Below are 57533 nucleotides of genomic sequence, written 5' to 3'. Positions count from 1 at the left end.
GTGTTAAACATAAAATGCAACTTTATAAAATGGGGGGGGGGGGGGGAGGGCAATCACAATAAATGATGAAAATGTAATATGATATCTTTACAAAGCTTCATTTTAACAAAGACACATTATCTCTCTCTCTCCCCCTCCCCTATCTCTTTACTATTTCTGTCTTTGCCGACTCTCCTTTTCTCTTTCTTCAATCTCTATTTCAGCCTTTCTCTGTCTGTCTCCCTCTCTCTTTCAGTATATTGACTCTCTTATTTCTCTGTTACGTCCGTCTCTCTCTAACCCATCTCTTCTACTCTTATTGGGGATGTTACACACAATATAAAAAGTTTGCCTTAAAACAACAATTCAAATCATATGCACATTTCAATTCACCATTATTTTGATTCATGTACAATCCTTGCACTACCATACGAAATCCCATCATAACGGATACAATTAAAGAGGGTATTGACTTCAGCTTTTGATTTTAATCCTCATCAATAAGTATTGTTTTATTGATTAGTGGTGATGAACACACCCCCTGTTATATGATCAAAGAGAAATAGATTATGAAGTTGTACAGCCATTATGAAGCAAAACAATTTTTTTAAATGAAATGCTCGCTTCGGTTGCCCATCTGCATTGGATTAAAACCATGAGTTTTAATGCACAAGGTTGATGATGCTTGTGAGTCTGCTGTGCAAACCCTTCATTCAAGGAAAGTGGTCTGAATCCCAAAGTCCCTGCCATTAACTAGGGTCAAAGATACTAACCACAAGGGGAAGATCGGACAGTACACAGACTGCATAATGAAACGCTCAGGAAGAGCGCCCCACAGCGTTGAGTAAGCAACGACCTTTTTTTACCTTTGCGTATCGCGATATGGTTGTGTACAAAACATATGAGAGAAATGATGAAGGGGTGAAGGAATAGACGATATTTGCATTTTTGAATTTTTTTATTCAATTTTTTTTTCTTAAAGTAAAGATGAATATATCATAATGGTTAGTCGCGTGCATTTGAGTGTCCGAAAGTCCACACACACAGCTTCAACACAGGGAACAGTGGTTTTTATGAGCGTAATATTGCAGAAATCCAGGTATATCTTTATAAATATTAATAATCAAATGAGCGAACATGACCGAAACTAACCATTATGTTTTGAGGTTTCTGGGAAATAAAAGGTGAAATTATTCCCATGTGCCGCCCTTGAGTCCTCTCCAAACTCCCCTCTCTCATTTTCCTCATATGTTTTATACACAGTCGCGTGCCGATGTGCGATGGTTTACTTACTCAACGCTGTTGGGCGTCCTTCCCCAGGAGCATTTATCGAGCGTTTAAAAAAATTGCCGTCTGATCTTCACCTTGAAGTATCTTTGCTTGTGTACAAAAGATGATGATGATGAACAGCATTTGTTTCGTGCCATTTATCAATTAAAAAAACATTCAAAGGCACCAGCTCCCCAATATGTCACACATTACCAATATTCACAAAGTTGCTGGAAAAGATGGGTGTTTAGTTCAGATTTAAAGGTCTCAAAGTTGTTACCATCACGAAGTTGGATTGGTAGAGAATTCCAAAGCCGAGGAGTAACTGACCAAAAAACTCTATCCCTGTAAGTTTTCAGATGAGTACGAGGCACTTGAAGAATTGAAGATCTCTCTCATGTCTTGTGGGAAGACCCACTTGTTGATAAAGGTTTCAATCAGGGTCTGTGCTTACAGAATGCTTTACCACTTGTGCAAACTTTAATCTTCTTTGCGAGGTTGATATCAGCGAGAGAGCCTTCTGAGATTTGAATTTATAACCTCAAGTCCAGTCAAGCTTTCATGCCACAGACCACAATAGCATCATATTCATCCTTCTTGGCAATGAATAGTAAAGTACAGCTAGATTACTAGAATGGTGTCAGGTCTTATCCATCAGGCATATTGTCACTCCGCTTATCACCAGCCCCATTCCAATGTATGTTTCTGAAGCATGAGGAGAAAAAAAAAAAGAATACAGATGAAAAAGTTATATTCAAATTCATATACAGAACAACAAGTACATGTACCACAATCAGGGGCCCGTTTCATAAAGGACTTACAACTGTTGTAACTTTGCCATTAAAGGGGAATCCAACCCAAATAAAAACTTGCTTTTAGAGGAAACAGGAAAATCAGACAAGTTGATTGGTGAAAGTTTGAACAATATCGGACAAACAATAAGAAAGTTATGAATTTTTAAAAGTTGTGAATATTGGTAATCACTGTACCCATGGAGACTTCAAATTGGCCAGAAATGGGATGTCATAGTGATGTAAGGCAAGGACTACTCTTCCATATGTACTCCAATACATAAAATGGCTAATATTACATTTTTTTTCAACAGTTTTATTTCAAATTATATTTTTATTTCATGAGGACATAAAAATATATACTACCTAGGCTATATTTAGATTACAGCCCCAGGGGAATGGGTACTTAGGAGAAAACCACAAATCACTGATAATAAAGTACGTGGCCTATGGGAAAGTTGTCAGTTCTTGCCCCTTGTCATAATTTGCTTACCCAGTTGCCAAGTTGAAATTTACATGGTCTTAGGGATCTCAATTTTAAAACAGCCATAACTTTATTATTGCTTGTCTGATTTCTCTCAAACTTTCACCATTCTGTTTTATTTATTTTTCTCCTTTCCAACACATCATTTTATGACCAAGGCTGGATTCTCCTTTAAGGCAACTACCACGGTAACATGCCTCAACAGCCAATCAGAATGAAGGTTTTCATGGTAGTCGCCATAATGGCAAAGTTACAACGGTTGTAACTCTTTATGAAATGGTCCCCTGAAATGACAAAATATAATGTGGAATGGTATTAATATGGGACAGTATACCAAGGCCCTGTAGTATAAAGTTTAGCAATTGATCGTGGGGCTAACTCAACAATTGATTCCATTAATTCCCAGGACCAAAATCCAATTGAAACCAGTTGGATTTCCAACTGGTTTCAATTGGTTTCAATTGGTTTCAACTGGTTTCAATTGGTTTTAACTGGAATTTAACAATTTCCAGTTGAAACCAATTGAAACCAGTTGGGCAACTGGAAATCCTAACTGGAACCAGTTGGGTAACTGGAAATGACTTCCAATTGGGAATGATTTCTAACTGGAACCAGTTGAGTAACTGGAAATCCCAACTGGAACCAGTTGGGCAACTGGAAATCCTAACTGGAACCAGTTGGGTAACTGGAAATGACTTCCAATTGGAAATGATTTCTTACTGGAACCAGTTGAGTAACTGGAAATCCCAACTGGAACCAGTTGGGCAACTGGAAATCCTAACTGGAACCAGTTGGGTAACTGCATGGAAATGACTTCCAATTGGAAATGATTTCTAACTGGAACCAGTTGGGCAACTGGAAATCCTAACTGGAACCAGTTGGGTAACTGGAAATGACTTCCAACTGGAAATGATTTCTAACTGGAACCAGTTGAGTAACTGGAAATCCCAACTGGAACCAGTTGGGCAACTGGAAATCCTAACTGGAACCAGTTGGGTAACTGGAAATGACTTCCAATTGGAAATGATTTCTTACTGGAACCAGTTGAGTAACTGGAAATCCCAACTGGAACCAGTTGGGCAACTGGAAATCCTAACTGGAACCAGTTGGGTAACTGGAAATGACTTCCAATTGGAAATGATTTCTAACTGGAACCAGTTGGGCAACTGGAAATCCTAACTGGAACCAGTTGGGTAACTGGAAATGACTTCCAACTGGAAATGATTTCTAACTGGAACCAGTTGGGTAACTGGAAATCCTAACTTGAACCATTCAGTTGTGTAACTGGAAATCCTAACTGGTACCAATTGGGTAACTGAGATGACTTCTAACTGGAAAGATGGGTAACTGGAAATGAATTCTAATTGGAACCAGTTGGGTAACTGGAAATTATTTCCAATTGGTTTCCAATTGGAAATTTTCCAGTTACCCAACTGGATCCAATTGAAACCAGTTAATTTGCATATTATTTGCCAGTGTGCACAGATTAATGTTTTATGAGATTAATCATCATTAACAATGTATCTATTTAATTCTTTACAATTTCAAGTACCACACTTTTTAAAGATTAGTATTTAGAATACTTAGCAGTGAAAACCATGTTCATAAATGTTATAGATTATAATTAAAACAGATTAAAGGATAATTAGTACACCACTAACTGTTACCAAATTACATCAAATAAAAGTACATATATTTGAAGATCTTCCATATAAATATATATACATGAAAGTCTGTATTTTATCAATGCCCTTTACATTGGTATTAATAGACATATAACACTGCTTCTGTGTTGGCATGAGAAATAGTTACTGCAAATGCTAATTAATTTGTAACTAATTAAGTTCGTTCCAACTGGAAGTTCCAATTGGATCCAGTTGGAAACCAATTGGTTTCAACTGGTTCCAGTTGAAACCAGTTGCCTCCAATTGGTTTCAACTGGAACCAATTGAAACCAGTTGCCTCCAATTGGATTCAATTGGTTTTAATAGGGAAATTGGAACAACTGGAACCAATTGACAACAATTGCCAACTGGTTCCAGTTGCCCAATTGGTTTTAACTGGAACCAATTGGCAACTGGTTTTCAATTGGTTTTTAACTGGAACCAATTGGCAACTGGTTTTCAATTGGAACCAGTTGTTCCAATTTCCCTATTGAAACCAGTTGGCCAACTGGTTTCAATTGGTTTTGCCCTAATTGGTTTTAACTGGATTTTGGTCCTGGGTTGTATATGATGATCGTGTTGTGATCTCGTGGTTATACGACTCTCGTCTTTCAATCACAGGGACATGGGTTCGAATGGCGTGTTTTCCTTCAGCAAGAAATTTACCTACATTGTGCTGCACTCAACCCAGGTGAGGTGAATGGGTACCTGGTAGGATTTACTCCTTGAATGCTTTAATAGCACCTATATGACTGTCCAGTTACAGCCGGGGTATTACTACAATACCAAGTATCAAGTGCAGTATAGTAGCTGCGCTATATAAATGGACTATATTATTGTTATACTATTGTAAACATTCTTCATAGGAACAGTATACTAGCCTCAGGGGAGTTATCCAGGGAGTTCCCTTGCAAATCCATTCCTTGAGGATGCATGGTTGCCTACAGTATACAGATTTAGAGATATTTCCTCTTTTAGAGGGCATACCATACCTCTTCCACCGATCCTCTCTCCCAGTACCTTGCCAGTCAATGTTGTAACGATGAATGTAAGGGAATTTGTAATCGGGGCGACCATCGATAAGTCTGCAAAAAAGCAAACAAATAAATAAAAAATCAAACCTGTATGCAAACTGTTTTATATTCTTTGATGTAATATCATCAAACCTTCAACAAAATGGTTCTTTCATTGTTTGCTTTTTATATAAATGCAAGGGTGAAATTCCATTTAAAAACCCAAACTGGAGCTAAAAGTGAAATTGACAGCTGGAAAATATATAAACTACATTGTACAACAACGTAGGTTTTATGCAAATTCACCGCACTTAACAGCCTGAATTATGTGACATCACACTGTTTCACGAAGGTTGTGATTTCATAGGTTTGAACATAAAAAAGATGGATTTTTTTTCAGATTATGCATAATAAGCTTTTGATCATTTCAATTTCACTTTTGGGTCCAATCTGGGGCTGTAGTCACGCATACACACCTGCAGAAGCAAGAGTAAGGTAATAGACGACGGATCCACTTTGATTGATCAGGAACGCCAATAAATACTGGAGGATTTAAAAATGTAAAAATAATGGGAGAAATGAGAAGTAATCATTTTTAACTTTTCATTATGGATGGTCAGTTTTGGTCACAGACTCATTATAAAAGTGTACAATGACACAAGATGATATAATGATCATAACTAGTATTAATACTACTTAACTATACTACACATACAGTTTGAAATGGAAATCACTGCTTAATAACACTGAAGAGCTTATTAAACTCTCCCCATGATGGCATGATAATTGAATGAATAGTCTTTGTGAACATACATGTATATTGGAGGTGGTGTGTGTGTTTGAGTTTTGTCAGACGTGTATCAATCAGATATGATTATTTACATCTGGGACCGACCTTTAACGTCACCATCCGAAAGACGTGACCAGGGCTCAAACCTCTGCATCAATTCGTAACTTCCCCACACAGCTTGGATTACAGGCGCACGCCACAACGCCCAGTTTGGTATTATATGACAAAGAAAATATCTTCTTAAAAGGGATAATTACGTGCTAGTTAATATACTGCCACATGTGCAATATGATGTCATTTGTAAGAAGATTGCACAAGCACTGATCAGTGACTTTTGTATTACACATAATCTGCAAGTCCCCAGTTTTCAGTTTTCTAACTGAAAACTAGTTTTCTACTTTGGTGACATATTACATATAATAAAGGGGAAAAAAGTTTCACTTTGTAGGCCTATCTATACCCACACTGCAGAATACAGATAAAGCTTGGCAAACATAATTTTTAACACTGCGAACAGGTTTGATTAGCAGATTTTCCTGTGATATGCATAGTTGCATTGTTTGTTATTACTGGATTTAACTCTGCTATTTATGATATTCACTGATATTTTTAAGTACATTTCTTTATATACCTGAAAACTGTTTTTATTAAATTTCAGTGCTCTTTCTGCATTCTGTTTTATTTTTTTACAAGTGTTGCAGAAAACTGGGGACTTTGAATTTTTTATGAAACATGGTTGGGATATTGCCATCAAATTCTGTCATCATTGGCTGGCCACTGAGCTTGCCTTACCTTCCAGTTCAAGAAAAGATGCTTCATTTCGAACAAGAATTGCACGACAGCATTCTTATGTTTCACCGACTCAATGCCAGCGCCCTCTCTCTTCAAGAATGGGTTAGTTCCTCCCCAGAGTATTGCGACAACCACAAGCCAGAGAGCTGCGAGAGATCCACCATCACTGTCCTCCATCTGAATAGAATGAAAACATGGAAAATGAAACAAACTGACCATCAAGCAAAATACATCATCTACTCTCTTTCACTTTTGCATATCACCCATATTGCTGCATTGAAAAAGTTTGTATTTCAAAGTTGATTTAAAGATCATGTGATGTTAAATTAGGATGGCAATTAACAACAAATTTGTCACTATCAGTATGACTATAGTATGAGACCCTGAACTTTTTGGTATAACCATGTTCATTGAATGAGTGGGTATTGAAGAAAACCCACCAAGGAAAGAGTTCCTCTTGTGACAGCCACCCAAAGTAACTAAAGATTGTCAAGAATTCCACCTGTTCCGGTTTATTCACTTCCTGTTTCTCCATTGTTTGCTAACCCATATGGGTGCGTGCGGTCAGACTCGGCCCAGCCGCCCAGCCCTCGGCCGGTCCGCGTCCGGGCACTCGACTCTAATCTCGGCTCAGCTGCGTCGCGTCGGCCGCTAATATAAGCCTACATTACAATCACATCCAATCCGAAAAGATGAATACTTATATTGACTGAATTGTACGTAAACATGTAGAGACCATTATGTAAAATATTACCTTTATTATATCACAGAACAATTGGCGTTAAAATACAAGCAAAGTTCATCTAAAAAGTGGAGCGGCTTCAGCAGCCTTAGGCTTAGCAGACTCTTTTATGTTTTCCAGAAAGTTATGGTGGCGCTAAAAGTATTGTTTTTGCTGAAATTCCCCGGTGTCAAGTTCAATCCATCTGTCAGAATTATAATACAAAAGAAAAAGGGCTAAAACAAGAAAATTCATTGTGTTATTGATTAAGATAAACCCCAATTGTTTTTTTCTTTATTTCATCATGAAAGTCGGCGGGTTTCGATTCCCGGCACGGCCCTTGACCAAGGCATATATTTCTATTAACATATTGCTTTTAAAAAAAATCTTGCATCAAATAAAGCGAAAATGCTTTATTTTTATTATATTCATAATCAATAACAGACTTAAAATGGGTGAGAGTTTTCCTCCTCGGATATCTGACAAACAAGCTTAACACAGGGGCCGCTGAACGGTTTTCAAAGTTGGGGGGGGGGCCGGCTGAGCCAAAAGTGGGGGGGGGGGCTGACCATGCTAAAATCACAATCATATGGTCATTTTTACATTTTTGTACACGGTTTTAGAAAAAAGTGGGGGGGGGGGGCTGAAGCCAACCCCCAAGCCCCCCGGTTCCGCGGCCCCTGTAACACTAGAAAAAAATTCTATTTTTATAGAAGTTTTTTATATATATTAATTCAATTTATTCAATTCAATTCAATTCAATTCAATTCAATCATTTTATTTTCCACTTTCAATTTCATATTTACAATTTTTGATACAATTGACATAGTAACATATAATCACATTTGAAGTACATACAAAAAATTGATAACATTGTAAAATTACAATAGACAATTATCAAATCGAAATATAAATAATTGAAAGGGAGGGAGGGCCAACTGATAAGCAGAGCTTGTATAATGTAGGCCCCCCTAATGTTGTAATTACGTGTTTATAGCAACTGAATTGCTCTTTTGTAAAAACAAACAAACAAACAAACAAACAAACAAATAACAATATTTACATTATGTAATATAAACATTATTATACAAATCATATGCATCATATTAAAAAATATATGAATCACTCATAGTGTATACAAATTATTAAAGGTTTCCTTCTTAGCACTGAAGGCTTAATTTGTAATTGATGAATTAAATATTTAGTAATAATTCAGGAGAAATGATTTAAGTCGTTTTTTGAACATTTGTATAGAATTGCTTTGTTTTATATCAATTGTAAAAGAATTCCATAGCTTAGGACCCATAAAAATAAACGTTTTTTGAGCAAATGATGTTCTGTTCAGTGGTAAATGAAAAGAGTTTGCTTGGCGTGTGAAGTGACTATGAATCGAACTATTTTTAAAAAACATATCAATTAGAGGCATAGGTAGTTGTTTAGTATTAAGCTTGAACATAAACTGTCCAAGTTGAAAAGTGTACAGTTCTTTAATTTTCAGAATTTTATTTTTCAAGAATAGATTATTTGTATGTGCCCGGAAATCTGCATTATTTATTACACGAATAGCTCTTTTTTGCAATATCAATAGTCTATCGATCAGCCAAATTGTTGCATTACCCCAAGCAATAAGTCCATAATTTAAGTAATTTATTACCATTAATTCAATTCATTCATTTATTTTTGTTTGTTTCTTCATTCATCCACTCACTCATTCATTCATTTATTCATGATTGATTCTTTCATTCATTCATTCAGGGGGGGGGGGTGATAAAGTATATGGTTTTGGTCTGATAAGGTGGATCGGCAGGGGGGGGGGGTGTTATGCATTCATATGCATACGCAATATTTTTTTCCTTTTCTTTCTTGTCTTTTTTTCAATGTCAAATTTATTTTGTATTGCAATGGAAACTATTTTAATGTTTTTTATGGAAAAAAAATGAATAAATAAACAAATAATTAATTAATTTATTTATTTATTCAATCATTCATTCCTTCCTTCATTCATTATTCATTCATTTCATTTTCCCAGACGCGGGAGCTCTGCATTCAGTACATTAATGAACTTCTTAAAGGGCATGTCCGACCCTTACAAACTTTTATTTGAATACAAAGGAAAAATCAAACCAGCATAATACTGGAAGTTCCATAAAAATGGGATCGATGTGAGATAAGAATTAATTATTTCACCTTATTTCACAAAATAGTTATATATGGTTATATTCAAATAAGGGGGCCGATGACATCACCCCGGGCATCACTGTACATCCGTTTCTTTTGTATTTTATTACATGAAAATAAATAATATGAAATAGGGCCTATTTCAATTTCATCATCCTCATTGAGTTTGACTCCTCCCTGAACATGAGGAAATACCATTATATTGTTACCTTTACCCGAGATTCTGGAAGAGTGCCGTTGTGAGGGTCCTAAATCTGTAAAAAAGGAAAAATAATAAATAAAGAAAATAATAAATAGATAATTAAATAAATAAATGAATGAATAAATAAATAAATAAATGTAAAAAAAAAAAAAAATCATTATTCGAACCAAATAAAAAAAATAAAAGAAACGTAAGTGATTGACATCGACTCTCTCATTTATCACTGAGTTGTGCATTTACTGTTGATGTAAGTGAAAGTTTAGAATATCATATAACTTTTCTTATTTTTCATCCAATTTTGCTGATTCTTCAGCGTACTGCTTGCTTGAGTATTCTCTAAGTTTCTGGGGTGGACTTGAACAATAGGCCTACCTCGAAACAAAATAGAAAACATCATAAAAGGGTACGTCCATCTCAAAACTAAAGAGAGAGGAAAACAAAAACAAGTGATGGGCCTATACTAAACGAATGTCGGATGTAAAATAAAATGTCACTGAACAGTTATACAGTTATGCACAACTCATGCTTGGAAATATATACACCGGTATTCAAATGTATAGTGAATTGGGAAAGACAATGATGTCACTCATTATTTATTGTGTATTTTATTGTTTTAGTTCTTTCTTGAAATATAGACAGATAGATCTTTATCTAGTTAGATAGATAAATAGATATAGATAGATAGAGAAAGAGAGAGAGAGAAAGAGAGAGAGATAGATAGATAGATAGATAGATAGATAGATAGATAGATAGATAGATAGATAGATAGATAGATAGATAGATAGATAGATAGATATATAGATAGATAGATAGATAGATAGATAGATAGATAGATATATAGATAGATAGATAGATAGATAGATATATATATAGATAGATATATATATAGATAGAGATAGAGATAGGGAGATAGAGGGGAGAGATAGCTAGCTGATGAGATAGATAGATAGAGATAGATAGATAGATAGGTAGGTAAGTATAGGTAGGTATGGGTAGGTAGATATATAGATAGAGAGAGGGAGAGGGGGGATGGAGATAGCTGATAGATAGATAGATGGATGGATAGATAGATAGATAGATAGATAGACTATTCTGTTTACAAGAAATTACTCCATAATCCGCGCTGGGGAATCCACCCCATGCAGTGTAGATCTCTCAACCAGGTCTGAATTAAGGCTAGAAGGATAGGAGATTAAAGACTGGTATCAAATCTTATTCTTCACTCCGTTGTTCGTTTTGGTATCCTAATGTCACAATTTTATTTGAAGATTAGTTTATTTTCTTCTCATTTATCCATCATCCACGTAAACGCCGATTGCCGGTGCCGCAAAGTGACGATTTGAAGAAAACAACACAACTAAATTGATGAAATTTTAGGTAGATCTCAAGACTGAATATGGCGAGCCCTCGAACACGGAGAGTGCTAAAAGATTTGCGTCTAAAAAATGGAAATAACGTGAGTAGACTTCGTGTGTTTACTATCATTTATGGACGGTAGTGCATGGATTGATGGCCGTGGCTTGATTCTCGCCAAAGAGTTCGGCTGCGAAGCGGCGCGGCGGAGCTTCAGCTTGTGGTCTGCTGCGACCAGCAGCTGCTCTCTGGCGTAGCTTTTTTGTGGAATTGTGCTGCTGGGTTAATTACGCAAACATTAACAAGTTAGTGCAATGTTAGACCGATAAAGGTATATTTCTGTCAGGGATATGCTCCGCTGAGCCGAAACTTTGTCTGGCTCCGCAGTGGCAGCCGTCTGTTTCGAAATTCGAGGACTTTTTTAACATTTGAAATTGTTTAATTAAATTTCCTTGTAGAACTAGAAATGTAACTTTTTTTTTACTATTTTAGTACTAGTAGTACACAGACGGCTCGCGATTGTGCAGCCGCCATTTTTTTACTAGGAATAGGAGGTTAATTACATGCAAAATTCCCCCAACAGGGCTCATCGATTTTTGTCTTTAATTATAAAAAGAACTGGACGAAAATGAAGATTATTAATATTATTCCGTTTTGGCCTGAAATGCACCAAAACGGGAAAAAAAATTAAAAGGAAGAAAAACCAGTGACTTAGTCTTAGATCTACTTCGGCTGTGCACAACTCCCACTTCCCTGGTTTATCCGAACTTTATACATGTACATAAACATGGCCATTGAGTCCCTGAACAGATCGAGTTAGAACTTCGGTCTCTGTAATTGGTGAGTGCATGGAGCCAACAGAGTTCAGCGGAACAACCAATATAACAGAGACCGAAGCTTTTGGTCTAGCTCCGCGGCATCCCCTCCGTCAACAGACCGATGTCGATGAGGGCCATTTGCAGAACTAATGTTAGTCGAGGCTTGGTTTGGTTTGGCAATGCAGCATGGCACACTAGTTTTTCAGCACTGCACAAAGTACGAAAATACTCTACCCAGAGGTCTGTACTACACCCGGAAGAAGAAGAAGAAGAAGAGGCGTTGGTCAGAAAATTGGGATCGTCCCAGTTTACAGGGACTGTCTCAGTTTTCAAAGATTTCTCCACACAAGAAATCTAGGAAAGTTTATTCACCTGTCAAGTGTTGACAGCCTGACACCAATCAAGTGCGCTATTCCATATAAATATATGATTTCATTATCAGGTTTCATAACAAGATTATTGGAAGACGGCAAGTCATAAAAAATAGATGGTGAACTGGGGGGTATTGAGGTCACTGAATCTATTTTTTAGCACTCTCAATCCCGGTAATTACCATCTATGTCCCACAGGGTTAAGTGAAAAAAAAAACGTCCCCATATACAAGGAAAATCTCAATTTATCAAGACATGATTTGTCTTTGTTTATATCCTTGCATTCTGGGAAATCCAAATTTTTGGACTAGAATATTGGTTAGAATATTTACCACAAATTAGTAAAAGTTAATTTGTTCAAATATTAAAATCGACATAGTTTTAATCATTTGTAAACAAAGTGCGTAGCTTTAGGTCCCCCCTGGGGGTCACTCTCCACATGGACTGCTACCCACCCGTGTCCAACAACCTCAGAAATGCACCCTAAATGGCGTTATGACATTAAGTAAATTTGCAACCCTAAATGGCGTAACCCATGAGAAAAGCCACCCTAAAACAGGAAAATCCCCTAATTTGAAACCCTAAGTGGCGTAAACATCAAAATCAATGTTATACCTGTGGGTGTGTGGGTAACGCATGCTGCCTAGTAAGTATAGAGCCAGGTGTAAGAGACTAGCTAGAACTGTACCGGGAGGGGGGGGGGGGGTAACTCTCATCATGGATCTAATAGTAACCCGGAATAGTAATAGGTCCATGCTCTCATAAGTGCTGCTCTGGCTGCGCCGGCGTGTGGGAGGATTATTTTGTATCCCTTACAATCGCCTTTCATGGTGTTTATGGCTTATGTCTGCTCCCGGGTCCCCTCAAATTTGCCCAAATTTGCACCCCTAAATGGCATAATTTCCCGCATAATTTTCATAACCAAATTAGCAACTATTGTATCGTGACCTATCAGTATTACCTTAAGTTAACTGTAATTTACGAGAATCTATGGGCTAATCTGACCTTAAGATATGGATCTCGCGTCGGATTATGGCCTGGCACGAAGCTTGAGTTGCACTGGTTGAACTTGAAGCTAGTTGCAGAGCGCTCTGGTCCTTGCTGTAGCGTAGCTAGCTGCCGGGGTATGGTGCGTCCTCAGGCCAGTAGTACACGTTCAGCGGTGGATCCAATTGACTCATAATAACACATAACTAAAATGCGTCTTAGCTTATATAGGGGATGGGACCCGTGAGCCGTGACAAGATACCGAAATTATATGGCCCGCCAATAGGGAATACATGTATATGTGTGTAATGCTATGGACAGCGAATAGGGAAATTATAAAGGAGTGCTTGTCTCTACACTTCTCCCAATCTTATTGAGGATAGATCTTATCTAGACTTATTAATTAACTTAACCTAACAAATAACCCTTAATTCTAAAGAATATTGGATACAAAACAGGTATCCCAGCAAACTATGTGGCCCTACTATGTAAACATATATAGATACAGTTCTTGCTTTGTTCATCTTTTCTTTTCTCATCATCTTTTTTTTTTTTCTTTTTCTTTTTTCTTTTTTCTTTTATCTTCTTTTCTTCATCTTTTCTTCTTTTTTTTTTCTTCATCTTTTCTTTTCACATCTTTCTTGTCTTCTTTTTTTTTTTTTTTCTTTTTTCTTTTATCTTCTTTTCTTCATCTTTTCTTTCATTTTTTTTTTTCCTTTTTCTTTTTTTTTTTTTCTTTTATCTTCCTTTTTTTTTTTTTTTTTCAAAGCATAAATATTAAACATATACAATGTAATATAGACCTACAAACTAGAACTTTATCTAAGGAAACAGAGCATATGTATTTAACATTATTTGAGAACCCACTATTATTAGCAGTGTTCGAAGTACGGACCCTCATCTATTCCAAAATTAAGCTAGAGTGGTTTCTACTGTCCCGAACGTTATAAGACCACAAAATTACGAGCTGTTAGGTGGTTATCTGCTGATCACGGTTAAAGTTGCCAAGTGAATGTTGCTGGGCACAATTTACTTCATAACTTTCGGGGGCCATAAGGACGGCACCCTTAAGTAAATGATGGTTAAAATACTCTGAGGGGTCCTCCCAGGTAGATCATAGTGAATGAGACGGATTGTTATGAGAGGGCCATGAATACGGCGCTCATGAGAGGAACATACCCTGAGTTGGCATGAACGTAGCATGATCTGATATAAAACAAAAACCAAAAGCAATAGTTGAGCCTCTTAGGCTACGGTAAGGCCGGCAAACCCAGAGTAAAGTACTTGGGCATTATGAGCCGTGACTCGCATCACCTCCCGGAAGTCCTCATCCCTAATGCGGGAAACCAACCGACCAACATCCTCTAGCAGGTAGGGGGTATTGATCGGTAGGCCAGGTATGACCGGCAGGTACGGCGAGTCCGTCTCTAGAAGGAGCCGGGTCGAGGGAATGCTGCGAATCATGTGCACTTGTGCCGGATTGAATTGCAGTGCCAGCCCAGAAACTCCGGCATAGACATTCTTGAAGGCAGCCATCCACTCTTGTAGCTCTGGGAGGTCACCGGAGAAATTGTGTAAGTGGATGTGCTGGTGTTCCCCACAAAACTGCCTCAAGAGGTCCCGGAAGGGGCCGTGCAGATGATGTCCACACGGATCCCTCCCTGCCGGCCGGAGGTGAAGGACCAACACCTGGTTCCGACAACCGCGGCTGAGAAGCCGCCGAACAAAATTCCATTGAGGAGGAATGAGGTCAGCCGAGGGGACAGTATGATCGATCCCTAGCTCACTTATAGCGGCTACGCGGGGGCATGCAAGTAGGCATTCCAATTTTTGAAAGGAACTCTCGTTTAGGTCGGGTACTTTCTTAGGGTGTACGCCCACAGCCACGTGGTAATGTGAGAGTAGCGGCAGGAGCTTAAGGGCCCGCTTGAAAGTCAGGGGGTCACAAAAATTGACGACACCGCCCACAAGCTTTACGACAGATGGAGTTCGGGGGAAATAATCGCCTTTAGAGGCGATGTGATCAATCATCCTATCCAAATGAAAATGGCTGTCGAAGCCATTGACCCGGGCCGAAGTTGGGGGTTCAGGTCTCAGGTCTTCTTGCAGCAAGCGCTGAATAGAGGTTGGTAATTGCTGCATGGGGCACACATAAGGGCTAGCGCGGGCGGTGTATACAGGTGGCATGGCGAGACTCGAGGAGGGCAGAGCAGGAAAAGGAACAGGAGTAGGATGGGGTCGCGCCGGAATCGAAAGAGGCGGTATACGGGGTGGAGCTGGAAACCGGGGGGTCACCTGAGGGGGGACGGTAAGGGCGATAGGGGTGGGCTGAGGAGTGAGATGAGTGACAGTAGAGGGAGAGACGGTATGGAGGACAGATGTAGGCCGACCCATAGAGGGGAGAACGGTAGAGAGAGAAGTTGTACAGGGGGCGGGCGCCGATGGCCTGCTGAGGTGAGCAGGAATAGTAGGACGAAGAGGGGGTCCACCAGGACATGCTGGGGTAGGGGGAGCGCACCGTACGGCGGCTACTGAAGAAAAGGAAGGCGCAGTGCCCGGAGCAAGACGAGGGGGGGCAGAGACGGTAGCAGTTGAGGGAACTGCTGTGGAAACAGGAGGGGGAGAGACCCCTGAAACGAGGAGAGAGGTAGTGATAGGAATAGGGGTAGAAGTAGCACGAGTAGTGACCGAGGTAGTGATAGAGGTGGTAACAGGGGTAGAGACAGAGGTAGCGACCGAAGTAGTGATAGAGGTAGTAACAGGGGTAGCGACAGAAGTAGTGATAGAGGGAGGAGCGGGGATAGAAGAGGAAATGCCTGAGGGAGAGCCCCAAGATGAGAAAACGGCACGCAGGGGCATAGGAAGTTTGAGGTGCAGGTGCACTAGTACTCGGAAATGAAGCAAGCAAGCCGGCGAATTAAGCGGCGTTAACGACAGCTCAGCCGGCATCGGCCAGCCCTCAAACCGAATCTGGCTGCGTAAGTCGCGTTCCACCTCGGGGGGAAAACACGGTCGGTTTACCCGAAAATCAACATTGACCAGTGCCACTAAATCAAAGACGTTATTTTTTCCACCCCTACAGAACTGACCTGCGATCCAGTGAAGGAAGTCCCCTCTCCCCTTCAATAATTCCACGGAAGGTGGAGTAGCCCTATCAAAGTGCGTAATTGACGGCAAGTGTTCGTAAATATGCCTTTTGATGTGGGCCGAGGTACGGCCACAACTGGGGTATGGGCAGATTTGCTTATGCCCTGTTTTACTGTTTAGCCTTCCCTTACCTGAGCGGCCGCCAGATGGTCGGGCTGCTCCTCTTGGGGGACCCATTGGTTACTCTGTCTATTCTACTCTGGTCTACCCTGAAGTTGCTACCCTGGTCTAATCTATTCTGGTCTACTCTGGTCTGTTCTGTTAAGAAAAAAGAAGAACGTAAGGGAAACCCTTATCAATTATAGCCTGATATATACGTTTACCTCAGTTTCTATTTACTGAATCTTGGTACTGTGTAAGTATATCAATTCTCTACCTATATACTAAATATATACATACATATAATACGTAGACATACATGCATCCTGGGCGATAATGGAAAACGTGGAAACACTCATTGATGGAGGATAACCAAGGTTAGAGTATTGTTTAACCATGGGTAATTTAGTATGGACACAGATGGACAAAGATAACGCTACATTTGTAAGGGCCTTAATGTGGCAGCAACTATCGAGCTACTCTACCCTAAGGACTAATCCCTTTCTATTTTCTTCGGGTTGCCCGACATACGGGGCACGCGTAAGTGTTCATGGTCATAGCCTGAATTGGCAGTACATTAACACATGCCCCATGATACCACTCTAGGCACCTGTCACACTGTATCATTAGCCGACCATCGTCTGGCTTTCGGCAAAGGCAGTAAACCTCGTTGGCGGGGCGGGGGCCACTCGACGCCGGCACCTCTTTATCCCGACATAATTTCATTCGATCATGATTCAACACCACGAGTGCTTTCTTGTACTTCACTCGAAAAAGATTAGCGGAGAGACACTTGATTATTTGAGCGGGGCCTTTCCAAGGTGGACGCAGTTTCCGGCTCTTTCCCTTGCATGATGCCAGATCGAGGAAATAGACCCAGTCATCCTCTTTGAAGCTCCGATGTCTGACCTTAAGGTCGTAGTCTCTCTTCATTCGGGCTTGCGATGATTTGAGCCTTGACCTTGCCAAATCGTGAGCCTGCAACATGGCGGCTGACAACTCCCGGCAATATTCCGTCGACCTCTGCCTTTGTTGCGTTGGAGGAAGAGAAAACATGAGATCTGCAGGCTGGTTTACCTCTCTGCCTAGCATTAGCCGGTTTGGGGTAAATCCTGTGCTTCGATTGACAGTAGACCTCATAGCGCTAGCTATCTGGGGTAGGAATTTATCCCAATGTGATTGAGTCTTTCCTATAAAACATCTCACGGCGTCCATCAGAGTCCGATTAAAACGTTCCACTTGCCCGTTTGCGGAGGGTCGATAAGCCGTGGTACGGGTCTTGTGGGTAGCCGTCATCTTACAAAGTTCCTGGAATAAGTGGCTCTCAAAATTTCGTCCTTGGTCTGTGTGAACCTGAAGTGGGAAGCCAAATCTACAAAAAAACTCATTCACCGCAGCTCGAGCCGTTTCCTCGGCCGTCTGCGAGGGGAGGGGAATGCACTCCACCCATTTAGTGAACTGATCCACAATCATTAGAATATATTCGTTCCCCTTATCCGATTTTGGAAGCGGCCCTAAAAAGTCCAAGTGAACTCGCTCCAAGGGAACTCCAGCATGGAAGGGGGTCAGGGCGCCACGGGCATGACGGGTGGGCTTCTTCCTCTGGTTGCATACAGTACATGCCTGGATATATAACTCCACATCAGTGCGCATGTGGTACCAGACGTATCTCAGCCTAATCCTTGCTATCGTTCGTTGGACACCTTGATGACCTGAGGTAGGTAAATCATGGTTGAGCTGGGTTACCAATTCCCTGAGCTTTCTTGGCACCCAAACCAGGAATATTCCCTCTTTCTTCCAGCAGATCAAATTACTTCTGACCTCCAGGAGGCTTCTGTTTAACCAAAGAAACTTTTGTTCTGGTCCCCAGCGCATGATCTCCCCCTCACCTGGTTCTGCACGGCTATCCAGCCATAAGCGAATGGGCGCTAGATATTCGTCTCCCTCTTGGCCTTTGACAAGATCAATGCTGTTGTCGAGGGAGGTGAGATTGATTTGAAATCCCTGTTCGGAGGGCAAACTGGTGACTTCCCCTGACGTCAGGGCCATCTCAGCCAGTGTGGAATACACATTCTCTTCCAGCGGAATTGGCGGATCGCTTGAGTCAGCCGAGTCGCTCCCCTTTGACTGCTTGTCAATCTTTGTCTGCCCAAGCTCGGGTATCGGTGGGCCCACCACGGAACGGGAGAGCGGGGCTAATTTCAATTCGGGAATTCGCGGCTTCGGAGATTTCTGAGCCAAGGGTACGGTATCGTCTACTTGCTCCGCAAAGTCACACCAATTTCTATGAGCTCGGGTACAGTAAGGACAGCCACCACAAGGAAGATCATCGGGGGTTAGGCCCAATTCATACATCTCGCAAGCATCGTTGGGGGGAGGTATCCGAGAGAGGGCGTCGGCATTGGCATGGGTTTTCCCTTTCCGATAAGCTATCTCCATCTGATATTGGCTTAATTCCTCTAACCAACGGGCTAGTTGACCCTGGGGGTTTTTGAAGTTGAATAGCCATCGGAGGCTACTATGATCCGTCCTCACCTGGAAGGGCTTACCAAGTAAGTAATGCCGGTACCGCCGGGTGAATAAAACCACGGCGAGCAATTCTTTGCGGGTGACGCAATAGCGGCGTTGTTCTCTAGTTAACCCAACACTTCCATAAGCTATCACCCTCTCTTGCTCTTCTTGGAGTTGTAAGAGCTCGGCCCCAACGGCGACATCCGATGCATCAGTATCCAATATGAAGGGGTCTGTTGCATTAGGGAGTGTTAACACTGGAGCCGTAACAAGGAGATGTTTGATGTTGTCGAACGCTTGTTGGTGTTCCCTCCGCCAGAGGAAAGGGTTTTTGCCGGTAAGCTGATACAAGGGGGCGGCCGTTTCCGCATAGTTCTTCAGGAAAAGGCGATGATAATTTACCAACCCCAAGAACCGCTCGACCTCTCGGGTGTTGCGGGGAGCAGGCCATGTCTTGACGGCTCGAATGTGCTCCTCTCTCAAGTGTAGACCCGATCCATCCACGTCTCGTCCGAGGAACTCCACTCTGTTCTGGAATAGTGCACACTTTTTAGGCTTCAGCTTGAGATGAAAGGACTTAAATTTACTCAATACCTGATGAAGATTATCCAAGTGGTCATGGAAGGACTTTCCCAATACCAACACGTCATCGAGGAAGGCGAGAGCTACTTCCCAGTTCAAACCGTTCAGGATCAGATTCATGGCCCTAGCGAATGTGGCCGGGGCATTACACAAGCCAAATGGCATCCTAACAAATTCGAACAAGCCATGCTTGGTGATGAACGCAGTTTTTTCAATGTCTGCCTCGGTTACTTGAATTTGCCAATAGGCGGAGTTTGCATCGAGTTTGGAAAACCATACATTTCCGGCCAGGGTATCTAAACATTCCTCAATATTTGGTAATGGGAAAACGTCCTTTTTAGTTACTTGGTTAAGTTTGCGGAAATCCAGACACCATCGTACTGAGCCATCCCGTTTCCTGATCAAAACCGGGGGGGAAGCCCAATCTGAGGAGGATGGCCGGATAACTCCGGCCTTTTTCATTTTTTCTAGATGGGCATCTTCTTCGGCTACGAAAGAAATAGGGGTTCTTCTCATTTTCTGTTTGATAGGCTTAGAGTCGCCAGTGTAAATTTTGTGTGTGATTGCCGTAAAATTACCCAAATCAAAATCGTCTTTTGCAAATACATCTTGGAACTGTATTAATAAGTTATCAAGCTCAGCCGTTTCGTCCGGTGCAAGTAAGGCCTTAGACCTCTCCCGTAAGTCTTGTAAGTGAGGGGGACATAAATCTTGGGGGGTTGACACTTGGCTGATTTTTGGGACTGGATTTTCCTCAATGGGGGCTTGTAGAGGGTCTACATACTCGGCTAGTCCTAGGAAGGTCCCTTCCGGCAGCCGTTGCGACTTCTCGGTCAAGTTAATTACGAAAATATCAAACACTTTACCCCTATCGAAGACTATTCTCGGGACCCACACCGGAAGTGGCTGCGTGGGTTCGAACAAAATGGCAACAGCCTGATCTGAGGAGTGCTTATGATCATTGCCCTGGATATGACATCGCAGTTTCTTCGCGCTCGCAGGGGGGATCACAGCCGATTTTGTAACAGACACTCTTTGAATGCGTCCTGGGTTTGGGTCGGCTAAGTGATGCATATCGATCTCTTCCCCGCCCAGCATAATCTTACATTGAGAAATGGAAATGTCAATACCATATTTTTGTAAGAGATCCAGGCCTAAAAGCATGTCATCGCCGAGAGGTGCACAATACACTTCTTCCTCAAACCAAACTGACCCCACCTTGATTCTAACAGGGCCTACCTTAACAGCTATCATTTTCTGGCCTCGGCCTGCGGTTCGTAGTATTACCTTCTTTAAGATAGGGGGGGCCGGATCTAAAGAAAGGAGGAATTTATCGGACACAATGGTGACCTCGGCAGCGGTGTCTATCACCGCTCGTAGTGTAATATTCTGAACCAAAGCTGGAACATATAGCATTGAACTACTGCTAACCTTGTTGACCAAAATCTCCTCAATCTGGTCCAGATTTTCAGCCACTTCTTTAAAAAGATCCGCCACTGACTGAAGGTCGGCTCCCTTTCCTCCTAAAAGACCTTTATCTCCTAAGTTATCAGCCGACTGTTCTGGCGGAGAGGGCGGCCCCAATTTGCTGGTTATTTCGAGGCCTCCCCCAGCGTGGATCGAAGTTCGGCCTCGTTCTCCGATCCCTGGTCGTTTTCCGAGTCTTCCTGACCGACGAAGGATACCCGGACTTTACATTCTCGCTGTAAGTGGCCTAGTTCCCCGCACCGGAAGCAACTAACGCGGGGGGACGTGGGACGAGGCGAAGGAGAGCGAGGTCTACGGGCAGCGAGCTTACCAACTTCCTTTGAAATACCGTGTACTTTTGAGTAAAGTTTTTCTATATCGCTCCTGTGTGTCTCTAAGCTTGCCTGGTGTGACTGTTGGGATTGTTGTAGCTCCTTCAGGGTTATCCCCGTCGTCCGTTGGGATTGTTGCAGCTCCCTCAGGGTTATCCCCGTCGTCCGTTGGAATTCTTTCTGGGATTGTTGCAGCTCCTTTATAGACTGTTGCAGCTCCCTCAGGATTATCCCCTCTGTCCGGGGGAACGTTTTCTGATGTGCCTGAGTGCGAAATTTCTCTCGGTTCCTATTGATGGCCTGGGTGGGGTTCGGCAGGGGACCGACTTCACAGACTCCCAGCTCTTCCTCCTCACTAGAGGAAGCCGGGTGGGCATGGCACGAAGCGACCTTGGAGACACGTCGCGGCTGCTTGCCCAGCATGAGTCGCCGGGTATGTTGGGCCCAGCGAATTGCTTCCACAGCCTCCGAGAATGTCTTGGCACGGCTATGTAAAGCCGACAGTCCCGCGGCCTTGTCATTACATCCCTGACATAGTTGTAAGATGAGCTGGGTATCTCCTCTGTTGGTCTTGCTGCCAAAGGCTTGTACTGAGAGCCGCTTGAGTCGGTCCGCCCAATCGCGGAGCGATTCCTCCGGCTCTTGAGAAGCCATTTGAAACTCCATGATCGCTTCTTCCGGCAGTTGAGTTTGCTCGAAGCGTTGCCCCATAGCCCTCATGATCTCATGATAGTCCCTCATCCCCTCATCTAGCAGACTGGTAAAGTAGTCAGCAGCTTGGTCTTTTAAACACCAGCAGAGTACTTGAACATAATCTCCAGCGTCTATTCGCGTTGTATCGACGTATGCACCAAACTTGGTCATGAAAGTGGCCCATCGGGTATTCCCACTATAAATCAATGTTTTGGGCACATTGGGTGGCCAGTCATGTCTTCGGTCCCGCCGTGCTGCAGCAGATCTCACGGTTGGTCGCCGGGGGGCATTAACACGGTGGTGAGCCCCATATCCAGGTCCTCTAGTTGGGTTAGGTGATTGGTTTGGGTAGGGATGCGTTTGGTCTGGGTCTTGATCTCCATTTTCCCTCGCCGGTGGGGGGTAGCTGGAATGGGGGTATGGGCGAGGCGCCCCATCTTCTGCTTGCGTCTCGTCTTCCGAAGATGCTTCCACCCCAAAGTCAAAGGCGTCTATTAGCTGCAGCGCATTGTGCAGTCTCGGACATCGCAGAAAGTTGTCCCTGTCTAGCATCCCCCCACAAGTGTCTCTCCAGTCGATGATCTTTCTTGCCACATGAGACCCAAAATGAGCCTCCAATACGCTTTCCTCGCAATAGTTCAGTTTGATTTTTAATCCTGTGGCCATTTTTTATTTATTTATTTTATTTATTTATTTATTTATTTATTTATTTATTTTTTTTTTTTTTTTTTTGGAGTAATGTAATGGGATAGGAACAAGGTGGTTGCTCGCTTTATTATAAGGCTAGTTGTTGCCACATTAACCAAAAGCAGATAAGTGATGGTTAGTGAGAATGGGTCCTAACATGCAAAAATTAAAAGAAAATTATCCATTTACTTATTTGTTTTTATTTTTATCATGGAATGGTGAAGGCACCTTGGATTAAACGTTCTCAACTATTGAGACCGGGAATGGAAACAGCATGAAAAAAAGAGAGAAACAAAAAAAAGAAACACAAAAAAAAATGCCATAAAACAACAATATAACTAAATCGAATGGTTCTAAATATTTAACATGCAGAACGGAAACTGGATTCAGGGCGCATGAATTACGCTAAAAAATTCAACATGCAAAACAGAACTTGGATTCAGAACGCGTAAATGTGATCCCATAAAGAACAATGACTAACCTTGTAAATCGAGAAACCACTCTACAAAAATTCACAACAAATATCTGATGTGGAAAGAGAGAGAGTACAGTAAACCGTTATTGAATATTCCTCTTTGAGAGTGTCGGTATTGCCTATGGTAATACTGCTTAAGCTTAAGAATTCTCACAGCCGGATTACGGCTTACTCCTCGCCAATCTAGCAGCTAGGGCCTACACTCTACTGCCCTACCTTATAATTAACATTAAACGCCATTAACATAGTTCATAAAATCATTCAAGTTCTCATTAGATCTCTACAATCTCTAAATCTCCTATCTCTTATCTCTAAATCTCTTAATATCTAAATTGTTACATTCAATATCTCTAAATGTTGGGCCTTGTGTAGCTGCACTCAGTGCCGTAGGAAAATTGTGGGAAATTGAAAATAGGGTATCTAATTCTAAATCTAATGACCTACTAAATCGCTACTGTAATCCAGAAAATTCTCCCGGTATATTTGACTGATGAGAAATGTCAATATCGGAAGCCTCTGGGCTATTCCAAAATGTTTCCTAAATTTGGAAAAATCTTTAAGTACACGACCCTACGAGGTCAAGATGGCGGATTTTGCGTGCAGTAGTATGTGACTGCACGCGCGAAACAAAAAGAAAAGCTACATCCGCTCAAATTCTTATACCGACTACGCCATTTATTGTATCGTGACCTAGTATTAGTATTACCTTAAGTTAACTGTAATTTACGAGAATCTATGGGCTAATCTGACCTTAAGATATGGATCTCGCGTCGATTATGGCCTGGCACGAAGCTTGAGTTGCACTGGTTGAACTTGAAGTTAATAGATGTCGGTTGCAGAGCGCTCTGGTCCTTGCTGTAGCGTAGTTAGCTGCCGGGGTATGGTGCGTCCTCAGGCCAGTAGTACACGTTCAGCGGTGGATCCAATTTACTCATAATAACACATAACTAAAATGCGTCTTAGCTTATATAGGGGATGGGACCCGTGAGCCGTGACAAGATACCGAAATTATATGGCCCGCCAATAGGGAATACATGTATATGTGTGTAATGCTATGGACAGCGAATAGGGAAATTATAAAGGAGTGCTTGTCTCTACACAACCCTAAACGGCGTGAAGAGAGAAAGAAAAGGCTACCCTTATCGGCGATTTAAGAGCGAATGGTGCTGAAATGCAACCCTTTTTGCCAAAGACGTCGACGCCACCCGAGTGCCTGAAACGGGAACCTTTTTTACGCTTTTTCTGGACGCGGGTGCATAGCAGGCCATGTGGAGAGTGACCCCCCGGGCCCCCCCCTCCCATCATACAATAACCAAGTATTTTTATCTGTGTATGTGAAAAATGTCTGCCTTTTTGTAGTCGGGCTTGAGTTGGAAGGCTTACATGTAGGTTTTCTTTTGACAGAAAAATCTGTCTGTTTTGAGGTTTTACACATTTTAACTTGTTTCTCATACATGAACACAGTGACAGATAGAGACTGAAGCTCTAGTTTCAGTCTACATATGTCCTGTTTTAATCTGTAGTCAATTGTAGTTGATTTCCTAATTTATGTGTACAACTGAAGAATTTTCCTTGATGATTCCCATTTCAACGAGCAGAGACAAATATGCCATATAAATCTAACTAGTCTGCTGAATTTATTTTATTATTGAAATGTTAACCTGAGTGTTAACTGTTGAACATCTGGAGATCTTGTACAGATTTTTTCCCCAGAAAAATGAACAAACCTTTGAAATAACAAAGCGTGTACTGTTTCTCTTTGCTTACAGAGCTGTTATGAATGTGGAACCCATAATCCACAGTGGGCAAGTGTTAGCTATGGAGTATGGATTTGTTTAGAATGCTCCGGGAAACACAGAAGTCTCGGAGTCCATCTAAGGTAAACATACTAAGTCCACCAGATTTTCTTTTAAAAATTAGAATATATGAGTTTGAAACGAGGAGGGGATACAAAAAATGAAGTGGTATGCAAAATTTATCTTAACTGAGAAAGGTCCAATGACCAATGATAAATGCAGACTTTTGCAAAGGGCATTAAATGAAATGCAATTATACAGGCTTTAGTACCCCCTCATGGGCCAATCCATCAATGGCATTGGTGATTCCTTTGACACGGCTTTCCTTATTTTGGGACAGTACCACGACCCCTAAAAAAATTGAACAGAAACAAAGTGAGTCTAGCTGAGGGCAAAGCCTGCTCGGCCCCAAGATCCTCACCTGTAAAGGAGATACATGTACCTAAAATTTTAATTGTTATACTTGTATTATTATTAAGGACAAATTTTCTGTTGTAATAAATTAGAATTTTGTATAACCCTGAATACCTAACAAAATTTGACAAATAAACTTTGCATTCAAATGCTTGTCATCAACAAGAATTTTATCTCAATCATTTTAAGTTTTATAGCTAATGGGAATTAAAATTATTCAGAATCAGTTTTACCATCTGAGAGCATGTTCCAGTTGTTCTTCAAGTCATTTGTGCTTTTATAAACAGCTTTATAAGGCAACCCTAGGTAGAAGTTTAATCTTCTTGATTGTTTATTCAGTTTTGTCCGGTCGATCACAATGGATAAATGGAAGGACAGTGAATTAGAGAAGATGAAAGCAGGAGGAAACAACACAGCAAGAGAGTTCATCAAAGGTCAACCGGACTATGATCCTAACTGGTCATTTCAAGAGAAATATAACAGTAAAGCTGCAGCACTCTTCAGAGATAAGGTAATTTCTGTGGATTTTTTTGGGGGGATGGGCTGTAGGTATGAAAAAAGTCGACAGATTCGCTGTGTTGTGAGACAAAACAAAATTGAGAAATCATCTTGATATATCTTCTTAAAATGAATCTTGCATTCCTATAAGTTTTGTCTATCCTGAAATGTGACCATTATTGATGAAAAGATACATGTTGGATTCCTGTGTAAAAGACATGGTTCCGACTTAAGTCGAGTTACCAATTTTTAAAAATCGCGTATGAAACTGAAGTTGACAAAATACGTTCCGGGGGGGTCGACAGGTTGGTGAAAATATTGAATGAAAGAGATTTACATTTCTAAGCTGTGATCAATAAGATATCTTTTTTCAACTTTTATGCAGGAAACATACATAAAACTACATGTATATGGTCTCTTAAATTCTACCCATTAAAGCCAAGTCTTTCATACGCCTTTTATGAAATAATTTTGCTTCACACAAACTTACATTCAGGGTAGACTTCATGTTCAATGTTCTAACATCAATATTCTTTTCATAACTTTTGTGTAGGTTCTGACTGAAGCGAAAGGGGAGAGCTGGTCAGAGGAGACATCCAAAGCACGCAATCACATTCCATACTCTGCTAAGAAGACAAGCCTCAGCACATCATCGAGTTCTATACACCACTCAAGTAGTTCACCTAACTTCGGTGGAGGAGGAGGAGGAGGGGGGTTTAACTCCGGTGGTGCAATGGTGTCAGGTGGAGGAGGATCCGATGATTGGGATATGCAATATGGGATGTCAAAGTAAGATACCCTCTCGCCTTATAATAATATTAATGATAATACATGAGATTTGTATAGCGCACTTTCCATCTTGATTAGATGCTCAAGGTGCTTCAGAGAAGAACAACAAAAAGTATTTAAATAACAAAATGTCTGAACAATAAGTCAATGTCATTCATTTGTTTTGAAACCAACTCCTCATTTGATAGTATTAATGTATTTTACATGTATGCAGATCATTGGCAATTCAGAAATTATATTGGTGGTGATTTTTTACCTGATTGCTAAGAAAGCATGAATGCTTGTAAGCAAGCAACCAGAGGACCGACGGCTTAAGGTCCTCTCCGAAGGACCTGGTACTGAGGATTAATGCCTTACCAAAGGGCACTAGCGCACCAAGTGAGAATCGAACCCGGGTCACCGGAATACGAGTCCCCCGCTCTACCGACTGAGCTATGACACTATTACTAGAAGGAAATTTTCTTTTTCGTCACCATTTGCATGTTGCCTTTGTTGTGCAAAGTATAATCAGGGCTTAAATTAATCGACGGCCAGGCCGTCGATGCCCCTATAACTAGCCGTGATGCCCTTTAAAAAAATGAACAATTCACGGCCAAAAAGGCCGTGCCCTTTTTTCAAGCTGGTCGACATGCCCTTTCTTCAAAACCGGCTGTGCCCTTTTTCACTGTGAGATTGAAGTTTACAAAGTTCTCCCATATTTAACAAGCAAAAATACAGAAGAGAGAGAGAGAAAACAAAGTTAACAACACACCTCAATTCACATTGCAAGCCAGTTTGCGCTAAATTATGTGATCTACACACAAACACACACACACACGCAAAGTCAGCATAAATACATATACTAGCTGCTCTACCACGTGGTATGGCCTGCCTATGTGTGGCAGCGCAGGCATGCAGTACCACAGTGGTACTTTTGCAGACTTTTCTCGCCAGTTTTTCCACCCAACTCGGAGGGAAATTTATTTTAAATGTATATGGATTCTCAGATTACTGATTTGGTAATGTACCGGTAATAGGAGGAGCTAGTTTTTGAGTTTTTATTACTAGATCGGTAGATCAAGTTGTTTTACCTTTTGTTTTGAGTCTTTTTGTTATCGGTGCAAACTTGTAATGGGAAGAGATGCCTGTGTACGTGTGATGCCACGATGTTTCACCTTTGAAATTTTATTCATTTCTAAAACATTTTAGTTTTCTAACAATTTTAAAAATATATTAAAAAAAAACCAAATATCAGTAAGATTATTGTTAGATGATTACATTTTTCTTTGTTTGCTTGAAGTTTTAACTTTTTCCCCTCTTTCTTCCTTCCATTTTTTATTTCTTTTCTATCATTCTTTCTTCATATCCTTCCTTCTCGCCTTTTTTGTTCCATCTATCTTTATTTTCAGTCTTTCCTAGCTTTCTTTCCTGATCCTTTCTCTCTCTCTCTGTTCATTTTTCGTTCTTTCCTTCCTTCCTTTTCTTACTTCTTTTTTCTTTATTTCCATTCTTCTTTCTTTCCTTAAAATTTTCTTTGCTCCCGTCCTCTCCTTTTTCTTTTCATTCTTTCTGTCATCCCTTCTTTCTTCTTTTCTTCTTCCATTCCTTTCTTGCTTTCATTCTCTCTTCGCTTCATTCTTTCCTTCCCTTTTCCCCCTTTGTTCTTTCTTTCCTTCCTGATTTTTCTTTCCTATTTTCCATTCCTTAATTCTTTCTTCATCCTATCCTCCCTGAGTTCCTTTTCCCATTCCATCTATCTTTGTTTCTTATAATTTCTTAGCATTCCTTCCTTTCTGTGTTCATTTATTTTCTTCATTCTTTCCTTCTTTAAGTCCCTCATTGTTTTTTTCTTTCCTTCCTTCTTTCTCTTACTTTCCTTCTTTTTTTAATTTCCTTTTTTTATTTCCTTAATTCTTTCTTAATTTTTTTCTTTGCTTCCTTCTCTCTTCCTCTCCCTTTTCTTTTCATTCTTTCTCTCCTTCCATTATATTCTTTCTTTTTTTCATTCTCTCCTCCCTTCATTTTTTTCTCCCTCTCTTTCATCTTTTCTTTCTTTCATTCTTTATTTTCTTTTTTCCTGTTTTGTGATTCCTTCCTTCTTTCTTTCCTGTTTTTCTTCTTTCTTTCACAGAATGAAGGAAAGATTTTTTTTCTTCATTCATTCTTTCATCCTTTTTTTTTCTTACTCTAGTTTTTCTTTCAAACATTCATTCATCTTCCCTTCCCTTCCTTTCTTTTTTCTTTCCCTTTTCTCTATTTATTTCAAAGAATGAAGGAAATCTTTTTTTTTCTTTCCTTTATTATTTCTTTCATCCTTCTTTTCAATTTTTTTCTTTTTCCCCCTTCCTTTTTTCCCTTTCATTTTTTCTTTCTTTCTTCTCCATTCATCTCTTTTCTTTCCTCTTTTCTTTCTCCCCTTCATTCTTTCTTTTACCCATTCATTCACTCTCCCTTCCTTTTCTTTCTATTTTCCTTCTTCTTTCTTTCTTTCTTTCTTTCTTTCTTTCTTTCTTTCTTTCTTTCCTTCCTTCCTTCCTTCCTTCCTTCATTCCTTATTTATTTATTTATTTATAATTATTTTCAGTGATTCCCTTTTTTATTATGTGCCATGGTCACAAAAGTACATGAAAATATATGAGAGAGGAAATCATTCAATTGGCATATCAAGACACTAATTTCGGTCATGACAGGCAAGAGATATTTTACAAATACAAGGTGCATCAGTTCATGTTGAAAAGGGCAATGGTACATGTACATAGAACGACACTACTTTTTTTTGAAGCAGTAAAATCTTGCTTTGAAAGTTTTTTGGGGGGCAAGTGAAATATATATTCGGGCAAGTATTTTCCAACTAGATCTATATGTACATGTACATGTACATGTATATTGAAATTCACTTGCTTTATGTAGCACCTCGTACAAGAGTAGTACATTTGACATCTAAAAAAAAGGATACCTAAAAAGATTGGCCTTCGATGCCCTTCTTGGAATAATATTTTGGCCTTGGTGCCCTCTGTAGTGGCCTTGATGTCCTCCAAAATATGAGGTATTTCAAGGCCAAACTGGCCTTGCCCTAAAAATGATGAAATTTAAGGCCTGTATAATCATATGCTTTGTTATTATGTATGACTAGGGGCTGATTGTATGAAAGAGACATTGCTAGATACCTTCTTTGTATACGCTTTGAAACCAACTCTTCCATTGGTAGCATCCAGGCAATGTACAGTAAATGTATGCAAAGCGTTAATGATCAGAAATAACACTTGGAAGAAATTTAACCTGTTTTTTTATTCTCTTACATGTAAAGTCATCATTTGCATTTTTTTGTCTTGTGCAATTTTTTTTAATTTTTTTTTATTATGGTGATGTGCAGTATAAAGTACCTTTTTGTAAATTTATTATTTTCATGATATGTTATTATTTATCTCACTTTTAAATCCATTTGTATATAATGACGCAATAGATACTATTATTTATAAACATTGGCCTTTATTTGTTCTATGGATGAATAAAAGAGGCTTGCAAATTTTAAAAGGCATCTTGGTGCACAATGTGAAATTGATGATGTAAAAAAAAATGGTCTATTCATGTAACTGCCCCTAGATTGCTTCTAATCAACTGTCAGAGAGATAGACAATTCTGATATATCCCATAATACTGTCATCCTGACTCATTTCTCCTACAGATCGGAGATAAACAAACAGAAGATGGATTTCTTTGATAAAAAGAAAGCAGAGAATGCAAGTCGTCCTGAGTAAGTATTCTGGCTATTAATGTATTGTTGATTCAAAATGATTAAACGTTGTTCAAACAACTGTTTAAAGCATAAATGTTTTCCTATATTGACAACCATTTGAACCTCCCCAAAAAACTCTCCAAAAATTTGCTGAATATTCACATTTCACATCTTTACAGATCTATTTCAATGAAATGGCCATCTATTGTCCATACAACCTAAAACTGTTTTTATTTAGTTGGAAACTACTATGAAACCTAGGACTATTCCCCTCTTTCTTGAGTCTAAAAGATCAATTTTACATGATGTCATATAAAATATGAACACCAATGTCTATTTGGGTTTTGAAAGCCATATTAAAATTACAATGGCATTTATAGACTTAACAATGCATTCTATATCAATCGATAATCAAAGAATACATGTAAGTTAATTGAACTCATTTATGTTTTGGGGCTCTTTTTCTCGACTTGATAAAAATCGTATCATCTGCAATCGAGATGAGTTATTAACACTGAACTCAGTGAGTCGTAACTTGAGGAAAGTCGATGGACTTTTGCTTTACCCATGTTTTTTTTTGTCCCCCACCAGTCAAACTTAACTGCCTGTTTATTATTATAGCATTTAAATGCTTTTCAAATAAAAGTAATGACTCAGGCCTATATCTTTATATTTAAGATATATATACATGTATGTTTAATTGTAGATGGAAAAGTAATATACATATAAAAATCCTGATTTCAGGCTCAACAATCAGAATTCACATATGTCACAGAGCTGAGATAACCATGATTTAAACTTCATTTGTGGGTTAATTTTTTATTCTTCACAGTAATTTACCACCCAGCCAGGGAGGCAAGTATGCAGGATTCGGAAGTTCACCGATGCCACCGCCTGAATCATCCTCTGATCCTATGGTTTCATTATCATCAGTAAGATAGAGTGAATCCCACTTTTGTAATACAATGAGTTGCGATGCATTCAGTTTAAATCCAATTTGAGATTGATTTCTAATCTTATCTCTTATCTGCTTAAATTTAGGTCGATCTCAGTTTGAGCTTTATTTGAATATATCGTATTCTTTGCGAGATGGTGCCTAGGTCTCTCCAATCTAAAGATTTACAATTAATGTTGATAATTTATTTTGCATTAATGATTGTACATGGTCTATCAAAGACTGAAAAGATCGCTTGATTGAATAATTGATGACATCGCTTATGTTGCCAGGCCCTTAGCTCTATAACCTGAAAACATACAATTGCAATTGGTTGTGAGTTTGCGCATGGATACGGGAAGCACACTGTGATTGGTATGCTGGTGTAGTTCTTGAAGAAGACAAAACAGATGGTCTATCATTTCAAGAACTGGGGGATGTTTCACAAAGATTTAAGTGTGACTTAGAGTCTCACTTAAATGCCGATGCGTACATGATATGCAACACGCAATCTTATTGATCAATACACAGTAGTACGCGTCCTCTTGGCATGATCTGACCAATGCGGTCATGCCTTTTATACTGCATCCAACTAGGCATTTAAGTGTGACTCTAAGTCATAATTAAATCTTTGTGAAACACCCCCTTGGGCCTGTTTCATAAAGGACTTGCAACTGTTGTAACTTTGCCATTATGGCAACTACCATGGTAACCTTGATTTTGATTGGCTGCTGAGCCCTGTTACCATGGTAGTTGCCATTATGGCAAAGTTACAACTGTTGCAAGTCCTTTATGAAACGGGCCCCTGATCCCTAGATTTTATTATACATGTATGCTGATATACATGCAGCTTGCTTCCAGATTGAGTATAATGTTGTGAACTGACAACACAGAAAAAATGTGACAAAATTTATGGAATATCTGGGGAGTGTTTCATCAACATTTTCATCCGACAAGTTGTCAGATCTGACATCTTTCTCTGATGTTGATTGGCTGAGAGGTACTGTTACTATGGTAACTGTCGGATAAAATGGGACTTGTCGGATAAAACGTCCGACAAGTCCTTTCATGAAACGCCCCCCAGGTGCCAACTGTGTCTTAGATCAAATTATGTAGCAGATGACATATTGCAAAATTATTTTTCTCAAAGAATTTTAGATGAAATAAAAAAAGAAAGAATAAAGATAAATAAAGACTTTGAGGTATAATTGCAAGAATTAGCTGTTTACAACTACAACTGACTCAAACACCCATACACTGCCTCATATTTAAGGATACATGTAGCATGAGCTCCTTAATTTTTAATTCATTGCAACCCAATTTTACTTATGTATGCTTCAAGTTTGTGATGGGTATTTTAAGAAATAATTTGTTTTTGTTTTTGCAGGGTTGGGCTTCATTTACAGTTGGTGCGTCTAAGCTTTTAACAGCAACAAAAGAAGGGGTATGTATACGAAGAACATATACAACAGTAGGCGTACTCAGACCGGCTTGATCACTAGAATACCTGTGAATTTATGATAGATTATTCAGGCTTCAAAATAGCAGATAAATATTTTCGGCACTTCCACCGACCTGAAGCAGACCCTTTTTTGATAAGTTCTGAAGTTTGCGTGTAAGCATGCGCAGCATTGTCTGATTAGCAGCCGACGGGGCCTCACCCAACTACATGTACTAGCTGCATTGAGAAGGTCCTTGTAATTGATTGATTGTATGGATTTTTTTTTTCCATTTCTCATTCAACAAAAATTGACAATGTAAAGCAAAAAAAAAAGGTAGAATAAATTTGCTTTCTGTGAGAATTCTTGCAATATGAGAAAAATCCCTGCAAAATTCTGTCAAGTACTGTACCTATAGCAGGTATTTTCTTTTGGGAATATAACAAGTAGTTTGCTTTCACAATGGCAAAAAAAAAAAACTTTGGTATTTTCTGATTAGGGGATCAGGGTAAATTTCCTGATCAGAGGATATCTGGTATTCTTGAATTTTGAGTTAGTCTGAATACGTCCAGTACTTCCACTTTTCAAATTGAATTTTCTAGAAAGGAATTCCACCAAGTACAGCAGGGCTGAATGTCTGCAATTGTCTGTGTCATTACATTGTAGATAATATAACTCTTCACACAACTCTCCAATTCTTTATATGCCTGTTTAAAGCTTTGATAAAGGTTTAATTATATAATGACCATCTAACCTTTCAATCTTACAAAATTAAAGGCACCATTGATGTAATAAAATTCAGATTTGGAATTAATTCATAGTTAGTGCCATCTCTGTATTTTTGTGTGTAAATTTCTACCTGCAAATTGAGTAATTGTACAAAGCCAAATATCCTGAAATTATATCCTGAAATTTTCAGCCCATTCCATGATTAAGAAGTGGTTTTTTATTGGAGAGACTAAAAATATATGTGTGCTTTGATTTCGATCAGGCACCTATGCTTTTATTTTGATGTTAAATCAGTAGATTTAGCCAGTAACATTTATGATAAAAGATATGCTACAAAATGTGATACTGTAGCTCTAATAAAATTGATGATTCAGTTTGTTTTCAACATAAGCACCATCTTTTTCTCTATCTCAGGTTTTTCTTTTTTTTAATTCAAAAGTCAATTACTTAATTAAATTTGAATTTTGCAGGCTGTGAAATTTGGCTCAGCAGCATCACAGAAAGTAAGTGTGACATTACATTTCCTTATCTCATATTTTCAGTAGGAATTAAAATCTTTGGGCATTCATAATAAGAAGAGCACCCCAGCCTGAAAAGAAAACAAATTGATTATAAATTGTTAAAATAGACAAATATTTCAGTTTAATTGAAATTAGATGAATAGTAATGACGTTATGGCATTTTAAAGTTTTACATTACTGTGATGGTATAGTTGTATGCATGTCATCAGGAAAATGCAATTAGTGAGCTGATGATGTAATCTCCAACTGTTCATTTGTATCTGTAGGGATGATGAATGAAGAAGTGAAGGAAAAAGAAAATAGTATTGTAATTTAAATATTTGAATTAAAAAAGTACAAGTTTATATGTAAGACCACTGTTGATACCTTTAAATGTTACTTGGAGACACATCTATTTAATGCTTCCTATTTGTAATTGTCTTTGAATCCTGTCTTTTATTTTTTTACTGTATATTTTCTTTTTCTTTCTTTTTTTATCAAACCTTGAACATTCTGCAGGGTGTATTTGGTGCATTATTGATCTTATTTTTCTAATATTTTTTACTCTTTACTGATATTTTATCATCAAACACTCTTCAGAGAGGAGAAGGTATATTTTGGAATGGATTTATTTGTGATCACCCTTTTTTAGACATTTTCTTTAAACCAAAGAGAAATGCAATGAAGGAATGTGATTCAATGAATTATCTATTTCATACATTTATTTGTGCTTGCCTCTCTAGACCCAGGAGTATGCTGCTAAGATGAATGATACGGTCATTAAACCAACCAAAGAGAAAGTCAATGAAGGGACATTATTCACTGATATATCAACAGGAACTAAGAGTATTGCATCAAAGGTATTGCACAAATACTGTATCAGAAATTATTTGAAATGTGAATTGTTATATAATATCCTGGCGCTGTAACATGATGGATACTAATGAATGACAAATTCTTTCCAAACAATGCACCCATGCATTGCCAGTGCTTTTAACGTTTACATGAGGTATTCTTATGTTGTCACATTTGTAATAGTAACACAATTCTCCTCTTTCTCTTTTTATTCTTCATCATCTTCTTCTTTTTCTTCTTCATCTTCTATGTTGTCTTGGTTTTCATAATCTCTTCTTCCTCCTCCTTCTCCTCTTCCCTCCTACTTTTCGTCCTATTTGTCATTTGTTAAGTATTTTATCAACACTATTTCAGTACTTCATTATCAGCACACCTACTAAATGTCAAATTAGTGTAAACTCTCTTTCATTTTTTCTTCTATTATGTTTTGGAAAACTCTTAAGAACGTTTAAAGACTGCCAGTGTCGGGAAGAATTGGTTTGCAGAAAGCAAAGGAAGAGGGAAGATTTCAAAACTGGAACAGTGCAGATTCAATGAGTGAAATACATGTAGTGTGAATATTGTTCCATCTATGTTTTTCTCTTGCTAGGTTGCTGTTAATACACAAAAAGGCTGGAGTGATTTTACAAAGATGTTTAGCGATAATCCCTCGCTTGACGATGAAAAGACAAAAGCATCAACGGACACACCTCTGATGGGAGACCCTGTAGCAAAGGCGCAGAGAGAAAAGCTCAGGTATGAACACTTCATTACTTGTATCTTGATACAGTTGCCATAGTCAAGTATGAACACTGCATTGTGTGCATCTTATACAAAAGCCAATGACAAGTATGAACACTGCATTATGACAAATATAAACACTTCGCTTTGTGCACAAGTATAAATACTGCAATTGTTCTTATGCCATTAACAATTACGAGCATTGTGACAATGCACATGCTGGTACAAGTGACAAATATGAACACAGCTTTTGTATGTCATTATATAAAATAAAGCACAAACACCATGCATTCATTGCATTAAACATTGTCAAGCAATCGTTTTCCCTTTTTTTGTATGAAATGACAATATGAACACAATACATTCTGGTGAATATGAATGTGAGTATAACACACACAAGAGTTTTTGTACACAAACAGTCTTTGTATGACAAGTATGAACACTGCTATTTTGCAGACACACTCATGCTAATGAAAGTGAGAGTTATCAACATACAATAACAATGCCAGTGAAATCAGATATTCATTAAAGGGGAAGTTCACCCTGAAGAAAAGTTTGTTTTAAAATAGCAGAACAAATGATAAAAAATATTGGTGAATGTTTGAGAAAAATCCATTAAAGATTAAGAAAGTTATTAGAATTTTAAGTTTGGGATTTCTGACGTCATAAACGAGGAGCTGCCCCGTATGTTATGTAATAAAAAATGCATAAATTTCAATTCTTAAATGATTCGTGATGACTAAATTGTGTTTTCTTTGTAGGAACGGGTTTGAATTGATATATCTATTGATAAACTAAAGCTTTCTTACATATATATCCTATGGTTAAAAATCAATAAAATTACATTTTATTGATTTTATTTACCATACGATAGGTAGGAAAGCTGCTCACATATGATGCCACAAATCAAATAATAGTAATCAAAATTCTAATAACTTTTTTACTCTTTGATGGATTTTTCTCAAACCTGCAATATTTGTTTTTATTTTTCTTCTATTTTTACAATAAACATTTTGTCAGAATGAATTTCCTCTTTAAAAAACATTGATTGGGTAAAAGGCTTAACTGAACCATTGCATGTTGAAATTAATCTAACAACACTACCTATACATGTGCATGCTTTATTCATAAAATTGAAGATTCAAAATCATTGGGCATCTGCATTGAAGGTTACATTTTTGCATGCTAAAATCCTAATAAATTCTTATAAGGAGACTACCGTTTTGTGCCTTAATGCTCATCTGTCTCAGTTCGATATGCTCTTCTGGTTTTTGAGCAGTAGTTCACAAATTCATTCATTTATCAACATCATTGATATCCATTGCATTGCTTGATACCACATTATTTGAATCATGAAAATTTTAAACCAACAAAAGAGAAAGTTTAAAGAAAATTATTTAAGTATGAATTGGTGTGATTTGGGGGATGACAAATTAAGTTTATTACAAGTATTTTTGTGACACCTGAAAGGTTTAATATTGAAAAAAGCTTAACCCCAGCCTTCTTATGCTTCCACTGTTATGTGTACATACCCCACCCCCACAAAGACAGACAGGTGGAAAATAGAAAAGAATAGAATAAAATCAATGAAAGAAAAAAACAATAGAGGAATAGAATACAGTGTCCATTTTATGTAATTGTAACTGTATTTGTTTCATGCTTGTTTTGTTATTATTTTGTGGTGGATGCTTGCAATGCACATGTCATTCATATTTCATGAACAGGCCCTATTCACGCATGTGTATGTTTAGATATATTGAAGTGTCTTATTTTACTATAATTGTAGTCAACCATAGATATATGGAATACATAGATCAAAACATTACGTGTACCGCGATGGGACCTCTTGCTTCCATATTGCTTAGACCTGCACGCTACAATTGTGAGATGTGTCCTTTGAAGGTACTTTGCATGGTGTTACAGATAACATAGAGCAGTGCCCCGTCTAAAGCAAGGTTTCCACTTTGGCGAGTTGGAGTTGCGAGTCATACGCGAGCTGCGCGAGCTCTAACTCGCCTTAGCTCGCACAAGCTCGCGTGAAATTTACATTTTTTCCTGGAATTTGCTTCAGTGACAAAAGACTCAACATCGAGTTCACTACGCTCGCTGTACGAGTGAACCGAGCGCGAAACGAGTCAGGTCGAGCTTAGTATGAGTTGGGGTGACCTTTATACGACTTAAAGCGAGCTATGAACGAGTTATAAAGATTTTGTTACGAGTGATAAGAGTTTCATACGACCAAGGGGCGGGATATGCACATTTTTGGCACTCAAAGATGGATGCCGGCGGCGGCGGCGTCAACACCAAATCTTAACCGAAGGTTAAGTTTTTGAAATGGCATCATAACTTAGAAAGTATATAGACCTAGTTCATGAAACATGACCATAAGGTTTATCAAGCATTATTAAACATCCTTCTTGAGTTTCAGGTCACAAGACCAAGGTCAGAGGTCATTTATGGTCAATGAACTTAGACCATGTAGGAATCAACATCAAAATCTTAACCTACGGTTAAGTTTTTGAAATGTCATCATAACAGAAAATATATGAACCTAGTTCATAAAACGTGGACATAAGGTTATTACAGTATATAAACATCCTGCTCGAGTTTCAAGTCACATGACTAAGGTCAAAGGTCAATTAGGGTCAATGGACTTTGGCCAATTGAGGTATTTGTTAAATTAACATTATAACTTTGAAAGTTTATGAATCTGATTCATGAAACTTGAACATAATAGTAATCAGGTATCACTAAACATCATGTGCGAGTTTCAGGTCACATGACGAAGGTCAAAGGTCATTTAAGGTCAATGAACTTTGGTCATGTTGGGGGTATTTGTTGAATTACCATCATAACTTTGAAAGCTTATGGATATGATTCATCAACTTGGATATTAGAGTAGTCAAGTATCACCGAAAATCTCATGCCAGTTTCAGGTCACATGACCAAAGTCAAAGGTCATTTAAGGTTATTGAACTTTGGCCATTTTGGAGATTAATACTATATTGCTGTCATAACTTTCAAAGTTTAGATACAGTTTATAAAATGTGGATATAGGGGTAATCAAGTATCACTGACAAGTCTTAGGTCACATGATCAAGGTCAAATGTCATTTATTGTCAATGAACGTAGTATTGTATCATTGTATGAATGGTGTTTTTGTGAATAATTATTTTATAGTAGTTTTCAAAGTCAGCACTGCTACTATATTGGATAGCGTGATGCAGGTGAGACTGCCAGAGGCGCTCCACTTGGACCTTGTCTAGTTTGATGTCTTGTTCTTTTACCTTGGCTCTGCTCGTCATTGACCTCCTCTTCCGTTTCAATTGTCTCTTCCTGCACTTCTTCTACCATTGTTTGAATGTCATCTTCTTTCGCTGTTTCCCTATCTGAATGGCCACATCTCTTGGATCTTTTGGATCGAGGCATATTTCTCTCCTTATTTGTTGAAAGTTATAATAATGCAGTGGCAGCAGCCTTTTTAAAAGTACGTGTACATTGCGTGGGTCAGTTAAAATGTGCTCTCACTTTAAAATAAACTCCTCAAAAAAGTTTGGAAATCCGACTTTAATCAAAACTCCCTCCTCGGTTTAAGTAAATATCAATTGTTATCAATATTAATGAATAGATCATTCGATTTTCTTTAAAATGATACCCTACAAGATATGATTATGGTTCACATGGAGGTGCAGTGCCTTAAAATGTGGGGCAAGGTAAAAATTCAAAATTTGCAAAATGACACAATATTGAATGTCACTTTTCTTTTCTTCCATGATGATGAGTGAGATTCTCAGCAATTGTTTTCATGCACCTTAATATCAACATTCAAATGGAATCAAACACACCTCTGCACAAGCAAACACACAACAAACAAACATAAACCACAACAAAACATTATGAAATGAAAAAGCAGGGGTTTGATTTCAATTGATTTTCATCTTTATTGACACAAACAAAAGAATCATGTTCTGTATTGACCCTTCATGATTATTTCTGCTCGTTTTGCAGCTTTTTACTTCAGACCTCATCCAACACTTTTCATTTTTTCTCTTTTTTTGATGGCATGACCATAACAAGCATGGAATCATTTTAAAGAGAATCAAATGATCTTTTGACAGATATCGAATATGCATTGTGTAAATTTTGGAGTTGGGAGAAATTAATGGCCAAACTCAGATTTCCAAACTTTTTTGCTCGTTTTGCTGCTTTTCAATTCAGACTTCATCCAACACTTTTGAATCCTGCTCTTTTCGTGATGGCATGATCATAACAAGCATGGTATCATTGTAAAGAGAATTTAATGACCTTTTAAATGATGTCAAATATGCAATGTGTAAATTTTGGAGTTGGGAGAAATTAATGGCCAAACTCAGATTTCCAAACTTTTTTTGATGGGTTTATATGTGGGGAAAATATAGATCACTGGACATTTATCATTCAGCTGGCATGCCTCTGAGCACTTGCAACGCACTCGGAATAAACTCATACGAAACTCGCTGTAACTCGGGGTGCTCGATCTAAAGTCGCGCTAATCTCGTGGGCACCTCCAGTTGACTCGTAAAACGATCGCAATGCTCGTATCTCGCTCTTGAAAACTCGGAACGCACTCACGTATACTCAGATGTGGCGAGTTATTCCGAGTTATTGTGAGTTTATCTCGAGCTTCTTACGAGTTATTGCGAGTACTGCGAGTATATAACGAGTTTAGGTGAGTTCAGCACGAGTTACAGCGAGTTAGCAAAATTTTTTAACATGTTCAAAAATTTTGAAACTGCTCACGATTTCAAGGAGAGTTGTCCCGAGCTTGAACGAGCTCCGCCGAGCCATGCCGAGTTGTTGCGAGTTATCCCGAGTTTCATGGTGAGCTTTATGCGAGTTATCGCGAGTGCCTCATTTTGGCAACTCGCTATAACTCGCCATAACTCTCGATGTTAACTCGCCAAAGTGGAAACCTTGCTTTACAAAGAGTTACGATTGATGCGATCAACCTAAACTATATGGAAATCCAAGAATGTCATAATTTTTTATCCAGCAAATTTGCACATGACCTTGGTAATCAAAGAAAAGCACACTGAATTTTTCAAGAAAACAATGAATGTATGACTTACATCATATCTAGAAAATATTTTGAAACAACATGCATTTTAGATGTTGACATTGCTGGCTTTCCATAGTTGTGGTTGATTGGATCAATCGTAACTCTTTGTAAGACGCGGACCAGGCTTACGGTCCGTTCACCATGTGGGTAGTCCTGAAAAGGACTGTCTTGAATGGTGGAATGGATAGAAGTTGATGATGTGGGATTTTAGAGACAGGAAAGAGATAGATGGAAGAGGAGGGAAATCTCCACTCTTCTCCTCCTCGAGGCAATCTCATTTTAGAGTCCTTTTTAAGAATGAAACCCTTGAAGTCAGTTGAATTCATATAACACCTGCTCGAGGCAATCTCATTTTAGAGTCCTTTTCAAGAATGAAACCCTTGAAGCCAGTTGAATTCATATAACTCCTGCTTGAGGCAATCTCATTTTAGAGTCATTTTCAAGAATGAAACCCTTGAAGCCAGTTGAATTCATATAAAAGCTAAAAAGTCAAAGAAACAGATCAATGAAAGTTTGAGAAAGATTGAATAAATAATAAGAAAGAGTATGTGGGTGTATGGAAGAGAGTGGATAAGGTCTGCATTCAGATAACATTGGAAAGTTAGGTTCATTACTTCCTATAGTGTTTCCTCTTTATTTTCTTCTGAACTTTGAACTATAGAGTACAGAAGAATGTGAAGATCAAATAATGGATCACCATGAATGGGTTGAATAAAAAATAAAAATGCTGTAAACAAAAATATTTAAAAAAACCTTAAATTTTATAAAACCCTTTTCCTCAATATGCTTCCTTTTTGAAGGAATGATTCTGAATGACCCTATTAAAGTAATTATTTTGCTGCCCTTTGGACCTATTAAAATATCTTGCATTTGTTGGATGTATGTCCTTAGATATGAGACTTATTTGCTTATTTGTATGTACAGTATATTTTTGTATCATCTTTAATATTTGTATATTGTAGTATGTACTTTTACATTTAGTTTAACCTATATAGATGTATGTGGCCTAATCCAGCTCATGGAAATGGCATCCAGTGAAGTTTCAAAGCATCACACTTTTACGTCAACAGTATTCAAATTCTTCTTGCTGAGTTTTAACACATATTTGACAATACATGTATACAAAATGAATTTCACAAAAAAAACAGTTGTATGCACTGAATATGTTGCTTACATAGTCCTGCAACCCAATAGGTGCATTTTCTGTACAGTATTTGTTTTCAACTCAAATTATTCTGTATGGCAGTGTATCCTATTGCCGGACACCTTTATTTCAGTGCTTTGAAAATGACAACTAGAGGAAATACAATCAAGAAAAATTCACACTTGCTATTCCAAATATTATGAAAATTATGAATATGATAAAATTATTTTATATTTACCAACCATTTTCTTTGAATCGCACTTGCCGCATACCCCTCCACGAAAAACAATTATTTTCGTGCGCGACAAATTACATCATGATTCCGGACGCGCGCCGGACGGGTAAAGATATCCTTGATTATAATGATGTAAGAACAAATTTTTGTGATTTTTTTTCTTCTTATATCATATCATGAGTAAATTCTAAGTATTATTTGCTTTTTTATATCGAATCTGAGCAGATGTTGGTAATAAATTCGTGTTTTATAACTTATTTTATTTTGTCTTGTTAGCTGCATGTTCCATGGCACTTTCCAATAATAATATGCTCGCGTTCGTATCGTGACGCTCATCAAGTTATATCGATGCGCTGCCGATCGACGGCTCTACTCACGGTAAACCTCGCGCACGGGTACCTTGAGAACTAGCCGTCGACGATCACCCACAATTCACCACACCTCATCATTCGATCGAAGGAGTTGACGAGATTGAAATTCGGCAAATCAGGCCCATATTTCCGTTAGAAAATATATCAATTGTTAATACAAAACTATGTTATCTGATATTTTAAGCATTTTCTGTCATTTTTAGAGATAATTAGGTAAAAGTTGGATTTTTCGCCTTGTTTTTGCAATCTTGTTCTATGTATTGCTCTGTGAAATTGAATTGCGAAGTCTTACGGTACGAATTTGTTTTAGAACGCAGTAATATGCGCGTCCGGAATCATAATAGTGTCCGGTAATACAATACGTGACTATACATGTATGTAACATGTGTCTGAAGAATTCAGCAAGTAGGGGAAGTTCACCCTGACAAAAAAAAAATATTGTAAATATAGCAGAAAAAAATAATGAAAAATATTGCCGAAGGTTTGAGAAAAATCCATCAAAGAATAATATAGTTATTAGAATTTCAATTATTTGATTTATGATGTCATATGCAAGCAGCTTTCCTACATACCATATTGTACAAAGTCAATGAAATGTCATTTTCTCAGAAAATTGAGAATGGTTTTCACTGTTCCTTCAGTGTATCAATAGAAAAATCATTTTACATACGTTCCTAAAAAGAAAACAAAATCAAGTCATCTTGAATCATTAAAAAACTTGAAATTTATGCATTTTATATGGGGCGGCTCCCTGTTTATGATGCCACAAATCCAAAACCTCAAATTCTAATGACTTCTTTCATCTTTAATGGATTTTCCTCAAACCTTCACCAATATATTTTATTATTTTATCTGCTAGATTTACAACAACTTTTTCTCAGGGTGAACTTTCCCTTTATTACTCTGTGAAGCGTACTATGTGAAGTTGCCCATGTATTATTAGAGCATTCTTTCACCGCGTGTACATGTAGGTGCTTATTGTATATTCCTTTGTGCTTTTTGTTTATTCCTTCCCTCTCTCTTTTTATATATATCCTACTACCCCCCCCCCTCACTCTAATATAATATTGGATTCATAACTCATGGTTGGGGTATTAATGCATTCATTTTAATATAACACCAACTCATTTACATCTCGGCTTCATAAAATATCATAACATATCACATTTTTATTCTTATGTATAAATAATTCATAACTGCATAACGTATAATTCGGCTGCAAATTATTAATCATCCCCGCCCACACCACACAAATCAATAAAAAATAAATATCACAATTTGTTACTGCATACATATATAAAAAATAATGACATCATCAAATTCCACATGTTGTTAATGAGCTTGTTTATATTTGATCTTTTTATTTCAATGTTATATGATGTTAAATAAACACGTACACTTCCCCAACTGATTATGACATGAAATGCAATCATTGCAATGTTGGATTGTGTCTCCCACTACATTTCTCCAATAAAAATGCTTTAAATATATACTACACACATGTAATGTGCATTTTATCATCCAAATTTTCCGTAAATACATCAATAATCACGTAATTAATTACTGTTTGCTCATTTTTACTGGCAATATCTGTGCACTTTATTCATTGATTGCCCAAAATGTACCAAATCATAAATACATTATATTCAACCTTTTATTTGGCATTTACTGCAAACATCTGTAATTTCTACGATTTTGAAATGTTCTCTTAAAATTTATTCTTCCTTGAATGGAAATGAATGGAAAATGATTGATTGTTTGGGGGTGAAAACTGCCATTAAATAAAAAATATATAAAAACCGTGAATATTTGGTACCGTATTGAAATCATTGGGGGTTTGGGATCGGGCATGAAAAACATTGGAAATAAATACAAAATAGAAACATGGATCCAAACAAGAGTGACACGCCTTTACTGCATGATATACCAACACCACCTAGGACTCCAGACGGTGACGGAGATGATTGGGGGTGGGGCGTAGATGATGGATGGAGGGATCGGCAGGTGGAGGAGGAGGCAGAGAGGGTACTGGAGGAGACGGCCGATGACGGATGGGGATCATGGGGGAATGAGCAGACAGGAGGAGGAGGATCTCTTATCGACTTTGGAGATGAGTAAGTTTGATTTTTATGAATTTGGATAGATGATTCGTAAAATTATATTTTGAAACTAGGACGTTTTTTCAGAAGGTTAGAAAAAATTAGCAATTCATTTTCTTCTGCTTTGCTACTGCTTCATTATTTTTTTCTCTTAAAAAAAGCAACTTTTGATGAATATCAATTAAATTCAGAAAGGAATTTATTTTTTAATAGGAATTCTTATACTCAACCAGTATGAATTATGGAATATCCATTTTTTGCTGTTTTCTGTAAATTTGCAATTTCATATTCATCTACTTAGCCACTGCTGCATTTTTATTTAATTTTTTGAAAGTGCATTTTTTTATACGTATGAAAAAAGAAGCTATTAAAAAGCCAATGTGGAAAAAAAAGAGATGAAGAAATAAATCATTTGAAATGTCCACACATCATTCATACATATTTCCATGCATGATTGCAACACAATCTATTTTATTTGAAATGTGATTTGTCAATAATGGTTAAATATTATGTAAAACTGGAAAGCTCTTGGCATCAGGGGCCTGATCCAAAAATCAAAGGCAACATGATTCCACAATCAATCAAAAGTGCATATTTGCGACTTCTGCTTGATAATGATATTAGAAAATTGCATTTCAATGCAATTTTTTCTGCTACGTGCCATCAGCTGTTTAAGTGGCATGACTTCAGTGCTTTTCCTTTTTCTTTGGTTTTCCTACATTCTAGATGATTGCATTTCATTGTAGTTGTAATGTTAATCAAAATTAGTTTTGGGTGCTCCTTTTAAATCCTGATTATTTGCAAATAATTAATTTGATTGTTTGTGTGAAGTTAAGATGTGTACCAATGAGATATGATACTTTATGTCTAGAGCCAACCTGTAATGTCACCTTCAGATCTTGAACCTTGAATGTCGATCTGCATCAAATTGCAACTTCCCCATATAGCCTGGATTCCAGGGGCCTGCCACAAACATGCAACTAATGCCATGAACATTTGGTCTGGTGGGAACCCCAGGGCTGTTGAACACTCCTTTAGAAAAAGCTTTTTAAAACTCCTCATGGATGTTTGTTTAAGGGGGGGGGGGGGGCTATATTACGTTGTCATTTTATATCATGAATGCCTGGAAGTATGAATAATACAGCTATCATGATGAGGAATTCATTTATGAAACTATTTATCCCTTTGAACAAATGTTTTCATTGTAATTAGCTTAATCAGCATAATGCTAATTTGCATAATATATGTGTAATATATACATATTTCATTGTAACTGTAATATCAAGGAAGCCTAAAACATGAATAATACAGCTCTTCTAAGGTTTCCTATGATGAGGAATTCATTTACAGTATATGGCACTAGGTTCCCATTTTAACCAATGTAATAATTACATAATTAACGTACGGTAATTAACATAATGTGCTAATCAACATATAGGTGCAATACATGTATTTCTTTGTCACTGTATTGAGATAAAGTTATGACCCCAATTCCAGCCATAGGAACTGCAGGACCAAAGTCATAGAAAGCTGTTTGAAATGTTAAGTATTATATTTTCAGGCTTTCTTGATATACAAAAGTCAATTTATTGTTTTATGCTAATTATGCTCATTAAAACTACATCACTGATTAAACAATGAAAACTAGAGTCATAAAATATTGAATTCCCTTTACTTTAGGAGAGCTGTTTTATCCATGTTTTCAAGCCGTTTTAGATAATACAGTGACAAAATTTTATACATTGTACATTTATGTTAATTAGCGCATTATGGTAATTACAATGCCAACATTGATTAAAGGGGGAAAATAATGTGAAAGGAATGTATATTTATATATTGCTCATACATGTACATGTAGATGTTAATTAGTGCATTATTTATACTGATTATTCTAATTAAGATATTGTCATCGCTTAAATGGAAATATAATGTCATAAATGAATTCCTTGCCTTAAAAAAACTATAGGGGACTGCATATCTACGTATTGAGGGGTTTCTGGATTGACATTCACAAATAAGTATATATTGCACTTATGCTAAAATAGGGGACTGCATTATCTACGTATTGAGGGGTTTCTGGATTGACATTCACAATAAGTATATATTGCACTTATGCTAATTTATCGCATACGGGGATGTGCCGCTCTAGTGGGTCGTTTTTTGCAAAAAATCCTTAGACTACGTCCTGCTATTGCAAGAAATCCTTAGCCGTGCATGGGTCCGTTTCTGAAAAAAAAATACTTATAAGAATCCTCAGGAACCTGTAGTTTTTCCACATCTGGAAAATGGGTCTATATTAAAAAAAAAATCCTTAGGCATGGGTCTGAATTTTAGGAAAAATCCTTAGACATGGGCACCTGTTCACGGTCAAATGACCCTAGAAATGGGCAAAGGGTTCAAGCCCCGAGCCTCACCCCCGTCCAATCATAATCCAAGTAAACCCCCCCCCCCCCGGCAGGTGTATATGGCCTATGAAACTGTCTACTGGACTACTTTATGATTACTAATCAAGTATGATATGTATCATTGTTTATACAGCGACACCACGCCAAAGGTGAACACTTCAAAGACAAAGTCATCCTCCAAGAAGTCGTCATCATCATCAAGCAAGTCATCGTCAAATAAGAAATCTTCATCGTCGACGAAGACTGTGGAGGTTAATAGCGGTAAACCCATCTCGTCACTAGAAGAGACGTGGGATGATGCCGGGGGGTGGGACGATGCAGCCTGGGAGGAGTTAGAAACCACGTCAAGGTCTAAGAAAGACTGAGACCAGTGAGACCTGTTAACACAAGCAGTATGGATTGATCATAGAGTTGATGTACATGTATGTGCTGGATTGCACTTAATAATCAATGCAATCAATCGTCAAAATCAGCCCTATGAACAATCACTATGCTTTGTGAGACAGGGATATGGGGACAGGTTTTACAAAAATTGTCAGCACTGACTGGGTGTCATTTGATAGTTGTCATAGTTACAATCAGACACCTGTGTTTCTCAGCCAATCAAAATCAAGACAAGTTGTCATATTGGACAATTTGTTAGATGACAATTGTTGGTGAAACACCTCCCAGGTGGGTGTTTCATAGAGCTGTTCGTTAGTTACAAACGACTGTAAGAATGGCTGGTGATCCTCTCTTTAGTACAAAATCAACATCAATGAAAAAATGGTGTATTATCATTTACCACAAGAAAGGATCACCATTCACCAGTCATTTGTAAAGTCTCTCGTAGCTTACCAACGGCTTTATATATATATATGAAACACCCACCTGGACCCGTTTCATAAAGCTTTCCATAAGTTAAGAACGACTGGTGATTCTTTAGCACAAAATCAACATCAATGAAATTATGTGTATATCATTTACCACGAGAAAGGATCACCAGTCGTTCTTTAAGTCGCTCTTAACTTACGAACATCTTTATGAAACACCCACCAGGACCTCTTATTGCAATGAGTTGTGATTAATTCAATATCAAAACCATTATGAGCTCAAATTGATACTTTTGGGTATGTTTACTAATGAAACAGGAGTTACCTTTCTTAATTGTATGGAATATAAAAAAATTAACTTTAGGTCTTGCCAACAAAATAATTATCCAACTTATGTCAGTTTTCATCAACATTGCCAAAAATTTTGTGGATGTACATGACCTATCATTTGCAAATCTTGGATAAATTAAGCCCTTCCATTTGCAAATCTTGGACAAATTAAGCCCTTCTGTCGTTCTTCTGTTAAAGAGAAATTTGAAAAGGACAATTTGTCTCCTATTAATTCTAAGGATTCTGACTGGCCGAATCTTCTAATTCAAATTATGGAAACTTGATGAAATGTGCGTGCCCATTCATATTGCTGTCCAAATTACTTCAATTTTTTTTCATGTGTCTGCACTAAGAGCACCTCCATGTATCTGTCTCACAAGAATTTGCATCGTCATGAGACAAAAAAAATAAATAATAAAAACAGAAAGAAACATACAGCAACATATTGCCAGGGTTTCATGGGTTCAAGGTTGACAAATTTCAGGACCATTAATTACTAGGCATGAAATCAGGAGGTTTTAAAACCATTACAGGGCATGGTACCACTTTGTACTAACATAAGGCATGGCAAAGTGTAGAAGCGCACCCAGACCTGTTCTAAAAATGCACATTGATAGAATGGTTATGCCTTCTGTCTGAAGATTTATTTGGTCTTTACCATGTAAAGACATATAGGCTTGGAACTAGTAATTAAAAATCTGGAATCTACAGATACTGCTCCACTCTAGTATAACCAGGGTTACGTTACATACACTGCAAAAACTCTGGTGTTGATTTAACACCAGCCCGGAATCTATATATGTCCACACCAGAGAAGTGTTAAACAACACCGGATTGGTATTGATCTAACACCAGATAGGTGTTTATACAACACCAATTAGTATCAAAACAGCATCGGTTTGATTCCAAACTGGTGTTGTTTCAATACTTCTCTGGTGTGGACAGATATAGATTCCGGGCTGGTGTTAAATCAACACCGGAGTTTATGCAGTGTAAAGACTCGTTATAATAGCAGATGCGCAATCCCTATAAGAATTTTAATCTTAGCCAATTGAATCAAATGATTTCAGTAGCTTTTAACTGTTACTGCTAATTTGTGATCAGGCACCACAAACCCACAAGAAGTTGCCAGGAATGAAATTTTAGTTGAATAGCCCTTCTGAAAGAGGAAATTCTAGGCTTTGTAATGATATATAACTCATGGACAATGATTGATCCTACCCCACTCAAATAAGAGGAGAATGTTCACTACCATGGAACACTCAAGGGGATTAAACATTACTAGTCTATTGAAGAGCACTTACTCTTCTGCTATTGTGTATTGTAGACAAAAGGAAGATTAAAAATCCATAGAATTTTGATAGACGATATTATCAGCTTGCCCTCAAAGTTCACGAATTAGGTACACCCTGTCCATTAGTTTTAAGAAGTATCAATGTTAGAGGTTATCCTGTTTTAGATTTATTGGAGTTCAAAGAGATGAATATGCAGGTCCTTTTGAAAACAAAGCATGATTACCGCAATTAACTCAAAAATACAAAAATAGTTCTAATAAAAACCCAAAAAAATTACACTTTAGGTTCGACTGGTACATCCAAACTTTCACAGTAAATAGGGGAGAGTATACTCTTTCAGAAAACACCAAAATCTGAAACTTGAACATTCTGACCAAAATACTTTTAATTGGCTCGAATTGAAAATCACACAGTGCACCTATTATGTGGGTTTTGTGGTGCTTGGTCACATTCGTTATTGTAACAAGCTTTTATGAATTTGGGTCCCAGGTCATCACTGATTCACAGTGAAGTAACCCTTGACCTAGGTCCTGTAACACAAAGTTTAGCGATTATTTGTATGCTTGATTTTCACGATTAATGTACATTGTAGCCAATGCAATCAATCGTTCAAATTTTTTTCAAAGATGACTGCTAAGCTTTGTGTTAAGGGCCCCTGGAATAAAAACACCTCTCCCAAATCTTTTGACCTGTTATCACGTTGACTGAAGATTATGAATAGCAATTGCGTAGCACCATTTATCTGTGAAAAATATTCAAATGCATTGACTCCCACAATATGTCACGCACTATCACACATTTCCTGGAAAGGATGGGTCTGTAGGTCTGAAGGTTGTTGCAACAAAGACACTTCATGGGGAAGACTGGGCACTCAATAGAGGGCAGAATGAAACGCTTGGGAAGAGCACCCTACAACGTTGGGCATACAGACATTCACGTATTGTCGTTTGGGATTGTGTATAAAAGATGGGGAAAATGGTGGAGGGATGAAGAGGCAATTTTTTTTTTCAAAAAAAATCCTAATAAAATTAGAGATGTATATATCTTGAGAGGTTTCTGGTAAAGGGGAGGTGGAATTATCCCCACAAATCGCCCTTTTGCCCTCTCACTGACCTCCTCTGTCATTTTCCTTATATGCTTTACATACAGCTGCGTGCTGATGTGCGAAGGTTTGCTTACTCAACGCTGTTGGGAACCCTTCCCCATGCACGAAATTGAGCGTTTCAAAAACTCGCCAAAGTGTCCAGTCTTCCCCTTGTAGTATCTGTGGTTACAAGGAGGTGTTTCACAAAGATTTTAGTGTGTCTTATGTGTCAACATGCACATTATACTAACACGTTGTCTCATTCATTGATTAACACATGCTGGCCTGTCTCCTCTGAGCTTGATATGACCAATGTAGTGATGCGCAATTTACTGCGTCCAACTAGATTTAAGAGCTCCTCTATTAAAAAAAAGTTAATCTAAATCTTTGTGAAACACCTCCTAGGATAGGTAGAGAGAGACCGCCCTGTAATTCAATCTCACAAATAAAATTAATATATGTTGCATATGTCTGGTTATAAAAAATCAAAAACTGTTTTTATTCACTTCTTCTTTTTTTTATTTTTACCTATGTAAGGAATGTTGGGTGGTATGACTGTTTAGTGAGTTAGTATTTATTTATTTACATGTAAGTATTTTATCAGAGTAATTTTATACTGTGTATTAATAACTATGCTATGAAGAAATCATTGTCTCTATTCTATTCACACAAAAGATTGAATTTAAAATGATACTGCAGTGTTCATCTATCTCCAGCTGAACCTATGTCTTGTGTTACAGTATTTTCAAGTAAAGCTATAAAGTGATATCCCCTTTTGAAATTTTTAATTGTATTGTTTTAGTTTAGAAATATACTTCCAATTGTATGAAATTTGAATTCTATCCATTTGGTGTCACCTATAATATGGAGGTGTATATCATTTGGAAAGTTTGATTGTACATGAGTAATTTGCCCTGAATGTATTTTTAACTTTAATGTTGGAATGATAAGCCCAAGAACGAGAAATATTAAGGTAGAGTTTATCGATAATGCTAGTTTAGAATTCAGAATGAAAAGTAATTTCAATTAATGTCATGTCGCCTGTACATGTATGAATGACATTTTAAAAACAAGGAGCTTTACAGCATAACAACTGACTATTATATCAATTACCATGGTAACAGGGCTTGACAGAAAAACAATATCAAGGTTTCCATGGTAGTTACCATTTCGGTAAAGTTACCATAATACTAGATCCTTGTGTAGTGGGCCCCATAATCTTGTATTTGCGTATTTATTACATTCACTCAGCACACATTGGTAGTCGCTATGCCAGGCAACCACTGATGTACATTTTATTCGTTAGAGTTTTGTAGGATTGCACATAATAGTTTTATAAATTATTTTTTGAAAGCAGTACCACTAATTTTACTTGGCATTGACAGGATATTCATTGAATATCCACTGCTATTATTCCAATAATAATATGAATTTTGATTTTATAGTAGAGATCATGTGATGTGTATAGGTAACTTGTGTTGATGGTTTGAATAATTATATGCTTCGATGTATAGAGAGTATATTATTGTTAAATTCGCTGGAAAGAATGTACTACACTTTGTCCTGGCATTAATTTGTGAATGAGATACTTCCCTTGTCATTTTGTGTCGGTTTTCGGACATAAATGAATAACAATGTACACAAACAATGATTTTTGTGTCCATCAGGTTTTTTTTTAGTCTTCAAACTGATGCATAGTTTTGTTTGATTTAACGAGTGCTTCATGAGGTCATTTGTCTGTGATTTTTCAATTACAATTTAGCTCTCAGCAAATTACATGCAAGGAATCAAGGCCGTAAGCAGAATTTTTTTCCTGGGGGGCAGGATGTATACAATTTTTTGAAAAAACTCGAAAGGGAGGGAGCGACCGCGACCAAGCTTGTCATTTAGGTGCTTTTGCATTTTTAAAAGTGAAATTGAAGAATTTTGTGCACACTTTGGGTGAATTTTGTGAAAATTTTCAGTAAAAAAAATGTAGGTTTTCAAAATTTTGGAGAGGGAGGTGCGATAGCTCAGTCGGTAGAGCGGGGAATTCGTATTCCGGTGACCCGGGTTCAATTCCCACTTGATGCGCTAGTGCCCTTTGGTAAGGCATTAATCCTCATTACCAGGTCCTTCGGAGAGGACCTTAAGCTGTCGGTCCTCTGGTTGCTTGCTTACAAGCATTCATGCTTTCTTAGCAATTAGGTAAAAAATCCCCACCAATAAAAAAAAAAACCAATCAACTGCCCCCGGCCTGCCCCCCCCCCCTTCCCGCTGCATATGGCCATGCAAGGAATTTGGTAGCTTATAACAGTTTTAATTGAAAAATGAGTTTGAATCACTTCATGAAACATTTCTCAAGGGGAGTTGATGCCAAAAGTTTACATACATCCGATGGAATTCAGTGAAATTTGTTCGCTTGTCAAACATCGTAAAATTTTACTATATCTTCAGAAATATGAATACTACCATTAGTAGACTTGTTAAGAGGTTGAACGCTGCCTTTTTTAGTACAAATGTCCCACTTGGCACAAATGTTCCTTGAGTCAAAAGAAAAAGATTCATCCAAAGAGACACGCTGTATCTATGCAAATAAGCAAGTAATTTGCATAAATTTGCATATTATGTCGATATAGTAAAAACAAGTATTTCAGAATATATATTTAACCAGAACTGCCCTAAAATTGGAAATAAAGACTTAGGGTAAGAAAGGGAAGAAAATTGTCATAAAATAATTGGGATATCCTTGTTTATTATTACCTAATTTACATAAATTATGCAAATTATAATTTAAAACAGAGTATTTTTTCATGAATCCTGAACTGCTTTTAAAAAACAGCAACTAATACACAATGTCAACATTCTACATGAAAGAGAATATATTAGCGAAAACATCGATATGCTTAATGACAGTATTAGTGTCTTGATTTGCTTAGAAAGAGGGCAAATATGTCAAAATGTATGACGTGATATTGCGCTAAAACGAGACCAAAACAACCTCTATGTCACAGTCACACTCACGAATCGGACAATAAAGCGATCAATGGTATGTCATTCGAGATAACACAATCTCAACACAATAGCTTCCATCGGCTTCTCGTATCGCTTTTGTTGGTGTGTCTGCCACACCGTAATCTATGATACATACGGACAAAATGCATTTCGGTATCGGTAAAACACTATTAATTTTGTTTTATTTGTTTCTAATTTGTTTCTCTTGGAAAATTTACAGGAGACATTGCTTTGCAGGTTACTGCTTTGATGAAACTCTGGCACATGAATCATGACGAATGTATCCTACCTCAATCCATATTTTAACTTTATTAAAATATATATCTTTTTGGAGACCCCGAGGTGGCAAAACTGCATCCCCCTGCATTCCCGCCACTTTACAAAACCAGTTTGACTTGTATAATCGACTTGGAAAAGACAGATGTATGAGACATCAGTCAACATGTTTCCTGAAGAATTTTTTTTTTGTTTATTTAAGCCTACGCCCACGGGAGCCCTCCGAATTTACCCCATCCCCTCTCCGTATTTCGACTAGGATACCCTCTCCCTTTTTGGTTTTATGTATTCAAAAATAGTTTATTGTCTTTAGAACTCTTAAAAGATTACTTTTGTTTGTATTGATATCTTGGAATAGATTGAGGAGAAAATACTCTACAACTGACATGTAGAAGAGCTGTGGTACATTGAAGAACAGCCACACAGCCCTTTATTGATTCCACTCTATGTTAAATTTAAATATTTTTAGAGCCCAATCGGAAGAAAGATGCATTTCTACTACACAAAGTAAAGCCTCTTTGCATTCTCCTCTTGAAAAAAAAAAATCGTCTAAATGAAACCCTCATCTGGAAAAGGGCACTTATTAAAGGCAGCATCTACATTATATAGAGGAGGCCCTGGCACTGGGAAGAGGGGGCTGAAGCTTGTTAAATTTCTTCGGACCAAAATTTTACATTGAAACTTTTTTGCTTTTCAAATTTACATCAAGAAATTTAACAAGCAAATAAACAAAATGGATTGCACTACAAAATTAAGGGGTTTTTTTTTGGTAACGTTTCTTTTTTTCGTTTTGTCACATCTGCCAGAATTCCAGGGGGTGCTGTCTATGGAGAATAACACACGCAGCACAGCCCCCCCCCCCTTCAGAAAAATCTTGCGGGTGCTTCAGCCCCCGCTTCCAAGTACCAGGGCCTCCTCTATATGATGTAGATGCTGCCTTTAATAAGTGCCCTTTTCCAGATGAGGGCTTCATTTAGACGATATTCTAAATATATATTGTCAAAACAAAATAAAGGGTTGGGCAACTTCGACAGGCCACCGTCATGTACACGAACTTATTTTATGCGATATAAAACAATGCCTTCTATGTTTTTTTTTCAAGAGGAGAAAGTAAAGAGGCTTTACTGTGTGTAGTAGAAATGTATCTTTCTTCCGAATGGACTCTAAAAATATTTAAATTTAACATAGAGTGGAATCAATAAAGGGGTATTTTAGAGCTTACGTGTGGCTATTCTTCAATGTACCACAGCTCTTCTACATGTCAATTGTGGAGTATTTTCACCTCAATCTATTCCAAGATATGAGTTCTAAAGACAATAAACTATTTTTGAATACATAAAACCAAAAGGGGAAAGGGTATCCTAGGCATGCTCCTGTTGGGTTATAGCCTTTACTGTGCTAGAGCATTGTTACAAACTGCAAAACAACAACAATAATAATAATAATAACAATAATAATAATAATAATATTAATGATAATAATAATATTAATATAGTTAAATATGAAATATAGATATAAAAGTTACTTTATTATACCAAAAACGCAATTTGCCTTGCCGGTGGCTTTAAAACACGATATTTTTTTTAATTTAGTGTCGAAATACAGAGAGGGGATGGGGTAAATTCGGAGGGCTCCCATGGACGTAGGCTTTAAAAAAAAACTATCTTCTGGAAACATGTTAACTGATGTCTCATACATCTGTCTTTTCCAAGTCGATAATACAAGTCAAACTGGTTTTGTAAAGTAGCGGGAATGCCGCGGGGAATGCAGTTTTGCCACTTCGGGGTCTCCCAAAGATATATATTTTAATAAAGTTAAAATATGGATTGAGGTGGGGTACATTCGTCATGATTCATGTGCCAGAGCTTCATGAAAGCAGTAACCTGCAAAGCAATGTCTCCTGTAAATTTTCCAAGAGAAACAAATTAGAAACAAATAAAACAAAATTAATAGTGTTTTACCGATACCGAAATGCATTTTGCCCGTATATACCATAGATTACGGTGTGGCAGACACACCAACAAAAGCGATACGAGAAGCCGATGGAAGCTATTGTGTTGAGATTGTGTTATCTCGAATGACATACCATTGATCGCTTTATTGTCCGATTCGTGAGTGTGACTGTGACATAGAGGTTGTTTTGGTCTCGTTTTAGCGCAATATCACGTCATACATTTTGACATATTTGCCCTCTTTCTAAGCAAATTAAGACACTAATACTGTCATGAAGCATATCGATATTTTCGCTAATATATTCTCTTCCATATAGAATGTTGACATTGTGTATTAATTGCTGTTATTTATAAAACAGTTCAGGATTCATGAAAAAATACTTTGTTTTAAATCATAATTTTCATAATTTATGTAAATTAGGTAATAATAAACAAGGATATCCCAATTATTTTATGACAATTTTCTTCCCTTTCTTACCCTAAGTCTTTATTTCCAATTTTAGGGCAGTTCTGGTTAAAAATATATTCTGAAATACTTGTTTTTACTATATCGACGTAATATGCAAATTTATGCAAATTACTTGCTTATTTGCATAGATACAGCGTGTCTCTTTGGATGAATCCTTTTCTTTTGACTCAAGGAACATTTGTGCCAAGTGGGACATTTGTACTAAAAAATGCAGCGTTCACCCCTTTTTTTGCAGTTAACAAGTCTACTACATGACGAATTTGGTATCAAATGAAAGAGTGTATTAAGCTCTTTCACGTGATTGGGATGCCGTTGGGATTACAGTATATTTCAGTTTTCAGGTGAAATTTCTCTGAAGAAAAAAAATGATATTCGTGCCAAATGTGTACTATTGTTTGTTATTATATTTTCAAACATCGTTTCATAGAAATATATAAATGTCAAGACTGATTATATTACATCTTCTATCAATATCATGATATGTCACCACTGAACAAAATGGTGTAATCTGAAATGTTTGTGTTGAGAAGTAACTCGGACAAATATGATTTTATTTTTGTAAAGTTTTCACTTTTAATTTGTCTAAAATATGAAGATTTTTTGGGAAAAAATGACACCTAAATATTTTTCAGCTCCTGATGACAAAGCAATATGATGAAGGAGCATGACATACCGGTACTCATTTGTTTGATATCAAATTCGTCATGATAGCACAAATGTTTTATAAGATACAGTATATTTAATGATGTTTGGCAAGTGTCAACTTTTCTTTGAATTTCCTGGGTGTATGTAAACTTCTGGCCTCAACTGTGCATGTATATGTCGTTGAAATCTGAACGTCATCTTGAAAAACAGAAGCGACCCGGGGGGGGGGTTGGAGGGGGGCATTTTTAAAGTATCTGAGGATATATGATAACATTTTCTTCCTTCTTGTGTGTTAATGTCTATTAATCTGCTCTATAAATTCACAATAATACATTTTCTCTCTATTCTTGCTATCTCCCCAAGTCAATTAGAACTGCATTTTCCATGTCTTCCACGTTTCTGGATGATATTTGATTTTCAATGATACGTACATTATTTTATTTCCCCAGTTTTTAAAGAGGCAAAGCTCTTATAACCCAATACTCTTTCCTTTTTTATAATTTACAACTATATTAACAGTACTTCTCCTT

General features: G+C 37.8%; 2 protein-coding genes across 5 annotated transcripts; one reads left to right on the top strand and one right to left on the bottom strand.

Annotated features, from left to right (window-relative positions):
• Positions 1-452: 452 nt before the first annotated feature.
• On the bottom strand, positions 453-7642 carry LOC129279927 (transmembrane protein 234-like). Of its 4 annotated transcripts, none has more exons than XR_010296292.1 (6): positions 7537-7633; positions 6783-6959; positions 5677-5743; positions 5180-5272; positions 1623-1953; positions 453-747 (listed from the first exon to the last, which is right to left on the bottom strand). XR_010296292.1 is itself a non-coding variant. In XM_054915989.2 (5 exons), the coding sequence occupies exons 2-5, from the start codon at positions 6957-6959 to the stop codon at positions 1889-1891; spliced, it is 402 nt and encodes a 133-aa protein (XP_054771964.2). In that variant the 5' UTR covers positions 7537-7642; the 3' UTR covers positions 453-1888. The 4 variants fall into 4 exon arrangements, 2 of the variants coding, with proteins under 2 accessions (XP_054771964.2, XP_063968422.1); XR_010296293.1 differs by having other exon boundaries at positions 7223-7623; XM_054915989.2 differs by having other exon boundaries at positions 453-1953; positions 7537-7642.
• A 3420-nt stretch (positions 7643-11062) lies between these two features.
• LOC129280786 (ADP-ribosylation factor GTPase-activating protein 1-like) lies at positions 11063-48688 on the top strand. Its single transcript, XM_054916793.2, has 12 exons — positions 11063-11339; positions 25175-25284; positions 25955-26126; positions 26667-26902; positions 30567-30635; positions 31450-31549; positions 32939-32995; positions 34190-34222; positions 34963-35079; positions 35664-35809; positions 44583-44756; positions 47280-48688. The coding sequence occupies exons 1-12, from the start codon at positions 11280-11282 to the stop codon at positions 47509-47511; spliced, it is 1506 nt and encodes a 501-aa protein (XP_054772768.2). The 5' UTR covers positions 11063-11279; the 3' UTR covers positions 47512-48688.
• The last annotated feature ends 8845 nt before the right edge of the window (positions 48689-57533 follow it).

The sequence above is a fragment of the Lytechinus pictus genome, chromosome 17 (genome assembly GCF_037042905.1).
Source record: "Lytechinus pictus isolate F3 Inbred chromosome 17, Lp3.0, whole genome shotgun sequence".
NCBI classification, from domain to species: Eukaryota; Metazoa; Echinodermata; class Echinoidea; order Temnopleuroida; family Toxopneustidae; genus Lytechinus; species Lytechinus pictus.
Note: the sequence above shows the minus strand (reverse complement) of the source record. Positions and strands in the feature narration are given on the sequence as shown.

What these genes read in the sequence shown, in the direction of transcription:
- LOC129280786 (XM_054916793.2), top strand. Translation starts at nt 11,280, where the DNA reads ATGGCGAGCCCTCGAACACGGAGAGTGCTAAAAGATTTGCGTCTAAAA. An exon ending in GTCTAAAAAATGGAAATAAC is followed by an intron (nt 11,340 to 25,174) that starts GTGAGTAGACTT and finishes CTTTGCTTACAG; the next exon opens with AGCTGTTATGAATGTGGAAC. An exon ending in CTAAGAGTATTGCATCAAAG is followed by an intron (nt 35,080 to 35,663) that starts GTATTGCACAAA and finishes TTCTCTTGCTAG; the next exon opens with GTTGCTGTTAATACACAAAA.
- LOC129279927 (XM_054915989.2), bottom strand. Translation starts at nt 6,959, where the DNA reads ATGGAGGACAGTGATGGTGGATCTCTCGCAGCTCTCTGGCTTGTGGTT. An exon ending in CCTTACTCTTGCTTCTGCAG is followed by an intron (nt 5,273 to 5,676) that starts GTGTGTATGCGT and finishes GCTTTTTTGCAG; the next exon opens with ACTTATCGATGGTCGCCCCG. An exon ending in AGAGAGGATCGGTGGAAGAG is followed by an intron (nt 1,954 to 5,179) that starts GTATGGTATGCC and finishes CTCATGCTTCAG; the next exon opens with AAACATACATTGGAATGGGG.